The 68,235-nt window shown below is 50.0% G+C and overlaps 5 protein-coding genes across 19 annotated transcripts in view; 4 read left to right on the top strand and 1 right to left on the bottom strand.

Moving 5' to 3' along the window:
* Window positions 1-11,643, top strand: part of Lrrc61 (leucine rich repeat containing 61) — a 12,671-nt gene extending 1,028 nt beyond the window's left edge. Inside the window, exon 3 of the mRNA XM_026411187.2 lies at window positions 10,273-11,643. Within this exon, the coding sequence (XP_026266972.2) occupies window positions 10,419-11,198 (780 nt within the window). The 5' untranslated portion in view covers window positions 10,273-10,418 and the 3' untranslated portion in view covers window positions 11,199-11,643. The remainder of the gene's footprint in view (window positions 1-10,272) is intronic.
* On the top strand, window positions 3,509-4,423 carry Zbed10 (Putative protein ZBED10P). The gene has a single exon (XM_026411216.1). The coding sequence runs from the start codon at window positions 3,509-3,511 to the stop codon at window positions 4,421-4,423; it is 915 nt and encodes a 304-aa protein (XP_026267001.1).
* Window positions 11,644-11,914: 271 nt separating the features above from the next.
* Rarres2 (retinoic acid receptor responder 2) lies at window positions 11,915-15,124 on the bottom strand. Of its 3 annotated transcripts, none has more exons than XM_026411178.2 (5): window positions 15,044-15,124; window positions 13,929-14,126; window positions 13,658-13,762; window positions 12,501-12,596; window positions 11,915-12,312 (listed from the first exon to the last, which is right to left on the bottom strand). In XM_026411178.2, exons 2-5 carry the CDS (start codon window positions 14,100-14,102, stop codon window positions 12,193-12,195), a joined length of 495 nt encoding a protein of 164 aa, XP_026266963.1. In that variant the 5' UTR covers window positions 14,103-14,126; window positions 15,044-15,124; the 3' UTR covers window positions 11,915-12,192. The 3 variants fall into 3 exon arrangements, with proteins under 3 accessions (XP_026266963.1, XP_026266966.1, XP_026266964.1); XM_026411181.2 differs by having other exon boundaries at window positions 11,915-12,309; XM_026411179.2 differs by lacking the exon at window positions 15,044-15,124 and adding an exon at window positions 14,302-14,377.
* Window positions 15,125-36,106: 20,982 nt separating this feature from the next.
* Window positions 36,107-41,246, top strand: Repin1 (replication initiator 1). 8 transcript variants are annotated; one of them, XM_026411198.2, is made up of 3 exons: window positions 36,107-36,260; window positions 37,020-37,146; window positions 38,531-41,246. In XM_026411198.2, the coding sequence occupies exons 1-3, from the start codon at window positions 36,222-36,224 to the stop codon at window positions 40,246-40,248; spliced, it is 1,884 nt and encodes a 627-aa protein (XP_026266983.1). In that variant the 5' UTR covers window positions 36,107-36,221; the 3' UTR covers window positions 40,249-41,246. The 8 variants fall into 8 exon arrangements, with proteins under 8 accessions (XP_026266983.1, XP_026266982.1, XP_026266986.1 ...); XM_026411197.2 differs by having other exon boundaries at window positions 38,528-41,246; XM_026411201.2 differs by having other exon boundaries at window positions 36,153-36,260; window positions 36,949-37,146.
* Window positions 41,247-45,207: 3,961 nt separating this feature from the next.
* Window positions 45,208-63,630, top strand: Znf775 (zinc finger protein 775). Of its 6 annotated transcripts, XM_026411207.2 has the most exons (4): window positions 45,386-45,589; window positions 47,263-47,324; window positions 54,708-54,789; window positions 61,241-63,630. In XM_026411207.2, exons 3-4 carry the CDS (start codon window positions 54,759-54,761, stop codon window positions 62,833-62,835), a joined length of 1,626 nt encoding a protein of 541 aa, XP_026266992.2. In that variant the 5' UTR covers window positions 45,386-45,589; window positions 47,263-47,324; window positions 54,708-54,758; the 3' UTR covers window positions 62,836-63,630. The 6 variants fall into 6 exon arrangements, with proteins under 6 accessions (XP_026266991.2, XP_026266994.2, XP_026266992.2 ...); XM_026411206.2 differs by lacking the exons at window positions 45,386-45,589; window positions 47,263-47,324 and adding an exon at window positions 45,208-45,288; XM_026411208.2 differs by lacking the exon at window positions 47,263-47,324.
* Window positions 63,631-68,235: the final 4,605 nt, after the last annotated feature.

The following is a 68,235-nucleotide window of genomic DNA, read 5'->3' as shown; positions in this document are numbered from 1 at the left end:
AGGGTGTCCCATTAACCAAGACGGAGTGGCACGCGGGGAGAGCAGGCGAGGGGAGCTTAAGAGAGAGTCCTGATCCCCAGACAGACCTGGGTGCAGAGCAGAGCAGCCTGGGTGCAGGTGGGCCCAGAGAGGCAGCCTGAGGTGGGAGGAAAACCAAGACAGTGTGTTCCTACCTGAGGGGAAAGGGCATTTCGAGAGGAGGAAGTTGGGGTGGGGGTGGCAGAAAAGCCATTGAGTTAGGGGCAAGACCCCTAGAGGAGCAGGTATTGAAAGGAATGGGGGGTGAGAAAATAGCCCTCCTGGAGGTTTGTCTGTGACAGGAAAGAGCTTGCGAGGGCACTGGGGATGCTCCATCTGTGTTCTCTGCAGGAGGCTGACCAGCAGCACCTCTGGCTCAGGACCCTAGGCTGCCTTTTTTTTTTTAACAAATTTCGAGCCACATTGTACCTTTACTGCGCCTCCTGCTGCCCAGGTTTTCAAGACACAGCTTGGGAGCCCCTCTCCCTTTTACTAGTCTCTCCCCTGGGAAAACTGCCAGGACTTGTTGGTGAGGTCATTCCCTTCCTTGGGTGGCACAGACCACGTGGAACTTCTTGCCTTCTGCATGGCTCTGCATGTGTGAGTCAACACAGGGCTCTCGTCTACTTTACTTGGTATCTACTACACCCCATAGAAAAATAACCACGTGGGGCTGGGCTTGTGGCTCAGTGGTAGAGTGCTCGCCTAGCATGTGCAAGGCCCTGGGTTTGATCCTCAGCACCACATAAAAATAAATAAAATGGATTTACTGTGTCTAACTACAACTAAAAAATAAATATAAAGAAAAGAAAAATCACGTGCCTCCTGTGTTCTCAGACATTGAAAGAAAAAAGGGGAAAGTCCATCAGTTTGGCAAAGAAGATGCACACAGAAGCCTGTAATGTGCAGAGAGCCGTGGGGACCAGCCTCCAGAGTGCCCTGTCTGGCTAGAGGAGTGAAAGTTGCTCTTCACCTGGGAGTTCGTGGCCTGGGGAGTTGGTCCTGGGCCTGAGTTCACTCTCTTGCTGTGCCTCACCACTTGTCTCTTGACCTTCTTTCTCCTGTCCTGTCTGGGCCTCCCCTTCCCCTCAGTGGTCCCCAGAGTTAGGTGGGGACAGTGAGAACCGTGCTTTTCATCTTGCCTTGCAGCCTGGGCCTGTCTTCTCATTTCGCCAAGTTCCCAAGCATAATAGAAATGGAGAAAAGCAAAAAGGCCCGCAAGAGGCAGATCCCCTCCAGATTAGTGGGAAAGGAGCCCTCTGTGCGTGCCAGCTGCCCTGTGGCCAGACCCAAGAGCCCAGCTGCCACCTTGGCTTGTCCCAGCTCTGACTTCAAAACCACGGCCACCAATATCTCTCCTGGACTTGGCCTGCCACAGACTGAAGTCAAGCTGGAGTTTACCTGCAGCGAAGAAAATGCCGGCAGTGGCCACAGGAGGAAAGTCCGATCCCTCGGCTCCCAAAAGAAACGTGAAAGGCACTTGTCTCTGCAAAGGAGCAGCTCCTGGCCCCCACCCAGTGGTACATTGGTCCCTTCATCTGACTCGGGCCAAGTGTTCCAGGAGAAGCAGGTAGAAACTGCCTTTGGCCTACTTTCCTCCTGTGGGAAGAGAAAAACCCACTCCGTGAGGAAGCCTGGTCTTCACCCCGCCACTTCCCAGGCAAAGTGCCAGGCTAGCTCTGAGCAGAATAAACCAAGGACAAACTCTGGGATTCAGGGCCTCAGACTTGTGCCTGGGCAGGAGCCCCACACACAGCCCGAGAAGAGGAAAGTGTCCAAGCGGAAGGCATGTGGGTGCACAGAGGAAGGAGAGCCGGCAGGACGGAAGGCTAGGTCCTTGTTGTGTGGTGCTAGAGCTGCCCCCTCTACTCCAGCTCTGATTCAGCCCCAACCCCCCTCCCTGCAAATGACCAGTCCTGAAAGGTTGGAGGCAAACCAATCAAGAGAGAATGAGGAGGTGGTGCCAGCTGACCTCACTGTGCATCTGGCCAGAGAGGCGAGGCAACGCCACAAGAAGGGGAAGAAAAAGCGTTCTCATTCTATAGTAAAGAAGAAGTTGGGGCCCCAGCTGAACCTTCAGGAGACCCCCTGCTTGAAAAAGTTGGTTAAAGCTAAGAAAACAGAAAATCAGGGCTTGAATTCTTCCCCGCATTCCGCAGGCCTTCTGCGTGCCACAGGTCTGACACCCGTGTCGGACATCAGACAGTTCTTCACCATTGATTTAAAGAACAGCTGCCGAGTCCTCTGTACCTTGTGTCACGTCAGTGTTAGACCGTGCAAAACTGAGGGGCAGTCCCAAGCCTCAGGCCTCGTCCATCATCTGGCCAGCCAGCATGGGCTAGAGTGGGAGAGAGGGCTAGCTACCAGCAGCCCTGGCAAGGGGGTAGAGGACATGGAACAGGCACAGCTACAGGCCTTGCCCGTGGATGCTGCCAATTTTGACTCAAGGGGGCAACTGGTACCCGTACACCACCCAGACACTGTGTTCTTGGGACAACGTGGCAGAGAGCCAGACCTGGACAGACCTGACCAGCCGCTTTTGTCCTCATCACCCCTGCCTGCTTTCCCCGTTGCAGTCAAGGACAGGCCTAATGACACAAATGCCCCCGAACAACCCCACACGGAGACCTGGAACCATAGCATCACAGAGCTGCTGTGCAGCCTGGCCTTGCCCTTCTCCTTTGTTTCCTCCAAACCCTTTAAGAGGTTCATGGCGCAAGTGGACCCTCGCTACCACCTGCCCTCCCCAGCATTCTTCTGCGACAAAGCCTTGCCCCTGCTCCACGAGGCTGTGGGTGAGCAAGTTCTTCAGGAGATGCAGTGGGCAGAGGAGGGCCATGTTCACCTCACAGCCTCTATGTTGACCCAGGACTCCATGGTGAACTATATGGCTGTCAGTGCCCACTGGGTGGTGGTACAGTCAGGCAGCAAGCTTGAGGCATCGGGAAGCCTGAGGAAGAAAGCCCTGCTCTGGGTCCGAGGCCTGGAAAGAGCGACAGAGGACAGGCAGCCCGAGCTGCTGGATCAGATTAACCTGTGGTTGGGCCGTGGCTCCCTAAGAGCAGGTTTCCTGGTGTCTGCTGGCTGCCCTGACCTGGACCTGGCCCTGCAGGCTGAGGGCTACACCCTCATCCCTTGTTTTGCCCACTGCCTTGACTCCGTGGTGAGCAACTTTCTGTGTCACCATCATAGCGTCCAGATTATCCTGGGCACAGCCAGGGCCATCTACAGCCATTTCCAAGGCTCCGCAGAGGCCCGGAATCTCCTCAGCCAGCTCCAGCGCCAGTGTGGCCTCCCAGCCCAGCAGCCCTTCAAGGAGCTCTCAGACCACTGGAGCTCAGCCTACCACCTGATGGAGTGGCTGGTGGAGCAGCAGCAGGCCCTGCAGGAGTACTCGGAGAAACAGCAGCCGGGCAAGGCCAGCACTGCCCTCTCAGCCATGTTTTGGAGCCTGGCAGACAGTCTGGTCAAGCTCCTGCAGCCCTTCCAGATGGTGATCCGTGAGGCCAGCACAGATCAGGCCTCTTTAAGCCAGGTGTTGCCCCAGGTGCGCTATCTGCACATCTTCCTAGAACAGGTGCATCGGCACTTCCAGAAGCAGGGAGCTGGGGAGGTGGGTGCGGCCTTGCGGCTGGCTGAGGGCTTGGCCTTGCAGCTTTCCACAGATTGTCAGCTCAATGATCTCTTCTACCGAGAGGAATTCGTGCTGGCCACGTTGCTGGATCCCCGGTTTAAGGGCAAGGTTGAGGCCATCCTGCCCGTGGGGGCTGACATTGATCACTGGAAACAAGTCCTTGTGTACAAGGTGAAGGAAATTATGGTTTCCCAGTATTCCCTGCCCACCTCAGGCTCCCTGCAGCGCGCCAGGAGCTCTCGAGTGAGCACCAACAAAGTAGCCAAGGGCCCACGAGCCCAGAAGAAGGGCCAGAAGGAGCCTCTGCAGAAAGGCAGCGAGTCTGGCTCTTTCCTGGTCATCCAAAGGGAGAAGACCTTGCTGGAGCAGCTGGAAAGCGTGGGACTGATGGCTTCAGAAAGCAGCGGGGCCTCGCTGTCCACTGAGAATCACATAGCCAGTGTCATTGTCAGCCGGTACCTGCGAGAGAACGAGACCATCGGGGCTCAGGAGGACCCATTGTATTACTGGGAGAAGAAACGGAAAACCTGGCCAGCCCTGGCCCAGCTGGCCACAGTCTATCTGTCTTGCCCGCCCACAAGAGCCTTCTCTGAAAGTGTCTTTGGTGCCCTGAACAGCCCCATCATCACAGAAAAGGGCTCCCCGCTCAAAGTGGAGACTGTGGAGCAGCTCCTCTTCCTCAACACCAACCTGGAGAGCTTCCCCAACTACACCCCACCACCCCTCAACTGCTCCAGTACTGACCCTGCTGAGCAGGAGCAGGCCCTATAGCCGGTCTGCTGTGCTGGGGTGGGCAGACTTGGGTGTGTGCTAATAGGTTCCAGGAGCTCAGGAGCTTGAAGGTGTCCCAACAGTCTGCTGACCTCAAAACCTCAGGGAACCCTGCAGCCGCAAAGGGCAGAGGACATCTGCTTAAGCCTGTGCAATAAGGATGGGGACAGCTTCTTGGTTCTTGACAGGTTGCCACATTCTTTTCTGAAGTCATCTTCCAGGCCTGTGTTGATCCATTTATGTTCAGCAGTATGCATGGAAGGGCTAACATGCCAGACACAGTCACGTACACCGGTAATCCCAGTGACTCAGGAGTCTGAGGCAGGAGGATTGCAAGTTTGAGGTCAGCCTCAGGTACTTAGTGAGACCCTGTCTCAAAATTTAAAAAGGGCTAGGGATATGGCTCATTGGTAGAGTATCCCTGAGTCCAATCCTCAGTTCTGGAAAAAAGAAGTGGGTAGGCTTTCCTAAACAGTTATCAGGGCCCAGAGGTAGGGTATGAATTCAGCATCCCCCTCACACACACACACACACACACACACACACACACACACACTCCTGCAGCTCTCCTGAGGCTCCTTTCATTGTAGGAAGGAACCTCAAGGTAGAGTCGCCGGCTCAGGAGGCAGGTGCCTACACTGCATGTGCGCAATAAGCACCAGATTTGGGAATCCCAGAGTGGCCAGAGAGCTCCCGAGGGTGGAACTAACCAGCTTGCACCAAGAACTGAGCTCCCCCAGTCCTCAACAGGTCGTTCTTGCTGATACATGACCGAGTCTACATTCCACCCTTCCCTGGCCACTTGTGTCCTGCAGATCCCTTATTTATAAGAGAGAGGTATGTGTGAAGCCTGCTAATAACAGATTGCCCAGAGTTCTTGTAGGACCAAATATAGGACCTGAGAATTGGGATCCAGGAACCCAGTGGGGTTGGACAGAAGAGTTCTGGGCAAGGTGGTCACTAAGATGGGTTGGAAGAAAAAAGGTGCACACTCAAAACCCTCCCCTCGCTGGACTGCCAGCTGTGGAAGCCTGTCCAGTGGCCTTTCCTGGATAGATTATCAGCTTATTTCACTGTGACATTAATAAATTATTGAAAATATAAGGTAGCAGGGAAAGTTGGCCATAATCTTGTCACTCAGAGAGTCTATCTCAGTGGTTTGATATGGTCCCTTTTTTATACTGAAGTCATACCCTATGAGCTGTTTAATATGCAGTATTTTCATTTTGGCTATAACAATCGCATCCTTTAAATAAAGCTTTGTGAACACCATATTTAATGGCTGGAGTGTCGTGATTTGAATTCCAGATTGGCCTCCGTATTGCCTGGCTGTCCTCCCTGCCCATAGCACTCCAATAGGGACCTATGGAAGCGGGTGTTCACAGGCTCCCCGTAGGAGGTAAGGCTTGTTGAGGGAGGGGTGGTGGCTGTAAAGGGATATTCTTAATGTCCCCTGCTAGGAGTCAGGGTATTTTGTTCTTGAGGGCGGGGTATGCCCCAGACCTTCCCAGAACCCTGCCTGCAGTCCCGTACCCCCCCCCCCCCCCCCCGCAAACCCTGGTTCCGTGGACAGGGCAGGGTGGTTTCCCCTGAAGTTGCCCTAAGGGACAGCAGGTTGAGCTGAACTGCCATTCTTCATTTTGTGTGACAGCACTAAACGGACTCCCAGTGTCCTCAGAGAGGATGGAGAAGCCAGGCTGGGGGCACAGTGGGGGGAGGAAGGAGGTGGGTGGGAGGAAGAAGATGAGAACCACTGTGGTCCTGAGCTCAGAGGCTTGGACTCCAGAACCTTGTTTCTCACTGGGGGCATTTATGTCTCCTGGGGGACATTGGCAATGTCCAGAGACAGTTATGGTTGTCACATCTGGGGGAGGGGGCTGGTTCTATTGGTGTCTAGTGGGCAGAGGCTAGGGTTGCTGCCGATGCAGGAGGACCTTGCCCCAGCAATGGTAACACCCAGGTAAAGAAGGTCTCCGAGGAGCCTTTGGAGAGGGAAATGGGTGGAGGAAGGCTCCCAGGTCACTTAAGCCACTGAGTGACTTCTGAGCCTGCTCAGGGTTGAAGGGCTTCTCCTTAGACTTGGCTCTGTTCTGTCCAAGCTTACTCCATGAACATTGTTTTTTTCTGGTCCTGTTTCCTAGAAAGACGAACTGAGACTTGGTAGGGCAATGGGCTCATCTTCCCTTGTTCACCATCAGCCTTCCTCAGGAGACCGAGTGTCCATGTCACCCAATCCTCTTATAGACTGCCTGCTGCTGGGCCCAGAGGATGGTTCATTTCTGTCACCAGGACAGGATGGCTGCCACTTTGCAGAGACCAGGTTGGAGCAGTTGTGCGTGGACAGAGCCGTTCTCTTCTGCACCTCTGTCCACTGCATGCATGGGTGGGCACTGATGGTCCTGAGTTTGCCGAGGGCCACCTGGTCCGTGATCAGGAGCACAGTAGCTCTCTGTGGCCCCATGAGAATCGGTTTTGCTCTGACCACAGCCATATATCCAGCTGCTAAGGCCTAGACGAGGTGGCACTGGGGCTAGGTTCTAGCAGGCATGTGTCTCACCTAGGCGCACTTTGGGGCAGGGAAGGCCAAATTCCTAACCCAGTTGGGCCTTTCTTCTTCGCTGTTCCCTCTTCTATAACTGTTTCCTCTCTGCAAATGGCCTCACGGCTTTCAGGTGGTGATGGAGCACATCGGCCTTCTCACTGGTATCTCCCTCTACCCTGGCTCTCGCTTTCTTCAACGCCGGTCCTCCTTGAAAAGGGCCTTGCCCCAGTCCCTCAGGGGACTCCCTCTTTAGCCCTCTGCCAGCCTTGGTTCCAGCGCCCCTGAGACCGACTGCCCAGCCCCCAGCCTTGTCCGGCCTCATCTTGTCCAGGTTCAGCAGGTGTGGCCAGTACTGTGCTGTCGCTCCTTTAAGGCCTCAATTGTCCTCCCAGCCTCACTCAAGTAGCCCTTGACCTCTGTCCTCTCACTGACCATGGCTTCCTAATCACCATCCCAGGATAGTGCACTTTCATGGAGAGATGCCCAGAGATATTTCAAGTGTCCCCCGGAAGGTTAGCCCCTTGTACTGCACACCCTCCTTTACGCCTGAGGCCATTCATCCAGCTGCCTCTGGAGTCTGACACCACACCATCCCTCACACTTAGTGTGTACAGCCTGATGCCACCCAGTCCCTCACACTGTGTGGAACTGGAAGTCTTTTTTCTTCCCCCTGCGGTGCTGAGGGCTGAAATCAGAGTCTCGCATATGCTAGGCAAGTGCTGTACTACCCAGCCCGTTGGAGGTCTTCTCATCCCATTGTGTCCCCTCTATGTCTGGTCTGAGAGGCCCCTGCCAGTCACTTAGCCAGATCGCCAAATGTTCTGGCCTCTCCCCTCCCTGTCACTCTGTATCTTCATTGGGGTTGGGTCTCCATGTTTCTTTTCTACCATATGCACTGATGCTGTCCTGCATCCCCCTCTATGGGCCAGGGCCATTTCCTTCAGATGTGAAGTGGCTGCATCACCCCCTCTTCACATGCCCCACCCCACTCGTGTTGAGGGGATGCACACTTGCAAGGGATGACTGCCAGTCCTTTCGGAAAGAAATGAGGTGTGAATTCAGAAATTCAAACAACAACAAAACAGATTGGAGTGTTGCAGGCTGGGGGACTAGGTGAGGAACAGGTGTAATGAGGACAAGATCTATTCAGTCTCCTGACTCCCTAGTGGGAGTCCTTTAAAAAGTTTTTTGCTATGCCGGGGTGCGGTGGGGTGGGGTGCGGTGGTGCATGCCCGTAATCCCAGCAGCTGGAGACTGAGGCAGGAGGATCACAAGTTCAAAGCCAGCCTCAGCAATGGTGAGGTCTAAGCAACTCAGTGAGATTTTATCTCTAAAATACAAAAAAGGGCTGGGGATGTGGCTCAGTGGTCCAATGGCCCTGAGAGCCATCCTTGGTACCAAAAAAAAAAAGCTCTTTGCTGTTTGGGTGGAAAGAGCTGATGGCCAGGGCTCTGGGCCCGGATTCCCTGGAGAGGGACATAATCAGTGGTGTTGATCCTGTGTACTTGGGAATTCCAGTGCCCTGCACCCCAGGTCCTTCAGCAGCAGGGGCCAGGATCTCCTTTGCAGGCGTCACCTGCCCTTGGCCTGCCAAGAGTCTGGAGGGTTGGGATTGACTTGCAGAGCAGAGGTCTGCTCTTGTTTTCTTCTCTGCCTAAACCTTGACCCTTTGTGGGCAGCAGCACCATCGGCCCTGCCCCCAGGCTGCCTTCCTCATGCTGCACAAGCATCTGGGCTCCGTGTCCCATGGTCACTGCTGATTTAATGTGCCCTCCCCCACCTTTTGTTGCCAGCTTAGTTGACCACCCCTCCCACCATACCTCCCTCCAAGACTGGTTCCAAGACTCTCTGGCCTCCCCCAGCTTGCCTTTTGGGCAATGATGTCATCTTTGCAGCCGGCACTGGGCTGTCTGGCACAGTGATCAGTGCTGGTCTGCTGATCTGACCAGTTGATGTCAGAACTGGTTTGGGTGGGCAGGGGTACAGTGGGTGGAGAGCAACCCTACCTAGCTCACCTCAGCTTCCCTGGACCTCCCCTCCCTTGACCTCAGTTTTTGCCCTCATCTAGGATTAAAAGCCAACTCCTCAGGCCCTGCAGCCCCAGCCAGAGGGTGGGGAATTGGCCCCCAAATCTGGGAACCCTTCCCTTTTCTTTTGTACTGGGTATTGAACTCAGGGTCACTCTACCATGGAGCTTCATCCCCAGCCCTTTTTGAGAAAGGGTGTCACTAAGTTGCCCAGACTGACTTGAAACTTGTGAACCTTATGCCTCAGCCTCCCAAGTCACTGGGATTACAGGCATGTGCTATGTGCCTGGCTCAGATAACATTTAAAAATATATATATATTTTTTAGTTATAGATGGACACAATATCTTTATTTATATGTGGTGCTGAGGATCAAACCCAGTGCCCCACACGTGATAGGCAAGTGCTCTACCACTGAGCTACAACCCCAGCCCTAACATTTTATTTTATTATTTGTTCTGATTAGTTATACGTGACAGTAGAATGCATTTTGACACACTGTACACAAATGAGCACAGCTTCTCCTTCCTCTGGCTGGACCTGGTGCAGAGCCACACCAGTAGTGTGATCATACATGTATACAGGCATGTATATAGGGTAATAATGTCTCAGGAAACATTTTAAGTGAATGAAACAAGGTACAGTGTGCTTATTTGGTTTTCCACGTGCATCATTGTCCCAGGAAGGAAACATAAGAAATTGGTGAGGGCAGCCTCCTATTATCTAGTCAAAAATAAATTTGACATTTAAAAAATGAATACCTCACGACTGATAATGATGTATCATGAGTGGTTACTGAAAAAAGAAAATTGAGATTTTTGCCCCCAGTCCAATTTTTTTTTTTTTTTTGGCAGTGCTGGGATGGAAGCGCAGGCTTTGCTAGGCATGCCAGGCATGTACTCTACTACAAGTTGCATCCCTTTTTCTGTTGAGACAGAGTCCCACTAAGTTGCCCACATTGGCCTTGAACTTGAGACCCTCTTGTCTCAGCCTCCTGAGTAGCTGTGATTACAGGGATGGGCCACTGTGCCCTACCCCAGTGGATGGAACAGGTGACATTGGGCCTGAATTCTGTGCAGTGTGGCCCTAACTCACAGGGTGACCTGGGGCTGCTGTCCTTAGGCTGGGCTGTCATGGCCTGTCTTCAGGCCTTGGCTTTTAGGTCTTATTTGGCTGTTGATTTGTTGGTTCTGGTGGTAAAGGCTGATGGGACAGCCTTTGTGTCTTCTGTCACCTGCTGCAGAGGTCACAGTAAGTGCCTAATTGTGTGTCTCTCCTTAGGGACCTGCGCACCCTCCAGGTGTGTATCAAAACAGGCCCAAGGAGAGTGGAGGGTGCCTTTTGGGGGTGAGCAGCCAGCGGACCCAGTGGTGCCCATGTCCCTGTGACGACCTGTCAAGGCCCAGATCATCCAAGCCAGCTGTCCCATGGAACCTCCAGGTGAGCAGCCAGGAGATGCTGAGGGGCCACGCATCACGCCCCAGCTGCTGAAGTCCCGCACAGGCGAGTTTGCTCTGGAGTCCATCCTGCTGCTGAAGCTGCGAGACCTGGGGCTGGCCGACCTGGGCTGCCTGGGGGAGTGCCTGGGCATTGAGTGGCTGGACCTTTCAGGCAACGCACTTACCCAGCTAGGCCCTCTGGCCTCCTTGCGCCAGCTGGCTGTGCTCAATGTGTCCAACAATCGCCTGACCGGGCTGGAGCCACTGGCCGCCTGCGAAAACCTGCAGAGTCTCAATGCTGCAGGCAACCTGCTGGCCACTCCTGGCCAGCTTCAGTGTCTGTCTGGGCTACGGGGCCTGGAGTACCTGCGGCTCCGGGACCCTTTGGCCCGGCTCAGCAATCCTCTGTGTGCCAGCCCCTCTTACTGGGCTGCGGTCAGGGAGCTGCTGCCCGGCCTGAAGGTCATCGATGGGGAGCGCGTGAGTGGGCGTGGCAGTGAGCTCTACCAGCTGTGCCGCGACCTGGAGAGCTCCTTGCGCCCCAGCTCCAGCCCAGGCCCCAGAGCCACGGAAGCCCAGCCCTGGGTGGAGCCTGGGTACTGGGAGCTGTGGCCCACCCGGAGCAGCTCCATCCTGGAGGAGGCCTGCCGGCAGTTCCAGGACACACTGCAAGAGTGCCGTGACCTGGACCGCCAGGCCAGTGAGAGCCTGGCCAGGGCCGAGCAAGCACTCAGTCCTGCGGGCACTACTTCTTCCTTTGTTTTCTGAAAGTGCTCCCCGCCAATATCACCCCCAGGGCAGCCTAGCAGATGGCCCTCTGCTTACACCTCCTTTCCTTCTGCATTGTCTTTGAGGTTTCTTGTGCTGGTCACTGGCCTTAGGAACTGGGCCTTCACTTATTCCTGTCCCAAGGGTAGTCCCCCCCTGCCATGAAAACTTCCCTGCCCTCCCTTCACATGTAACAGGGAGGGACACATCTCCTAAATGACCTCCAGTAGGTGGCACACAGACTGTGCACCAGGCAAGGGGCCACTCCTGGTTGCTCCAGTCTGAGACTTAGTGGACGGGATACTTCTTCCCAAGGCTATTGGTGAGAAAGGCAGGGAAAGGCAAGCAGCCCAGCTATTTCAGGCAGAGCAGAGTGTCAGAACATTCCTGAAAGCTGGAGCCCACCCACCTTCTGAATCTGCCTATCCAGATGACTGTCCTCTGTGGTTCCTGGCCTGTGCCCTCCCCAAGTCCTCCCCCTTTCTCACCCACCAACTCTATTAAATGGCTCTGTGTCCATTTGCATTATTGTGTGTCCTTGAGTCTGCTCTTTCCCCCTCTGCACAACAGGCTCCATGGAGCCGCTGGTGTCTAGGTGTCCAGGTGTCCAGCAGGAGGGGCCAGTGTGCCTGTGCACACACACCCAGCTTGCCCTCTTTCTGCTGGCCTCCTACAGGTTGATCCGAGGGCAGGGGCAACATAAGGAGCAGAGGGAACAGGGTCTGAGAGCAGTTTTATTAGCCCAGGATATGAGCAGATCTTCTGCCTAAGAGGGCAGGCCTTTCAGGAGACAGCAAGCCCAGCTGTGCAGGAAGTAGGATGAAATTCTACAAACAACGGACGCTCTGAGGTTCGCTCTGAGGTTCTGGTGGGTGAGGGAGGGCCAGCTTCCTTCCAGGCTCTAATCCATCCCCTCCCCTTCTCCCACAGTCCAGCAGCAGCATCTCCAACCCAAGGGCTATCCCTGCCCCCTGGCTGCCTACCAGTCCAGGGCTCAGCTGGGGGGCAGCGCCTTTACGAAGGCAAATTGTCCCGGGAAGTAGTAGCTGTGAGGGTCCTCGCCAGCCCGCTCCACCCTGCTGCACTGGGTCTCCTGGTGTTCCTGGGGCTCCTGCTGGCGCCAACAATAATTCAGGCAACTGCCAGTAGTACTGGCAGCACCTTCACACCCCTAGGAAATGTCTAAACTATGCCCCGAGACCCTTTTGCCCCTCCTCCCTCTCATCCAAACTTCCTCTGCTCTCCCTCAGACCCAGCCTCAGCCCATCTCTCCGCCCCCTTCCCAACCTCTTTGCCTCTTACCTGTCGTCCTGGCGCGTGTATAGGGCAGTGAACCATTCTGCCCAGAACTTTATCTTCAGAGTTCAGTTTGATGCAGGCCAGGCATTTTCGCTTCCTCTGGGGAGGAAAGCATGGAGGGAAGAAAGAAAAAGGGTGAGGGGGGCATGGGGCACCAGGAGCACGGTGGGGGGGGAGGCTGGGAGCTCTCCTCTGGAGACCAGCTCCCCTGTCAAGTCCCAGAGTAAGGGACAAGAGATTATGCTGGTTTCAAGCCCAGGATATTTTAAGAAGTCAATCTCACTTTCCTTCCTTCCTTCCTTCCTTCCTTCCCTCCACTGGGGATAGAACCCAGGGGTGCTTTACCACTGAGTCACATCCCCAGTCCTTTTTCTTTTTTATTTTGAGACAGGGTCTTACTAAGTTGTTGATGGTCTTTCTAAATTACTGAGGTTGCCCTTGAACTTTCGATCCTCCTGCTGCAACCTCTGAGTTGCTGGGATTTCCCAGTTTTCAAATTATGGAAATTTGACATGTATATAAACAGGAATCCTTCCCAGATGAGTGTGTGCCTATATGCATGTGTGCACATACATGTGCAATTACATGCATGGGTGTGTGGCATGTGAATGAGCCTAAAGGCAAGAATCCTCCGCAGAGGGGTTCTTTCCACCTGACTTCCACCAGACCACTTTGCTTTTTGTCTATTCTGTTTATTTACATTTTTTAAAGATTGGATTTGAACAAAAGTGTCCTAAAGCCAAACAAAAGGTTTGAAAATCACTGATATAATGCCCCCCTCTTAGTAGATGAAGGTAACTGAGGCCTTTATAGAATCCATACAGCCCAGGGTTGGTGTTCCCTCCCAGACAGGAGCCAGAACCAGAAGACAGCACCCCCCACCCCAGGGATGGCCAACAACAGTGGCTTTGCCCAGGAGAGGACCGATTACTGTGAAACCCTGCTATGAATCCACCATGGTGCCAAGCTACACCAGGGCTTCTACTGATGACTGAGAGACTCCAATGTGAGTGCTGATGAGGATAATCCTTCCCTCTCCAACCCACCCCTCCTAGCCCTGCCCCTCTAGGAAGGCTCTGTCTTCAGGGCTTCACACTGGACCTCCCAGTTCCACACAAGGGTGCAATCTGTGCCCCCCCCACACACACATCTTCACTCACCCCGGCGGGTTTAGCTTTGCACTCTGGTTTCTTCCAGTCCTTCTTCCGGCAGTTTGTCTGCTGGAGCTTAAATTCCAACCTCACAAAGGTGCCCGCCGGGAAGGGCTGCGGACAGACAGACAGGAAGCTCAATGGGTAGCTGAGTGGGCAACAAGGCTCCTGAATGTGACCTGGGCTGGTGGCCTTTCCCTGGAAAGCTTCCTGGGAATGTGCGGGTCCCCCTGCGGTGCAGCCCTCAACCTCCCTGCCAGACCAAGGCCATGCCACTAACCGTATCCACAGCGCTGTCCACACCAGTCTCCTGGAAGGCCCACTGCACAGGTGGGTGCTTGTGGAACTCCTCCAGGGCCACCTGTAGGGCCCTGCGCTGCACCCCTGTGAGCTCGGCCCTGCCCAAGCCCACTGAGTCCAGCCACAGGGCCAGCGGAATAAGCAGCTGCCACATGGCTTCACCTCAGTTGCCCGGGCCCTGGAAAGAGGGTGTGTGGTCTTCAGCTCTCCAGCCAGCCAGGGCTCCTCCTACCCTGCCCTGCTCCTCACAGTTATGCCTGTAGACCTCTGGGAAGAGGTGGAGGAACAGGGGAAATGGCCTTTCCCTGAGTCGCCCCTGGTGTCCCCCTGGTGCCTCCCACCCTGCTGCACACCTTTGTCGGGGCCTATAACGTTTTACCAGGGTTCCCTGGCCAGCAGCCTGGGAAGCAGTCCTGTGGCCACAGCCACCCTTCAGCGCCCTTTCTATCGGCCCCCTCCCCTCCCCGCTGTCCAGGCTGTCCCCAGGCTCTCCCCGACAGACCCTTCTTCCTCCCACTCCCAGCCCGGAATCTCCCGGCTGCCAAAGGTCGCCGCCCCGCCCCGCGTCCCAGGCCAACAGCGGGGGAGGTGCAGGGACTGGAGCTCCCCACCGAGACCCGCCAGAGGCTGAATATTTTTGGGAGAACGTAAACACGTGGGAGGGCCCAGGGCGGGCGGGACTCAGGATGCTTAACCCTCCCTGCACTGGGGCTGCCGCTGCCCACAGCCCCACCGCTGTCCCCAGAAACGGGGGTCTCCACCTCGGCCCGGCCCTCCGCTCTCTTGCTTCAAGCAGGTTCTCCCTCCTTTGCCTCTTTCCTGGGGTCTCCCTAAGTCCTCCCTCCCAGACCTTCCGATCCCTACCTCAACCCCTGATCGGGGCCGCCAGAGGGGCGACCCTCGGGGTCAACCCTGCCTGGAGAGGTGGTCTGGGGCCAGAAAGCCACAGAGGCGGAAACTGAGGCCCGAGACCCCTCGGTGAAGAGGCTCCCGGGGGCTGCCTGGAAGCAGGCGCGCACACACGTGGCCTTGGGGCCGCTCCTTCGCCCACTCGGCCCGTCCAGCTGCCACCCCCGGCGGCTCTCCCCTCCTCACCTCCTCGCGAGCCTCCGGCGTCTCTGCCACCCTTCCGCGGCGCAGACCTGGCGGGCTGTCAGCCTCTTCCCGGCCTCTGCCCCGGCCCTTCCACGCCCCCGCCCCCGCGGCCCCGCCCCCAGGCCCCGCCCCTCCCCGGCGCCCCGAGGCCCCGACGCGGGCGGGCGGGCGCCCTCCTCCTGGGGTCAGCCCCTGACCCTGACCTTGGCCGCGCTGGCGGCTCATTCCCGCCAGCGGGGCCGCGGAGCGCTGGGTGCCCAGCAGTCCCTGGTGCCACCTCTCCCTGGCTGGGAGCTGGGGTTTCCAGGTTCTTCTCCGCTGGCTGAGGACTGCCCTGCTCCCTCAAGGGCTTCCTGCGCCCGCTCGCCTGCCCAGGTAGGGCTGCCCTTTCCTGATGGAAGAAAATTTCCCAGAAATAAAGACACCTTCAAAGCACACTGAAGCTTAAGGAGTCCCCCCACCCGCTAAAGCTCCTCTGAGAAGGGCTCACTGTGGTGCCCAGCCCCCTGACCGGACTCTGCATGCTGCTTTTCCTGGCCTGACTTCTAGTCCTTGTTGGCCAGCGACTCAGTCTCCTATGGGGTGTTGGGAGACCTCAGGTGTGCAGAATGGCCTGGGGGAGTTTATAAGGCAGTGAAGAGTCTGGGAGCTCAGTGTCCAAATAACCACTTAATTCCTGGGTACCTCAAGTGAATAGGAAAAGCCGTGAGGCTTCATATCATTAGCAACCGCCAGCGTTTATCTAGCCCAAGCCCTAAGCCAGTCACCCCAGAGGATCTCATGCCGCACACCAGATGCCTCTGAAAGCTGGGGTCAAAAGTCCTATCCTATTGGGGCATTAAACAAAAGGGCACAAGGTTTTCTTTCCTTTCCTATTTGCCCTCTGTTCTCCACATAGGAGAGGCTTCCATAGGCCCTGAGGGCACCAGAGAGTCTCAGCTCCACAGAACCAGTTCCTGGAGCCTCAAAGCCCACCACTGGCATTTCATTGCTCAGCTGTTATTAAGCAGAAACAAGAGATGGCTTCTTCATTCTCTGAGAGAACAAAAATCAGAGAGAAATAAAACCACTTTAGGCACAAGGAGTGTGAGACAGGCACCTCAAAAGAGAGAGCAGTCCTACTGAAAAGTAGTGACTGGTACAGGGAACATTCTCGGACCCAGCCCAGGTGGTGTCCCATCCAGGGAGCAGTAGCAACTCCACCATTAGATAAGGACTTACCTTTATAATATATAATGACAGTTAATGATTTTCCTGGGCATCATGTGAAAAAAGTACTGCAGATTCTCACACCAGGGGCTGGGAATGTAATGAAGTAGTACAGAGCTTGCATAGCATGGGTAACACCCTGGGTTCAATCTGCAACGCTGCCAAAAATAAATAAACAAACAAAAATAAATAAATATTGGTAAGAATTTACATTTTCAAGTTACTCTAAATTTAGTTTAACAATAACTGAACATTTTCCTTTAATATCTGTAACCACTGGCTGGGTGAGATTGAGGCAGAATTAAAAGTTTGAGGCCAGTCTCAGCAACTTAGTGAGACCCTGTCTCAAAATAAAAAGAACTGGGATGTAGCTTAGTGTAAAGAGCCCCTGGGTTCATTCCCCAGTACAAAATAAAATTTTTAAAAAATTGCAACCGTATTAACAAATTAGTTTATCTTTTGTAAAGAAGAACTGATTTGCCTTTGAGATAAAAGTATGTCTAACAGTTTATACAACTATACCTGTCTCTGGGTGCTAGTGGCACACCCCTGTGATCCCAGTGGCTTGGGAGACCAGGACAGTAGAATCCCGAATTCAAAGCCAGCCTCAGCAACTATGAGGCACTAAGAAGCTCAGTGGGACCCTGTGTCTCAATAAAATACAAAAAATAAAAAGTAAATCTCTCAGTGGTCCAGTGCCTGAGTTTAATATTTTCTTTTCTTTTTCTTTTTCTGTTCTTTAAATGTTACTGGGAATTGAACCCAGTGGTGTTCTACCACTGAGCTACATCCCTAGTCCTTTTATTTTTTATTTTGATACAGGATCTTTCTAAAATGCCAGGCTGGCCTTGAATTTGTGATTATCCTGCTACGAACTCCCAAGTCGCTGGGGTTTTAAGCATGTACCACCACTCCCAACTTGTATGGAATATTTTTAGAAGGAAAAGCAAGGAATTTTTTTTTTCCCCCCAGAGTAACAGGCATGAGTTTCTTGAAGGAATAGGAAAAGGGAAAGGGGACACTCTCAAGAGAGAGCATAGATCCTCTCAGAGAGGAGAGGGACAGTGTGCTTCTCTTGCACTCCAGTTTTACTGGGAATCCCAGAGAAAATTCCAGATAATCTTTCCCAGGTCTACTTCTTGACTTTTGATTGATAGCCAGATGACATCAGACTTTCAAGTTCCACTATCATGACAATTCTAGGTCACTTTAGTCCATGCTGGCTGGGTCTAACTGGATTCTTAAATTCTTACAAATAAGGAACTTCTAATGGTTGCCTATAAGGAGAAGAAGTCTCAAGCTGAGGAAAAGGGGAGGAAGGAGTACTGTATACCTTTGTACTTCTAAAATCTCATTACTTGTGGATAATTCCTCTATTAAAATGTTAGGCTTACTCCCCAAATCCCCAATACTGGGGATTGAACCAGGGCCTTGTGCATACTAGGTATGTCTATTAAGATGTAAAAATGATTTTTTTTTTATTTAAATCACCCCCCCCCATAACCTTTCTAAAGGTTCTCTCCAGTGGTTTCCTGGAGAGTGGATTGGAGGGAAAAGTCCACAAGAGACAAATGAGATTGCCTAGGTGAGAGATGAAAGTGACTGGGACAAAACAGGGGGCCTTGATGATGAGAAAAGTAGAACCAGAAACCCTTTGGAACTAAAAGCATCCGAGTTGGTGGTAGATTGGATGTGGGGGTAGGTAGAGAGGGCTGAGGAGTGGATCCCATGTTTCTGCCTTGAACAAGTTAGAGACATTTTGAGGTTTCCAGGAAGATGGGGACATGGAAGAGATCCTGGAGGTGTTCATGGGGCATGCAAAGGAGATGTTGAGTGTATGGGACTCTCGGGGAGCCCTGGCTGCAGATGGAAGCCATGTCATAGACAAACAGGTGGAGACAGGCCCAGAGAGGGAAGTTAGGGATTGGAGCAGGGGCTCCAGGAGACTGAGGTGGGAGGCCTCCCAACCATGCACCACACCAACTGAATAACACTAGGCAGAGAAGGAGCTAGTGGTAGCTCAATGGCAGATCAGGAGCAGTTGATGTTGATTAAGTGACAGACAGACGTGAGTGGTGGGAACATGAGGTTAAGGGAATAATTCTATGAACCAGGCCCACTGTGCTGACCCCCGCATGCTTTCACTTTTATGAAAACAATATGTCTGCAGCCCTTCTTGGCTTAAGTCCACAGGATATGTTACAATCCTCAGCAAACTATGTTATCTGCAGTGGAAATGCAGCTCCAAAATAACGCTGATAAGAGGAATACAGGTTATCCTGATTTTTGTGGTGCTTACTCAAACCAAATCTCAGAACTCAAGGAGGTAAGGATAAAACCCCCTGACCATAAAATCTGTAAAAACAGGTTCCAATTATAACCAGTCAGCATGGGCCAAAATGACCTAGAATTGTCATGGCAGTTGGGAATTGAAAGTCTAATGTCTCGATGCTGTCAGTCAAAAGTCAAGAGGTAGACCTGGGTAGAAATCTCTGGAAACTTCCCTGAGGACCCCCTTCCCCCCAGTAAATCTGGAGGGCAGTAGGGGCATGCTGTCCCCCTCCTCTCTCCCTTGAGAGTGTCCCCTCTCCTCTTTCCCCTTTTCCATCCCTTCTAATAAACCTATCCTTGGAACTCTTGAGTGACATGTCTGAAATCTTTCTGACTCTGTTGCAAGAATTGGGATTTAAAGGGGGCTTTTGTGCTTCCTCAGTTTCTAGAAGGTCAGACCCTTTAACGGCATCACACAGGGCAAGCTTTGAGGAGGAGAGAGAGTGGGCAATGTGTGCTTAGAGATCCAGTATACTGATGATGGAACCCCCTGGATGTAAGTGAAGCCAGAATTAGACAGGCAGTCAGTATATAGGTAGATGGGGTCAGGCCAGTTTTGAGTGAGTCCAGCAAATTGGGGACTGTCCCTTGAGGGATTGAAAAGTTAATTCCTTCAGACCCCTTTCTCCAGGTTCTTTTATCAAGAACCTCCCCCTGCTCCAACCTGTTGCCAAGGTAACCTGTCCCAGGGATTGCCCCTCCTCACAGGGAGCTTTAAGGCTGTTAATGTATCCTTGCTGCTCCATCCTGCCCTTCCCCCTTCAGCCCACCTGTTCCCCACCTTTTGGCCATCCAGTTGAGCAGTCCTGGGCCTAGCCGCATATTCCAGAAGCAGAAGGATAAGGGGAAGAAGGCAGGAAAACAAAAGAAGCCCAGGACACATGAAAAGGGCAGAACCCCTGGCATCTCTGGATACCAGGACACCAGCTATGGCCCCCTTCTCCCTCCCAGGAGAAGTCTTTGTTTCCCCTTTTTAAATAAACCCTGCTTGCCTCCGCGTGCTTCTCTAACCTTCAACATTTGAGGGAGCACCAGTATCCTAAGGAGACCAGGGGTGACCTTAGCAAGAGGGGGGAAGGGGATAAAGCTGGTGAGTGTGGAGTGATACCACCAGTCATCAGTGACCAGTTCTGCTCCCTCACGTGTTGAAGGTTGAACATTAGAGAAGCACCCGGCACACCCAGGCAAGCACATAAGGCACGGTTTTTTAAAAGGGTAACATTGGGGTTGGGGATGTCGCTCAGTTGGAGAGTGCTTGCCTCACATGCACAACACCATGGGTTCAATCCCCAGCACCACCAAAAAATAAGTGAATAAATGAGTAAGCGAGATAACATAGACTTCTCCTGGGAGGGAGAAGGGGGCACCACAGCTGGTATCCCAAGAAGTGGGGTGTTTTGCCTTTTTATATGTCCTAGGCTTCCTTTATTCTCCTGCTCTCTTTTCCCCTTATCTCTCTCCTTCCTGTGTAAGTGACTAGGCCCAGGAGATGGCTGGTGGGATGGCTAAAAGGTGAGAAGCTGGATGGGCTGGAGGGGCTAAGGGGGAAGGGGTCCTAATTAACACCTCTGTAGGGACAGTCTCTGGGACAGGTTACCTTAGTAACAGGTTGGACCAGGGGCAGGTTTTCTAGATTTGGGTGGAGGTGGGGCTCTGAAGGAATTAACATTTCATTCTCTCCAACTTTCTAGACCCAAATTGGCCTCCATGATCTGAACTGACTCAACTTACCTGTCTATACTGACTGCCTGTTTTAATTCTAGCTTCAGCTGGTGAGTGTGGGGAGAGGAAGGCCAGAGGGAGGGGATGTTGTCTTTGTCTTTGCTCAGAGGGAGAAAGAGAGGAATGCAGAAAGGAGGGGGAAGGGCGGGAGGAGGTCAAGCTGCAGGATTTGCAGAGGAGCCTGGGACTCTCCAGTTCCCCAGAGGGTTGGTTTCCCTTAATCCGCTTTCTTTCTCTGTGCATTGGCAAGGGCCTTTCCCTTTGTCCATTTATTGAAGATATGTTTCAGAATATAAAGAAGTAGGCACAACACATTTTCTATCGTGGGTTGCTCTAGAAATGATCTATATCCTTGGTTAGTCCTTTTTTTTTTTTCTTTTGGTACCAGGGTTTGGACTCAGGGGCACATGACCACTGAGTCACATCCCCAGTCCTATTTTGTATTTTATTTAGAGACAGGGTCTCACTGAGTTGCTTAGCGCCTCGCCATTGCTGAGGCTGGCTTTGAACTCGCCATCCTCCTGCCTCAGCCTCCTGAGCTGGGACTACAGGTGTGCCCCACCTCGCCTGGCTCTTGGTTAGTCTTAATGCTGCATGCTGAGGCTCTGGTGCTTGGTGACCAGGAGCTCGGCCATGGCTTGCAGGGGAGACTGGGGCTGCAAGGACTAAGCTGTCCTGTAAAGATGGAGCAGTGGTGACGATTTCTGGGGCTGAATTCTGAGATTCCACTTTTAATTACAAAGTGTGATTTCATTGATTCGATTACTTAAAAAGACAATAATAAAACTAGAAAATAAAAAATTCTTCCCACTTAGCATTTTAAAAAGCAAAATACTTCAGAGGGCAAAGGATTCTAGATTGAATAATTGTCTTTCCCTGGGTTTTTGCCAGCTCCAGTCTCCTGTCCATTTTTTTCTCTGAAATTCTCAATCGGAGTTGGACTTGGAGACTGATTTCTTGCTGGGCACAGTGGCACATGCCACAGAGGCTGGGGAGGCTGAGGCAGGAAGATCACAGGTTCAAAGTCAGCCTCAGCAATTTAGTAAAGCTCTGAGCAACTTAGCAAGATCCCCTCTCAAAATAAAAAATAAAAAGGGCTGAGGATGTGGCTCAGTGGTTAAATGCCCCTGGGCTCAGTCCTGAGTCCTGGAAAAAAAAAATTAATGAATAAAAGCTCCATTATGCTCCTTATTTTGCATGTGGTTTTGGTTTTTCACTTTGAACACCACATTCCTCAAATGCCTGATAGAGAGCTTCCTGGGAGATGGGGTTTTGCCCACTGGTGGGCCTGTTACAGAGTGATAAGTAATAAGCCCATTGTTTGGTTCTGTTTGTTTGAATGTTCTAAATATCAGCATGATTTATTTGTCTTTTCTTTGGGCCAATACTGTTACCCAAAGGAGAATCCTCTGTGCTTTTGCCACAGCTGGGTTATTTGGAGCCAAGTAGCGCTGGGGGCTGAGCTCTGGGGGCTTGGGGACTTTGGCTTCACCCAGGGTTCCTTTGGACCTTTTGTCCTGCCTGATTCTATTCTTACAGAGGAAAGCCCAGGTCTCCTGGTGGTGGTGGTGGGGGGGACATGCCTACAGTCCTACAGCCAGAGTTCAGTGGATCGAATTCTCCTGCTTGCTGCAGACCCCCTCCTCCCACTGCAGGAACTCCGCCTTTGCTTAGTCACCCTTGTTCCTTGCTCACCACCTTCTCTTTGTGGATTGATACCATTTTCTTCCTTTTATGGTAATTTTAATGGGGCTTCAGGAGGGAGTATGGATGAATACATGTGTGTATTGAACCATGTGTAACCAGTCGGTGAGTAACTTAAACAGACAAACTATTACTCTTTCTCCTGGGTGCCCCACCACACAAAAGAAATCCCTCCCTAAACTTTGGTGCTTTGCACTCAGCCCCATTTGAAAAGTCGTTTTTCTGTGTGTGTGACATGATAATCAGAGGTGCTTTGTAAACAAGAGTTGCACTGTTAAAAGTTAGAAATTACCTCATTGAAATTAGTCATCTGGATCTTCTCATTTACACACACAGAGACAAGAAATCCAGATACAATTATTTTTTTCTTTCTATTTTGTAATGCGGGGGTGGGAGGGTGGGATGAGTGGGGGTGGGAGGGATTGAACCCCGGCCTACTGCAAGCTGGCAATGATTCTGCCGCTGAGCTACAGCTGTAGCAATGTTTAGTATTTGAATGCGACAGGAAATGAAATTCAGATCTGACCAAGTGAATGTACCTTAACATGAATATAACAACACAACACACACATTAACATTTTAAAACATGCAATTACACTAAAAAATTCAACAAACTAATAAAATGAGTTTGCACCATTAAAACATAATAAAAGGGGGCTGGGGAAATAGCTCAGTCAGTAGAGTGCTTGCCTTGCATGCACAAGGCCTTGGATTCAATCCCCAGCACCATCAAAACAAAACAAAAACCAATAAAAAGTCAGCGTTATGAGCGGAAAATACTCCTGTAAATCAAAGTGGTCTGTTTGCTGGTACCTAGTGCTTGTAGATCCCCGCCTGAGCCCATGCGATCTTGTCAAGGAACTACCACCAGGTGGCGATGCTGAGCACCAACCAAGTCCTTCACTCTAGGGAGTACTGTAGTTTTTCAAAAAAACCAGGTTGTGGGATTATTTTCCTTACATACTTGGGGCAGTCTATCGTCACTTATTGATTTGTGATTTAACCCTAAGAACTTCCCTCTTAACGGCATTCTGGCCACAAATCTTTCTGATTTGGTGACTCGTTTCACGTGCCACATATATTTGTTAGAACTATCACCCAGTAAGGAGCGTAGGCATTAGAGCAGCATTGGCAAGCAGGAGTTGCTGAGGGCAGTCTAGATGCTGCGAAATTAAATGCTTTTTAAGTGAAATCTTTTAAAATTAATTTTTATTATATTACTAAATATACTAACATAAAATAAATAAAATGCATAAATTTGATATGTTAATTTAAAATTAACCTTAGTATATTATTTGTTGAATTAGCTATTTATTATAATGCTGGAGATCAAACCCAGAGGTTTATACACTGCCAGACAATCACTTGAGCCTCCTGAATGTAGTAATTTAATAGAATGTTATTGTGTGGTTGTTAAATGTCACATTGTTGTAATTGTTTTTTTTTTTAAAGAAAGAAAGAGAATTTTTTAATATTTATTTTTTAGTTTTCAGCGGACACAACATCTTTGTTTGTATGTGGTGCTGAGGATCGAACCTGGGCTGCACGCATGCCAGGCGAGCACGCTACCACTTGAGCCACATCCCCAGCCCATGTTGTAATTGTTATAATGCCTTCTTAAGTCCTACTGAGAAGACATTCTCTTCTCCTTTCTTAACAAAGTGAAGGCAAAGCCAAGCCCTGTGGCCTTTGCCTGTAATCCCAGTGACTCAAAAAGCTGGTGCAGGAGGATTGCAAGTTCAAGATCAGCATGTACAATTTAGTGACAACCTGTTTCAAAATAAAATAATAATGAGGGGGCTTGGGAATGTGGCTGAGTGGCAGAGCACCCTTGTGTCCCATCCCCAGTACTGGGGGAAAAAAGTAAGTGAAGGCAACTGTTTATGAGGACAATGTAGATTTCCTGGCCAACTTGACTATGACCCAGATTTGGTCTTGGAAGCAAATCCAGAGGGCACAGAGTGAATCTAGGTTGACACCAATTCTTTCAAGTCACCAAAATGGTTCTACTAGAGGAGAGTCTGGGCAGAAATGAGCTACAGTTGGAGGTTTTAGTTGTTTGGTAAATGAGTACAGATGGTGTTCATAAGCACCTGCCACCCACAGGAAACCAAACAGTCCACAGTGCACCTGCTTCTGCTATAACGCAAAGACTCTGCAGAAATTCTGTTTAGCATTTCCAAGACAAACTTGGCTTTCAATAATGTTAAACCAAGAATGGGTACACACTGGCTTCTAAATCCATTTTGTGAATTAAATGGAGGAGACTATAACCAGATCCCCGTGGAAAGAGACATGGTACTGTAATGATAGGTGGAACTTTTTTTTTTTACAAGGCAGAAGCCTGCTGGGAAAGTGAGGCAGTGTGGAGACCCTCCTTCTAGAAGGATTTCAGATATGACACTCAGAGTAAAAGGCACGAGTTTATGAGAAGGGATAAGAAAGGGAGACACTATAAAGGGAGAGTGGGTTCTCTCAGGGAGGAGAAGGGTGGACTCCTGCTCTTCAATTGTATCGAAGTCCCAGGGAAGCTTCCGGAGTCCTGCCAATCCACCTTCTGACTTTTTTGGGGGGAGGGATAATGGGAATTGGATTCAGCAGTGCTTAATTACTGAGCTACACCCTAGTCCTTTTTACTTTTTATTTTGAGACGGTGTCTCACTAAGTTGCTTAGGGTCTTGCTACGTTCCTGAGGCTGGCTTTGAACTTGAGATCCTCCTGCCCTAGCCTTCCAGGCTGCTGGGATTACAGGCATACCCCACTGCCCCTGGATACCTTTTGACTTTTGGTTGACAGCATAGGAAATGCATGGACTGCCTCAAAGAGAAGCTGTGTTGCTTACCAGAGAAATTGATACCCCCTGTTTTTTTTTAAATTATTTTTTTTAATATTTGTTTTTTGGTTTTTCGGCAGACACAACATCTTTGTTTGTATGTGGTGCTGAGGATCGAACTCGGGCCACATGCATGCCAGGCGAGCGCACAGCGCAACCGCTTGAGCCACGTCTCCAGCCCAAGGCCCCCTGTTTTTACCTCAATTTTCTGCGCCCTTAATTAGTTTATTGCCCTTTGAATAGCTCTCAGCAAGCTTTCTTTGTGAGAATCATGGTGTTTTAGTTGCCAGGATAACTGAGGGTTGTGACAGATTTGGTGATGAGGGTCCAGTTATCCTAGCTAGAATAATGTTCCAGACAAAACAACACGTTAAGTAAGGTCCTGACACCTAAAATCAGAGCCCTTCAAGGAGGAAACTTCAAGTCCCTGATTTTTGCCTCACTCATGCATGTACCGATTTGAATCTTCCTCTATGCAAACGTGTTACTAGCTGGGCATAATCCCAGCAGTTCAGGAGGCTGAGACAGGGGAATCGCAAGTTCAAGCCAGCCTCAGCAATTTAGCAAGGCGCTGTCTCAAAATAAAAAATAAAAAGGGCTGGAGATGTGGTTCAGTGGTTAAGCACCCCTGGGTTCAATCCCTGGTACCAAAACAAAAAACGTATTGCTGCTCCAGGGTTGGGGCTTCCAGGAAACTGAGGCAGCTCAGAGTCCCCCCCTCCCCCGCCTTTGAACTCTGATTCTTGAGTCAGAAAGATTTCTGACATACTGCTCAGAGAAACAGGCATTAGTTTATTAGAAGGAGGGGAAAGGGGCCACTCAAGGGAGAGAGTGGGTCCTCTCAGGGGAGAAGGTGGCGCACTACTCTTGCCCTCCAGTTTTACTGGGAGTCCCAGGGAAGTTTCTAGAATCCTGCCCAAGTCCACCTTCTAACTTTTGACTGACAGCCTAAGAGCTGCATGGAATACCTTCAAGAGAAGATGGTGTGGTGCTCATAGTTTTTTGGTTTTTTTTTTTTTTTTTTTTGTGTGTGTGTGTGTGTGTGTGGTGGTGGTGGGGTAAGGGATTGAATCCAGAGGTGCTCTACCCACCCCATTTTATTTTTTATTTTGAGATAGGGTCTTGTTTAGTTGCCCAGACAGACCTAGAACTTTATATCCTCCTGCTTCAGCCTCTGGAGTCATTGAGATCGAAGGAGTGCATCTCTGTGCCCAGTCTGCTGGTGTCTTTACGACAAGACACAGATTTGCAATTTGGAGGCCTGCACCTGCTGAAGTCCAGCTCCCCCTTCCCTGTGACCTGGGAGGTTCAGTTCTACCTTCCTTGATGATTTCATCTCAAAGAGATGGCTCCTCATCCTCAAGAAGGACCTCCGTGGTTAATGCAGGCAAAGACTTATTTAGCTTAAATTTTTTTCTTATGTATTACTTAAATGGACAGAGAAGATTTCATAATCATGTGGATTTTAAGTTTTCTAAAGTAGATGCTTTAGCCAAAAGGAGTAGAGCTAAGAGAGTCCTTGTTTCACCAGGGAAAATCAATACTTGCCTTTCTTATTTTTTAGCTTGTATTTGCCCTTACAATTATCCTGAATTATCTGGGTGGGCCCTGAGTGTAATCCTGTCTGTCTGTGAGAGCAGACAGAGGGAGGTTTGAGGACAGCAGAGATCAGAGTGGCAACGGGGCGTGGGGGGGGGGGGGCTAGATGCTGGCTTTGCACATGGAGGAAGGGCCATAAGCTAAGGGCCACAAGGACCAAGGACGTGGCTATAGGGCAGGAGGTTGTATGGGGTGGCAGCTAAGGGGGCGTGAGTTTGCAGCTATTGGGTGCCAGGCTGTGGCGCACACATGGGGCTATGGAGGCATGCAGATGCAGTTGTAGAAGCCAGAAGGCAAGGAAAAGGACCGTCCCCACAGCCTCTGGAGGGAGCAGGGTCCAACAGAATCCTTCCTTCCTTTTGGCCCAATGAAATTGACTGTGGACTCTGAGCTCCAGATCTGTAAGAGGATAAATGTTAAGCTTCCAAGTTGGTGGGGACTTGTCACAGCAGCTTCAGGAGACAGGGAGATACTGTGAGGAGAGGAGACTTGAGCCAAAATCTGAATCCAGGGCCAGTGAAGACCAGAAGACCTGGAGGGAGATCACCTGGGCAGACGCATCCGACTCCAAGGTCCCCACAGTGGCTGGGGTCGTGTCCATCAAGGATCAAGAGTGACCTGGATGGAGTTAGAAAGGCCAGTTAGTCATGTAGACTTTACAAGTCCTGGAAGCCATTTGGATACTATTTAAAATGTCATGGGAGCCATTGAAATCCCCAACCAGGAGAGCCATCCAATCCAATTCATATTTAAAAGGATCAGAATGACTGGGTATGGCACATGCCTGTGATCCCAGCGACTCTGGCAGCTGAGGTAGGAGGATTACAAGTTCAAGGCCAGTGTAGTGAAACCCTCAGAAATTAAATGAGACTGTCTCCAAAAAACCAAAAAAACAAAAAAGGGCTGGGGATGTGGTTCAGTGGTAAAGCACCTGTGGGTTCAATCCCAATTAAAGGATCAAATTAATTAAGTGAAGACTGGTGGCCTCTTTGGGTCAGAGAGGATGCAGAGAGGAGGCCAGGTGCTAGAGGCTGCTGTTGACCACGTGGCAGCTGCAGACAGCAAGAGACTGAGCAGGAGTGCTTCACAGCTCCAGGCACCTACATACCAGTCTCCTCCACAGGAAACCTGAGCTCTCTACCTGGTACCTTTCTGACCAATTTTTTTTTTTTTTTTTTTTTAAGCAAAAGATAGGCCCTGGGAACTAGATATGCAATGGAAGGGTGATTGTGCCACTGAGTTGTGAAGATTGACATTTGATCTCAACCCAGGGCTTCTCTTTCAGTATTTGTCCTTGCCATGCATTATGCATGTTCTCATGCAATTAAAGCTATTTTAAGAACTGCAGAACTAGGAGCACTTTGATCTTTTCCTTAAGAATTTTCACACAACCTTGGAAAGTTAGGAGCTTAGTCTGTTCTCTATTGCTATAACAAAATGCCTTCGACTAGGAAAATTGATAGAGGAAAGAGGTTGATTGGCGGGGGGTACTGGGGATTGAACTCAGGGGCACTCAACCACTGAGCCACATCTTCAGCCCATTTTTGTACGATATTTAGAGGCAGGGTCTCACTGAGTTGCCTAGTTCTCACTTTTGCTGAGGCTGGCTTTGAACTTAAGATCCTCCTGCTTCAACCTTCCTAACCATGGGGATTACAGGCATACGCTTGATCTGGTAGCCGTATCTGGTGAGGGCCTCATACTGTTTCCTCTTATTGCCCTAATCACCTGTTATATGCTCCGCCTCCCTATACCACTACCATAGTGAGCAAATTTCAACTTGAGTTTTGGAGGGAACACACTCTAGTAGGTCATAGTAGGGGCCTACTTCATTGTGCCAAGGTGACTATGGGAATTTTTTCTCAAGCCAACAGGTTCTAAGTTAGAACAGACCCCTATAACAATCCAGAGAAGGACAGACTCAAGTACTTATTTATTTATTTACTTAGGTGCTGGGGACTGAAGCCAGAGGTGCTTTACAACTGAGTGACATCCCCAGCTCTTTTTATTTTTTGAGACAGAGTCTCACTAAGTTGCTGGGGCCTTGCTAAATTGCTGAAACTTGCCATCCTCCTAACAGCCTCCAAAGTTGCTAGGATTACAGGCTTGTGCTTGATAGATTCAAGTTTATTAGTGCATTTATTTCACATGTACATGGAAGACACCTAGAAATGAGTCATTCTCAAAGAGGTGGCTTTGAATTCCAGCTGATCCAGCATCGTCAACCAAGAACAGTGACTTTTCAGAGAAGTTACAAGACAAAAGAAAAGGACTTGGGTCTTCAGGGCTGGTAACCTGTGTGAAGGCAAGTTCACCTGCAGACAAAGGTGGGTTAGTCGCAAAAGTTCCTTTGGTACTGTCCCCAGGCCAGGAGGGTCGAAAGCTGTCTTAAATGGCTAACCTATTCTCCCTGGTGGGGAGGTGGGCAGCTTTTGTCTTTGTAAATGATTGTCCTGTTTGAGACAAAAGAACAGAGAGATTTCTTTTTTTTTGTTTGTTTGTTTGTTTAAAGAGAGAGTGAGAGAGGGGAGAGAGAGAGAGAGAGAATTTTTAATATTTATTTTTTAGTTCTCGGCGGACACAACATCTTTGTTGGTAGGTGGTGCTGAGGATCGAACCCGGGCCGCACGCATGCCAGGCGAGCGCGCTACCACTTGAGCCACATCCCCAGCCGGAACAGAGAGATTTCTGCATCTATTTCTTAAAAAATACATACATACATACACACACACATATATATTTATACATATATATATTATATAAATAAAACATATAATTATATATATATATATAGAGTATGGTACTGAGGATTGAAGTGAAGCCAGGGGTGCTTAACCACTGAACCACATCCCCAGTCCTTTTTTATTTTGAGATAGGGTCTTGCTGAGTTTCTGAGGCTGCGCTCCAACTTGTGATCCTCTTGCCTCAGCCTCCCGAGCCGAGAGCCACTGAGATTACAGGTGTGTGCCACCATGCCCAGCTTACATTTACTTTTTTTTTTTTTTTGGGCACCAGGGATTGAACTCAGGGCCACTCGACCACTGAGCCATATCCTTAGCCCTATTTTGTATTTTATTTAGAGACAAGGTCTCACTGAGTTGCTTAGTGCTTCGCTTTTTGCTGAGGCTGGCTTTGAACTCGCCATTCTCCTGTCTCAGCCTCCTGAGCCACTGGGACATGCGCCATAGTACCCAGCTTTACTTTTTTTTTTTTAATATATTTTCAGTTGTAGATGGACACAATGTATTTATTTAATTTATTTATTTGTAGGTGGCGCTGAGGATTGAACCCAGTGTCTCACATGTGCTAGGGGAGCGCTCTAAGACTGAGCCAAGCCCCAGATCAGCATTTACTTCTTAATTGCCTTTAGCTAAAGGATCCTTCTCGTTTCAGTGTGACATATTCTGGTCTCCCCTACTGCTTTCTTTTTTTTTTTTTTTTAATTTTTATTTTTTAGTTCTCAGTGGACACAACATCTTTGTATGTGGTGCTGAGGATCGAACCCGGGCCGCACGCATGCCAGGCGAGCGCGCTGCCGCTTGAGCCACATCCCCAGCCCTCCCCTACTGCTTTCTTGAGCTGTCCTTTAGCTGGGAATACTCAAAGGTGCCGGGTTTTTAAGTGTGGCATGTTTGTCCTCCATGAGGTCAATGACAGATGGCTTTCTGCCTCCTCTTGACCTGTCTGTGGGATGTGAGGGCCTTGCTGTCTGCCTTAGGGATGCTCAGAGGCAGGAATTAACAGGAATCACTACAGTAAGCTGTTAGAGGACGATTCCCTGTCTGCTCTCCTGATCCCTGGTCTCCACTACCTTTGCAACAACTAACCATTCAAAAACCACCAACAAGTGTTTGGTTTTATTTTGTATTAAGTACTAACCCAAGAGGATATTTCCAATGTTAAACCAGAGTTAAAAGCATCTCAGTGTCCTTTCTCATTGTGGTAAAATAGCATGAACCATTTCTGTCTGGGTCACAACCTGGCTTCATGGCAGATGGTGGGCACTGATTAAATATTTGCTGGAAGCATGAGTGAGTCCCGTGGGGAGGTCTGAGGCTGAACATCTGCAAGAGGTGCTGTCTTCCCCACTTCTGAGACAGGGCGGCTTCTAAACAATCCAAGGTGTCTTCAAAGAGACATCTTTGAAGGTGTTTTGGAGACATCTTCTGCGGCCCCTCACATGCCCCACCTATTTAGCCGTCTAACCCAATAGAGGGACAGGCTCTGCTGGAGAAGAGGGATCCTCCCAGGGCCCTTTTACTTTTTGCTGTCCAGAGGGCTGTGCATTTCTGTGCAGCCCCATCTTTCTCCAGCAGGCATACCAAAATCTGGGACAATCCTTCGGGCTTTGGGCTTGGCCATTTGGCAGGTTGCCGGACCACCCCTCTGTCGGGAGGACAGTTTTGAAGGACAAAAGTCCAAATACCAAGGCCTTAAAGTTCTGGCTGGCAAAAAGGCTGAGGAATCCCTCCACAGCTCCCTTGCTGTTCCTCTTCTCCCTGTGGAGCTGGAAAAAGGAGCTACAGCAGGGTGTGAACTCCTGACTGGGCAAAAGACATTTCTCCTCAGGGGAGCTGGAAGGAGGCCCTGTCTAAGTTAAGAACCTTTCTGCAGATGAGAAGTCCATGAAGGAATTCTGTCTTGGGACTCTTGCAGGAATGTAGGAATCAAGTAGCCCTGTAATGACCAAGTAGCACTGGTGCTCACACTCTCTCATTAACCACAGGCATTTCACATTTACTTGGTGCTAGCCCAGTGCTTGGTACCTTTTCCATACATAAAAGTATGGAGGTTAAAAGTGAGGCTGAGCCGGGTATAGTGGCGCACACCTGTAATCACAGCAGTTCAGGAGGCTGAGGCAGGAGGATCACGGGTTCAAAGCCAGCCTCAGCAAAAGCAAGGCACTAAGCAACTCAGTGAGACCCTTTCTCTAAATAAAAGACAAAATAGGATTGGGGATGTGGCTCAGTGGTCGAGTGCCCCTGAGTTCAATCTCCAATCCCCCCAAAATAAAGTGTGGCTGAGTGGCATTGTTTAGGTTCCAACCAGCTACTATCTGCTGTTTGGCGTTGGGCAAATTCTATAACATCTCTGGGTCTTTGTTGTTTCTTTCTTTTTTTTTTTTTTTTTTTGGTACCAGGGATTGAACCCAGAGGCACTTAACCGCTGAGCCACATCCCCAGCTCTTTTTTATATTTTATTTAGAGACAGGGTCTTGCTGAGTTGCTTAGGGCTTTGCTAAGTTGCTGAGGCTGGCTTTGAACTCAAGATCCTCTTGCCTCAGCCTCCCCAGCTGGGATTACAGGCATGTGCCCTGTGCTCTGCAGTTGTTTCATTTGTAGAATGAGCATCAGAAGAGAATGTTTTGTAGGGTCATTGAGAGGATAAGATGAGACAGGTGTGTGAAGTATTTATCACCATGCCTGACACAAAATAAAGACTCCCTAATTATTAAGTATTATTACAAGCCATTTAGGTAAAAACCAGAAGGTCTACTTATTGTATTGTTGGAAGGAAAACCATTCTTTTGTAACCACCAAACCAGACATTTGTTCCACAATATACTGTGACCATATTTTCTGAACCCCCAAACCATATAATCTGGCAGAGATTTTTTTATATTTGTGAATTTTATTTTATGGGAAGTACAAAAGTCATGCATTTTTAAAAATATTTTTAAGTTTAGTTGGACACAATACCTTTATTTAATTAATTTATTTTTATGTGGTACTGAAGATCAAACCCAGGGTCTGCACATTCGAGGCAAGAGCTCTACTGCTGAGCCACAAGCCCAGCCCAAAAGTCATGCATTTTATCTACAAATAAACAATTGACTATCAGAGGTAAGATCATACTCAAATACGTGGAGAGACATGAATCTTCATTCTCTCCAAATGCTAGCAGGGTCTTTAAAATATTGACAAGAAATTCTAAAGTTCATTTGGAAAAAAAAGTGAGTGGGTCCAGCCAAGAAGTTTTGAAAAAATAATTAAAACAAAAAACCCGGGTGCAGCGGCCCAGGTCTGTGATCCCAGCTGTTCTGAAGACTCCTGGACAGGAGGCAGCATGGGGGACTAGGCAAGACCCTGTCTCAAAACAAAACAATTTTTAAAAGGACTGGGGATGTAGTGCAGTGGTAAAGCACCCTGGGTTTAATTCCCAGTATGGACTCAAAAAACAAAACAAGGGCTGGGGTTGTAGCTCAGTGGTGGAGTGCTTGCCTAGCATACATGAGGCACTGGGTTCGTCGCAACCCCAGCACCACATAAAAAAACTAAATAAACAAAATGAAGGTATTGTGTCCATCTACAACTAAAAATATTTTTTTAAAAATACAGAATCTGTACGTGGAGAGAGAATGACTAGGTACTAAAATTAATTTTCTGTGGAAAAAAACTACAACTAGAATGTAATTTGGAGATGGGCGTGGCTTCTCAACAGGAATCTAAAGGGAGAAATCATAAAGACTGATAGGTTTTAGCACATAAAAATGAACCGTTCTTCAGAAGTTAAAAAAATCAAGGCTGGGGATGAAACTGCTGGTTACCGGTTCTTCTTCCTCGCATGTTGAAGCACATTGAAGCAAGCATATAAGGCAGGGTTTGGGCTGGGGATATAGCTCAGTTGGTAGGGTGCTTGCCTTGCATGCATAAGGTTCTGGGGTTCGATCCCCAGCACCAAAAGCAAAACAAACAAAATATAAACCAGGGTTTGTTTAAAAAGGGGTAACAGACTTCTCCTGGGAGGGAGAAAGGGGCCATAGCTGGTATCCTGGTTTCCCGGGAAGTGAGTGCCTTCTGCCCTATTTATTTATTTATTTAGGCTGTGGGGTGTGTGTGTGTGATGGTACTGGGGATTGAACTCAGGGGCACTCAACTACTAAGCCACATCCCCAGCCCTATTTTGTATTTTATTTAGAGACAGGGTCTCACTGAGTTGCTTAGGGCCTCGATTTTTGCTGAGGCTAGCTTTGGGTTTGCCATCCTCCTTCTCAGCCTCCCCAGCCACTGGGATGTGCACCACCCTGCCGGGCATTCTGCCTTTTAAAATATGTCCTAGGTTTCCTTTGTTCTCCTGCTCTCTTTCCCTTATTTCTATCCTTCCTGCTTATGTGACTAGGCCCAGGAGATGTTCAGTGGGATGGCCAAAAGGTGAGAAGCAGATGGGCTGGAGGGGCCAAGGTGGAGAGATCTGGGCAAGAAGGGGGTGTAATTAACAACTTTTAACTCTGAAGACAGTAGTATTTCAATCCCTCTCCAACTTCCCAGACCCAAATTGGCCTCCTTGATCTGACCTGATTTACATATATATATATATTTTTTTTTTAATAGAGAGAGAGAACTTTTAATATTTATTTTTTAGTTTTCATCGGACACAACATCTTTGTTTGTATGGATCCAACCCGGGCCGCACGCACGCCAGGCGAGCGCGCTACCGCTTGAGCCAAATCCCCAGCCCCAATTTACCTATCTATATTGACTGCTTCTTTTAATTCTGGCTTCAGGGATCTGCACCAATGGTAGAATGCTTGCCTAGCATGAGGAAGGGAGGCACTCTGGGGAGGTGGAGGGATGTTCATGTACAGTATGAGAAAACACATTTGCAAGACAGTAGTTAATACTTGCAACTTTATGCACAATCCCCCAAGCAGTGAAATCCACTTCTCAGCTTACTTTTTTCCTTTTTTTTTTTTTTGGTGGTGCTGGGGATTGAACCCAGGGTGTGTGCACGTGAGGCAGGCACTCTAACAACTGAGCTGCATCCCCTGCCCTCAGCTTGCTTTTTTTTTTCCTTTCTTTCTTTCTATTTTTTTTTTTTTTTTTTTGCAGTGCTAAGGATCAAACCCAGTACCTTGCCTATGCTAAGCAAGTGCCCCATCACAGAGCTACATCCCCAGCCCCAAACTTTCCAAATTTTAAAATGAACAAACAGAAAAAAGAGAGCAAAGGGACAAAAATTCACAAAAGATACAACACAAACTGGCAATAAATAACCATGTGAAAACAATCCAGAGGCTGGGGTGGTAGCACCCACCTGTAATTCCAGAACTTGGGGGGCTGAGGTGAGAGATCACTTCTGCCAAGGAGTTCCAAGATCAACCTAGGCAACACAGCCAGGCTCAGTCTCAAAAACAAAACCAAACCCAAAACAATCCAGCTAATTAGAAATCTAAGAAACACAAATCAAAACAATGAGAAATAATCATTTTAAATTAAATTTGAAAAAAATCTCCAGTGTTGTCAAGGCTGTAGAAAAAAAAAATAGCCACTTTTCAGGAAAAACTCATAAATTTTCCTGTTAATTTAGAAAACTCTTTAAAAATATGCCTTGTTTTTGACTCATCACTTCCCTACTTCTAGAATTTTGAAATAAGACATGAATCTATAAAGGATATTAAGAGAAAATTTGTTAGAAATTTATTTGTACGTTTATGTAGCCTTTAAGAATCGTGATGTAAAAAAAAAAATCTCTTTTAAAAAATTGGAGAAGATTTGGGCTGGGGTTGTTTCTCAGTGGTAGAGCACTTGTCTAGCATGTGTGAGGCACTGGGTTCAATTCTCAGCACCACATAAAAAATAAATAAAACAAAGGCATTGTGTCCACCTATAACTAATAAAAATATTTTTTTTTAAATGTGGAGTAAATTCACGCTAATGGGTTAAGTGAAAAAAGGCAGACTTTATACCAGGCATCACCCCAATTATGCCAAACATGAAATAAACATGCATAGAAAACACACCGGAGGATACATATCAAACTATCAAATGCAACTGGAGGAGGTAGAAAGCATGAGGGATCTTGATGTTCCCTTATTTCCTATTTATGCAGCAGATTTTAAAGTGTTTTAAAAATAATGGTACAATTCAAAATTTGTCTTTGTTGAAAGCATTAAAGGAGAGGAAATTGTATTAGCCTGGAAACCCCAGGAAGTGTTTTCTTTGGAAAGCCAAGGCCACCTGCTAGTGGGTGAGTCACTGGCACAGGTTTACACCTGCCTCTGCAGACGCCACCCGGGCTGCTGCGCATTTCCAACCGAAATGACCCACGTGCGCAAATGACCACCTTAGTCGTTGCCCTGCGTCTGGCCCGAGGCCACAGGTAGCCAGGCAACTCCTGCTTTTTCTTAGTATCGGAAATAGAGGGCCTTTTAAAGTTCACAAGATCTGGCCTTCCCATTCATTCTCCACTTTGGAACAAATCCGAGGCCGCAGACCTCAGGTGCGCCGCTGTGGTCCCGGGTCCGCCGCGCGCTGTCGCGCACACAGAGGCCAGGGGTGCGCGGAAGTCGGGAAGCCGCAGGCAGGCGCTGCCTAGGCGAGGCCCCAGGCTCGACGCTCAGGGGGCAGCAGGCGCCCTCTCTGAAATCTCCCTACGAGCTTCGAGCCCTTAATCCTTGAGTGCGGACCAACCAGACCCAGCGATCACTGGCCGGCCACGCGGTCGCTCAGGAGCGCGCGTCCCCTGCAGGGACAAAGGGTCAGGAAACTTGAGCCCCTGCTCTCCGCCGAAAACCCTGGCTGGTGGTCACCACAGCAACCGGGTGCGGCCCTCCCGGGCAGGCCCCCGCGGGTGGGGTGCAGAGGGGTGACCCGGCCCCGCCCCGCCCCTAGGCCGCGGCCGCCGAGCCGGCGACTGACCCTCGGCAGCTCCTGTAGTCACGTGGCGCTGGGAACCCGGCGGGGGGGAGGTTGGGGACGGGCCTGGCAGTTGTGAACTCGAACCTGCCGCTGTCGCCGCGGCCGGGCTGGGAGCGGGCCGCGGAGGCCGGCCTGGGGCTCCATGGACGGGCGCGGCGCCCCTGCAGAGCCTGCGGGAGAGGTACGGCCCGGACAGGGGCGCGGGGGGCGCTGCGGGCCCGCGGGGGCGGCTCCACCTGCGGGGCGCGTGACCGTGAGTGTGCGCGGCTGTGGGTGTGCGGGGGGCCTGCGGGCGGGGGCGAGCGCACCTGCGCACAGGCTCCGCCGTGCGTGGGACCCGAAATGGCTCTGTCGTAGGAGCGGGACCCGCGTGCCCGTGAACGCGGACGGAGGGCACGCACCAATACAAAAGCGGGGTGTCGGCCTTCCACCACCCTGGGCCGTCCAAGTTGCCGAAGGGGATTCTGGCAGAGTCCTGGTCACTCTGGCGCGCCCTGGGCAGCCCCATGGGAAACAGGCCTGGAATTCCTGTAGGGAGAGTGGGGGAAGGGGAGCCAGCAGGGATTCCAGAGTTACTGCTCTGGGCCGGCCTTTGGCCACCAGGAAAAGACCCCTGCCACCGAATAGAGAATTCGTTCTGTGACCTTACCGGGGGAGGAGGTGACCCCCAAAGGCAGCAATGCGCTTCATTAGTGAAGAGCGACACTCATTTGAACATTCAGGATCCATTAAGGTCACTGTCACGCAGGCTGTGGGGCTTAAGGCTGGAGCTGTGGCTTTGTTGGGGGAGGGTTGGACACTGGTGAGAACACAAAGATGACGCCCCAGAACGCAGAGCCTCACATATGTTTTCTCTCCCCTCCCCACAGGTAAGGCTGGCCTCTCTGCAGTCAGAGGTCTGAGCTCTGCCATGGGGGTAGGGGTGTCTTTATTGCTGCAGTTTTCTCTGACATCTGGGGGCTATCGGAGTGTGGGCCGAAGCAGGCGCTGCAGCCGCAGAAGTATCCCCAAGAACATCCCCAGGAAGAGCTGGAAAAAGCCTCATCCCCAGCTCTGCAATCTTCAGGGTAGAGTCTGGCCCTTATGTTCCTAAACCACCTTACAGCCCCAAAGCTCAGTCCTCCCTATCGGGGCAGAGGAATAGGGCCTTTGGGCGAAGGACCCCTTTCTCATCTTCCTGTGTGCTCATTCAGTCCTCAGAGGATGAGTCACGTCTGTATTCCCCCAGAGAACAGACTGTAGGGAATTTAGGGACTGTGTCTGGATGGAGCCTGTGAGCAGGTACAGGAGGTCCCTTAGGAGGCCAACTGCCATCCCAGCCGTCATTCTGTGTAGGCGGCTCTCCAGCAGGAATCCGAATTCCCCAGAGCTGTGGAAGAACTGAACATGGGCAGCCCTTGACCAGGTTGGGGCAGGACTAGGCAGGGGACAGAGATTACCATCTCTTTCTTTCCCCCTCTTTTGCCCCACTAATCCCCAGCACCCCAAGGGAATCAGAGCCAGGGATTGCTCCCTCCCCCCAGGGCAACGGTCTGTGGGTGTTCTTTGGATCAGGAGAGCTCTGCGGTGTACTAATAGTGTGTGTGGGTGGAGGAGGACAGGCGGGCAGATTGTGGGCAGTCTGGACAGGCGGTGGCCTGGCATTAGTCTGTGCTGGGAGTGGTGCCCCAGGCTCCCCTCCTGTCACCAAGAAAGGCTGTTCTCACTCTCCAGGCTGCTGCCCAGAGAAGCTGAGGTTGGTGAGGCTTAAACTACCTCCCCTGTGGCCTTGCAGGAATGAAAGGTTATAGCAATTTATTTTTGCAACATCTTGCAAACTCAGGTCTTTGAAAGGAAAAAACACTGCCCTGAAAGTTTAGAAGACCTGTCCCTCAGTCCTGGTTGTGCTTTTGGTTTACAGTGTCACCTCAGGCAAGGCCCATCCCCTTTTGCTGCCTCACACTTGCATCATCTGTCAACCAAGGCACTCCGTGACTGCTCAGCCAGCCTCTCCAAGTTGCTCAGAGCTCAAATGTGGCAATAGGAAATAGCAGACACATGGAAAGGCCACAGGGAAGCTTTGAAAAGGCATAGGGCACTGTAGGGAGATGTGACCATATTTTCTGGTGAGTCCTGTGGCTGGAGTGTTTGTGCAGCTGACCCTGGAAGTTTACTCACCTCCTGACACTGGGGTAGCTGTCACAAGGGGATTCCAAGAAGTGTCAGTATCTCTCCCTTCTGAAAGCTTCCGGGGCAATAAAGATACAAGATAAATATCCTTGAAATGTTACCTAGAAATCCAAGATTGAAATAAATAACCTACAAGGAATTAAGAGAGTCTAGATTGGTGTCAAGGGCTCTGGGAGTCCATAGAGGGTGGGCTGCTCTTGGGGTCTGGGGTCTCCTAGGAGGAAAGGAACTGGGGTGGAAGTCTTGGTCTCTGGAGTGACTCTGCTTTTCCACCCTCAGCAGAGGAAGAGCCAATGCTGGAACGGCGCTGCAGGGGCCCCATGGCCATGGGTCCAGCCCAGCCCAGGCTCCTTTCAGGGTCCTCCCAGGAGTCACCTCAGACCTTGGAGAAGGAGTCCAGCGGGCTGAGGCACCAGGGCACTAAACTGGCCCAGTCAGGCAGTCAAGCCCTAGGCAGGGCCCGTCGCTGTGCCCACTGTCGAAGGCACTTCTTGAGCTGGGTGGCCCTGTGGCTTCATACCCGAAGGTGCCAGGCACGGCTCCCTCTGCCCTGTCCTGAATGTGGGAGGCGCTTCCGCCATGCCCCCTTCTTAGCACTGCACCATCAGGTCCATGCTGCTGCCACACCAGACGTGGGCTTCACCTGCCACCTCTGTGGGCAGAGCTTCCGAGGCTGGGTGGCCCTGGTTCTGCATCTGAGGGCCCACTCAGCTGCAAAGCGGCCCATTGCTTGTCCTGAATGTGAGAGACGCTTCTGGCGACAAAAGCAACTTCGAGCACATCTGCGGCGGTGCCATCCCCCTGCCCCTGAGGCTCGGCCCTTCATATGTGGCAACTGTGGCCGGAGCTTTGCCCAGTGGGACCAGCTGGTTGCTCACAAGCGGGTGCACGTGGCTGAGGCCCTGGAGGAGGCGGCAGCCAAAGCTCTGGGGCCAAGGCCCCGAGGTCGCCCTGCTGTGACCGCCCCTCGGCCTGGTGGGGACGCCGTGGACCGCCCCTTCCAGTGTGCCTGCTGCGGCAAGCGCTTCCGCCACAAGCCCAACCTGATCGCCCACCGCCGAGTGCACACTGGCGAGCGTCCCCACCAGTGCCCAGAATGCGGGAAACGCTTCACCAACAAGCCCTACCTGACCTCGCACCGTCGCATCCACACTGGCGAGAAGCCCTACCCGTGCACTGAGTGCGGCCGCCGTTTCCGGCACAAACCCAACCTGCTGTCGCACAGCAAGATCCACAAGCGGTCTGAGGGCTCCGCTCAGGCCACCACCGGTGCTGCGAGCCCCCAGCTTTCAGCCGTGGTGCTGGATCCCACGGCAGAGCCCGGCCCTGAGAAGATTGCTCCGGAGCCCGCGGCGGAGCCTCCACCTGAGGCCCCCTTGGAACCCCCACGGGACCAGGCCCAGGCGACCCCATCCCTGTACAGCTGCGACGACTGTGGGCGCAGCTTCCGGCTGGAGCGCTTCCTGCGCGCGCACCAGCGGCAGCACACCGGGGAGCGGCCCTTCACCTGCGCCGAGTGCGGGAAGAACTTCGGCAAGAAGACCCACCTGGTGGCGCACTCCCGAGTGCACTCCGGCGAGCGACCCTTCGCCTGCGAGGAGTGCGGGCGCCGCTTCTCCCAGGGCAGCCACCTGGCCGCCCACCGGCGCGACCACGCCCCCGAGCGGCCCTTCGTCTGCCCCGACTGCGGCAAGGCTTTCCGCCACAAGCCCTACCTGGCCGCCCACCGGCGCATCCACACGGGCGAGAAGCCTTACGTCTGCCCCGACTGCGGCAAAGCCTTCAGCCAGAAGTCCAACCTGGTGTCCCACCGGCGCATCCACACGGGCGAGCGGCCCTACGCCTGCCCCGACTGTGACCGCAGCTTCAGTCAGAAGTCCAATCTCATCACCCACCGCAAGAGCCACATTCGGGATGGCGCCTTTTGCTGTGCCATCTGTGGCCAGACCTTTGACGATGAGGAGAGACTCCTGACCCACCAAAAGAAGCATGATATCTGAGAAGGGCAGGGGCTGTGGGGGACGGAGACAGGCCCTGGGCTCCTTCGCAGCAGGAGTGTGGCAGTGGCTTGGGTAGCTCGTGTTGGAGCTGGTGATGGAGAGGGATGCGAATTCAGAAGGGAAAGAAGAGGCGGGAGTGAGCTGGGCCCGGTTAGTGAGGGAGTAAACCCGGATGGCCAGAAAAGCCCCTTAGAGCCGTGTTTCCAACATTCACCTGACTGTTCTATGCCCTGGAAAAGTAGCAATAGCAGCTCCATTTACCCTTAGTGCCCTTGGCTACAGGAGCCACCGGTGGGAAGGAAGAGTCCATCCTCTGGTGTTAACGCCTTAATGTCCCAGTCTTTATATGAGTTACTTCAGGTCACTTTTGAAAATAGGTGTGGTACAGTCCTTAGTAAAGGAAAGCTCGGGAGGAAAAGTGGACCAGCTGGATATGCCTTGGAGAACCTGCTGGCCTTGTCAGGCAGCTGGGGCCTCTTCAGCCCAAGAGATGAAACTAAGCTGGTTTTACCTGTGCCCCCTTCCTGATGCCCCTGCTGAAATCCCAGGCGTGCAGAGGCCCATCTACTGCCAATGATTCAATCCTCTTCTTCCCTGAAGATCACCTTCCCAGGCGTTTCCTCCTTGGTCTGTCTGGCTTTATCTAATTGGCCCTGCCAGGGCTGACCCTCTTCCACTCTTTCCAAAGCTCATTGTGGAAGGAAGGACTGGCCCACTGATGCTGGAGGGTCAGCTGAAGGGAAGATCCTGGTTGAGGGTCCTTTTCAAGATTTCCAGCATGTGGATATTAGCCTTTCCTGGTGACAGGGAGCTCCCACCTCCTGAGGCCCTGGTTCTATTGTAGGATGATTCTAATTGCTAGAAATTCTTCCTTATAATGATCGAATTTTGCTTTCCTATAATTTCTATCTATTGGGCCTTGTTCTGTTCTCTGGATCTAAACAGAACAACCACTTACCCTCCTTTTCAGACTAGAGAATAAAGATTTGGTTTTAGAACTGGTGGCTGGGGAGTGTTCCTTTCCCTGGGGACTGTGGAGTTGGAGGGAGGAACATGGCTCTTCTTCCTGGGAAGGAAGGGCTGTGTGAGGCTTTGGCAACAGCTGAGGGCTTCTACACCCTCCTTCTAGTCCTCTCCTGAGGAGGTGGCCAGCAAACCAGAAAGTTGGGCTCAGTCTCTGGGTGGTGGGCCAGCGTTCCAGTTAACTGAACCAAGATATTGGTTCCTGCTAGGTTGTGATGCACATGTTTAATCCCAGTGACCAGAGGCTGAGGCAGGAGAGTTGCAAGTTGGAGCCCAGCCTGGACAACTTGGCAATATCCTGTCTCAAAACCTAAAAAAGGGCTGGAGGTATAGCTCAGTGGTAAAGTGCTTCTGGGTTCCATCTCTAGTACCCTCCTCGATGATAACTGGTTTCTGGTCACTGACCCACTGAGGTGAATCCAGGGCCACCATTGTCATTCTCACCACCTGGCCTTCCAGTAACTTCAGCTAGCATTGACAGTCCTTTTGGGGGACAGTGGGACATACAGATTTAGGTTAGACTTGCAGCCCCTCCCTGCTAGAGGGTTGACAACATGACAAAGGAGTCTCTGGAAGGATAGGCAATTCTGAGCAGTAAGGACAGTTCCCAGCTTGCATATCCCACACACGTTGGGTGCAGATCCACATGGCCAGGTGTTCAGCCTTCTTTGAGGCCAGGTCAGACTTCTCAGGTGCCAGTTACCAGGAAAGAAAGGGAAAGATTTGATTGTGTCCTGTGGGATCTCACTGGCTCACTGCTGCAGGTCCTTCACTGTGTGTTCCTCCCATATGGGGAGGAATATGGGGATTTCCTACATATTTGAGTGTCAGCCATCAACAAGCGCATTTATTTTTGCTTATATTAGAAATCTCTGCACTTATCCCCAGCACCCAGCACAGAGTGGTGCTTAAGAATAGCCACCATTTGCCTATGGCACCCGCAGGGAAGTTCCCCTACACCGACTCATGTGATCCTTGTGCAGGGGGTGTCTTGTTTGCCTTTTCAACATGAAAACATTTGCTCGGGGGTCATGTAACTGGCAGTCACCACAGGCGATTCAAGCTCAGGTCTGTCTGGCTCCTGAACCTGTCCCTTTTCATCACCACCACATACTTTTTGGATAAATTGAGTTTGCTGCTGCTTTTGGTTAAGGTAAGTATTAAATGCCTACTATGTACTTGATGTGATAGAAATGGGTTTCAAAGATCAGAACTACTGTGAGGTCTCCAGACCCCTGTGAGGCTTGGGTCTGGAGAGGATGAACATAGGTACAAAGTGAAGAGATGGACAGAGGCGAGTAGGGCTTAGTGTGTGGGATGGAAGCCAACACCTTCAAAGCTTCATATTGATTTGGGGAGTATTTGGGCCACTTAGAAACCTGTGTAGTTGCTGGGTGTGGTAGCTCATGCCTGTAATCCCAGCAACTTGGGAGGCTGAGGCAGGAGGATTTCAAGTTCAAAGCCAGTCTCAGCAACTTCGCAAGATCTCAAGCAACTTAGTGAGAACTAGTTTCAAAAAAAAAAAAAAAAAAAGTTGGGGCATTGGGGATGTGGCTCAGTGGTTAAGTGCCCCTGGATTCAATCCCTGGTACTAAATCAAAACCTGTATAGTTGAAGGCAAGATATCTGTCAGAACCTGAGAACACAGGGCATAGTCTCAAGAATGTCCATTGGCCATCTGCCTCTTTTAGGGAGTATATGGGTTCCAGTGGGCTGAGGGGACAGGGAATCAGATCAGGGGAACTAACCTTAAGAAAAATCTTTCTTTTTTCTTTTTTTTTTTTTTATGATGTTGGGGATTGAACCCAGGGCCTTGTGCATGTGAGGCAGGCACTCTACCAACTGAGCTATATCCCCAACCCCAAGAAAAATTGTCATCTTAAAGGGACTTGACCTGGGTGTGAGGATGGGTATTGGGTGTCCCGTGTTATGCTGCCCACTGTTTGGGGTTGAGTTGGTAAGGAGAGGTCTGAAGGACAGAGAAGGCCACCTGGATGGTCTTGAGGAAGCTGGGAAAGTAGAGACAGTGGACTTGCCTCTGGTTCCTTCCTGAGTTTTTCTGAGGAGCCAGTGGTTCCCAAGCCCTTGCTCAGCATTCGTGCAGACAGCGGTCACAGGGGAGGGCTGGCCAGGCAGGAGGGGTCAGAGCTGTCTCAGGAGCTTCCCTTCTCTTCTGAAAAACTGGCAGTTTTTCTTTTTTTTTTTTCCCTTCTACACAAAAGTGTTGAATTATCTTTTTAAATGTTAAATAATGCAGACCTGTTTATAATTTTAATGTGAAAGTCCTGTACCTCCTACCCCACAAGTGTTTCTCTACACTGTGGTAAGAGCTTGGGGTCTTCCCCAACCTTTTTTCTCTTAAGAAGCCTTCTCTTATTTTATTTTTTAGCTTAATGAGAATAGGTTCTCAGATGTGCTTCATTCTCTCTACCCCTGAAATGCCCTTGGCCAAGGAATGTCAATTTGGAGAAGTCTGTCACTCTGTAGAGGAGGAAACAAGCTCAGAGTGGAAGTGACCTCACAGGGTCAGTCACACTCGCTGCTGGAAGACCTGAAGCAGGACTGAGTCCTAGGAGCCTTTGTGGCTCCTCCTCCAGAAAGTAACCCTGTGAGGGAGACCCTGAAGGGTAGACTGCTAGTGAAGAGCTCTGCAGTCTGGGTTTTATGAAGCACAAGTGCTTCTGTCCTTTATAACCAAATATAACTGTCAAGGCCCAGTAAGATATGTGGGCAACTAGAAAATTATTAACTATTTTACAGATGAATAAAATCAAAGTCCAGAGACAGAAAAATAGCTTTTGTGAAAATTGTACTTGAAGCAAGTGGCAAAATGAAGAGAATCTTGACCCTCAATTTCTATTGCGCTTCTGAGCCTGAACAGCAGCTAGGCCTGAAGCAGATGCCTCATCCCGGGTTGACTGGTTAAGGAACATCAGGTCCACCTCCTTCACAGGGCTGTCAGAGAGCAGCCCCTCTTCTGTTTATTTGAATCCTGCCTCCATAGGCAATTTCTCATCAGCTCTGCGGACAAACCTGCCAGTGGGAGTTGACCCAGTCTTGTCCCCTTTGAGGAATAAGTGAGAGGGATTTCCTTCCAATCGGGGCTACATTTTCCCAGAGGGCTCTGGGAACTGTATACCCTAGTTGGCCATCTGGACCAGGTTAGCAGCTGGGAGATGATCCCATTTATCACAGCCCTAGTGAGCGCGGTGAAACTAGACCTGGTAACTTAACCCGATCAGACCCTGTTTCCCCAGCTAGAAACCAAGGGGTTGAATGCATCCGTTTCCACGGTCTCGCGTGGAGCGCCCTAAACATTATCACCAGGCACTGCTGGGGATTCCCTCTGCACACGCACGCACCGGGCACGTGCACCTTCCTGCGATGTGTGCAGCACCACCCAGGGAACACAGGTTCTCAGGGAGGAAAGAAAAAGGACGACAGAGTAAACATGAGCTCGAGGGGAAGTCTCAGAGCCGGGGCTTCTTTGTGGTTCGGGACGGTTTCCCAGCACAGACACCAGTGGCTGGCAACACTCGGGGCGAACTGACTACCGAACCCGTACGCGCGCCCTGAGTTCAGACATTAATACGCGCAAGTGCGGGAAGTGGGGCGCGCCGAGGCCGAGAGACTGGTCTCAAGGGCAGGACGGACAAGGGCGCCGTGATGCCGCGCGGTCACCAGTGGCTGGACCGCGCCTGGCCTCCTCCTCACAGCCCTCGGCGCACGCGTTTGCTGCGCGGGGCCGCGCGCCCGCGGGGCGAGGTCAGCCCCCCCGGCTATTGGCTCTGGAGAACAAAGGGGCCGCCCCGCGGGCTGCTTCGATAGGGCCGGGCGTGTCATCTGAGCCGCACAGCCAATCGGGTGGCCGGACGGCCTGGGGGACGGCCAGGACCACCAGCCAATCAGGTGCGCGTGCCCTCCCCGCCTGCCCCGGGACTGGCCAGGGCCGGGAGCCCGGTGCCCAAGTCGCCCCCGGGGTGGCAGTTCCCGTTAACCTTAGCTACAAAGTCAAAGGTATTTATTTCCCCGGCCCCCTCCCTCCGAGTCCCTCTGCATTTAGGGCTGGGAGGGGCAGTGAGAAGGATGGCCCGGCGCCCGGCCCCGCTCCTCCCGCGCTGCCCCACCCGGCCAGGGCTGGAGCGGAGGGAGGGGGCGCGGGCCTCCGGGAGCCCCGCACGTCCCGGTGCACCGGGCCCCAAACTTTCTCCATCCCCACACAGCCGAGGGGGAAAGGACCCGGCCCGGGGTGGGGAGGTCAGGACAGGGCAGCGAGGTCAGGAGGGAGGCCCGTAAGCATGCGAGGGAGAACCTAATGGTGAGCGGAGGGTCTCCTGTGCACCGCCCCTCCTGACCTGGTCTGTTGTTCTGAGTTCCCTGTCTGTGTCCACCTCCCCTGTAGATCAGCTTCTGGGGGCCAGTGCTCTTTGCAGAAGGACTCATAGTAGGTGCTCAATAAGTGTGCGATTAAATGAGCGGGGTGGTGGGAGGTGGAACTGGAGGTAAAGAATAGTGAGAGGAAGGCACCATAGAAGTTGCAGCTGTGTGCATGGTCTTCCCAAACCTCTGTTCCAGGAAAATGAGCACTGCTGTCAGATCTCCGTGGTTTGGGATGGGCTGGGAGGGGGCTTCTTCCTCTGTAAAGGTGGGGCATGTAGAGATGCTGCCTCCTTCAGGGCTGGATGGAGTGCGGCTGGAGTTGGGTGTGGTCTAAGTCCAAGGGTTGGAGGCTTGGAGGCAAGTTGACAGTCCAGGCTCCGCTTTAATGTTCTTCTCGAATCTCCGTTTTCATCTACAAAATGAAGAGATTAGATGTTATTTGTTCTCTTTTAGCACCAAGATTCTAATTCTGAGCTTCCAATCTGTTTTAGACTGAAATTTCTTTTATTTGAATGTACCCTTATAACAAGGCTTAGTAATGGTTACAGTGCGCACGGCCTGTAGTGGGTACCAGGAGATGGAAGCACCCCTGTGTTCCTGTGTTAAAATTCTTTAATTTTGTTGCAGAGACAGAAAAAGGTCCTTTTTTGGGGGGTGGGGGAGATCGGGGCAAGTGATGAATTGAACTCAGGGCCTTGCATATGCTAGGCAAATGCCCTACCACTGAGTTCCTTTTTTATATATTATTTTGAGACAGGGTCTCCTTAATTGCTGAGGCTAGCCTCGAAATTACTATCCTTCCTTAGCCTCTTGGGTAGCTGGAATTACAAGCATGTGCCACTACTAGATCCAGAGAAAGTGTTGATGATAACAGTAATCCCATGGATATGGTACTGGATCGAATGGTGAATAGGTTAAGCAGAGGAGTTCCTACCATTCTGGTGTAACAGAAAAGATTTCTTGGGCAAAATGATCCCTGATCTGGGCTGAGAAGAGAAGTCAGGCAAGTTCATTCCAAGAAGAGTCATTGGTGGGTGTGTGAGGACTTGACAAGCTCAAGCTCAGGAACTGGATACTGGGAGATGGAGTATGTTGGGTGCAGTGGGAGAGGTGACCACAGGCCAGGTTTTGGCCTTGACAAGAAATTTTAAGCTAAATCTGAAAGTATGAGGAAGTCATTGAATGATTTTAAGTAAGGAAATAATGTTCAAATTTCAATTTTAGAAAAGTTGGTTTGGGTTCTGGGTGGCAGAAACAGAACTTGGCAGAGCCAGATAAACAATAAAGCATTGAAGTCATCCAGGTGAGAAGTAGACCGGAACTCAGGCAGGGGCAGTAGAACTTGGAGGCATTAAAATGGTGCTGGTAGGACCCAATGACCTGTTCAGTTATGGGCTGTTGGTGCTTTGTGGTAGGGAGAGCTGTGGATGTTTGAGTTGAAGAGGGCAAAGTGAGTCATGAGGAGGGCACAAGGGTGCCATTGAGAGGGTTCTGGGCAAGTCTGATGCTGGGGTGTGGGGATGGAAGCCCACATGGTCAGGGCTAGAAATGGTAGAGGGCTTAGCAACAGGGACACAATGAAATCCACATCCAGCCCTCTCCTCCTTGCAGAGTTGGTGGTACAGGCCTCTGAAGATTCCAGAGCAGCTGGCAGGAGTCCTGGCTTAGGAAGGGTGAGCACCAGGGCGTCATTTTCCAAGCAGCTTGGGCTTGGGAAGTGTGGGAGTGGGTTGATCTTAAAGGGTAGTAATGGGAGAGAAAAGACACTGTCCAGTCTGTAGGATTCAGGCAGTGTGGTCTTTTCAAATTGCCTCATTTGATGCTCATAACAAACCCATGGAAGGGTTGTTTTCAGTCATCTGCATTCAGAAACCTGAGGCCCAGATGGCTGAAGTGACAGTGACATGGGGCCAAGACTCAGGGCTCCTGATTCCCACTTTAGACTATGATGTGGTCCTGATGTGCAGCTGTGGGGAGATCTTCTCTGCTTTGGGGAGTGGGCTTCAAGGGGGAGTCTTGGGCTGATGATCCAGCCCTGTGGCAACTCAGGATTAGAGCTGGCCACAGGAGAAAGGGCCTGCTGCTGCCCTTGGGCCAGGCCCTGGAGGGTGTCAGGCTGAACTGAGCAAAGCCTAGTTGTTTCCCCAGGACTTTCTGTCCCATTCCAGCTTCTCCATAGCCCCTGCTGGCCTACACCAGCCCTCACCCCAGCACAGGTCACCCAGCAAGTCACTGCTCAGAGCTCACTGTGGTGCCTCCAGTCCTGCCTCCCTGAGTTCTGTTTCTTGGACCTGTAGGGATGGCGCTGAATATTCAAGGACACGTGTCATAATGGATTCCATTTCTGCTTTCCCTAGTGTGCTGTGTAATGATTTGTGTTGACATCGTTCTCGACTGATACATTTGTGTGTCTGTGGATCTGTAGATGTGTCTGTGAGTTTAAAAAACTATTTCATGGGCTGGGATTGTGGCTCAGCGGTAGAGTGCTTGCCTAGCACGTGCAAGGCCCTGGGTTTGATCCTCAGCACCACATAAAAATACATAAACAAAATAAAGGTATTGTCTACAACTAAAAAATAAATATTAAAAAAAAAACTATTTCACTTTCTCTATATTTCCATATGCAATAGATTCCCATTAATCCTTGGGGATTCATTCCAAGACCCCCAGCGGATGCCTGTCACTGTGAATCCTATATTTACTGTTTTTCCCTAAAATTACTTGTGATAAAATTTAATTTATAAACTAGGCAACATTAATAGTTAACAATAACTAGCATCAAAGAACAGCTATAACAGTTTGTTGTGATAAGTGTTGCGAGAATGTTGTTTCTCTCGGTATATCCTGTTTTGTTCTGGCCTGGTTGGCTGTGTGTGCGTAGCTGAAGCAAGCTTTGGAAAGCCTTCTGTGGCCAGAGGGGACCACTGTGCAGTGTGGCAGGTGGTCTCACATGCATCAGTATCTCCATATTTTTGCATCTTTGAACTTTTGTTGAATTTGAGATGCAACTGAGCCTGGGTGTGTTTGTGTGTGATTTTATATCAGTTTCCAACTTGCCTTTGATTATATATTTTAAATGAAAACTTCGCTGCTCTTAACTAAAACTCAATTCTCAGGCAGAGAACATTGGCTATCCTGAGGGATTTGTTGTAAATGACAAGGGACAGGGGCCAGAAAAGTGATCTCTTCAGAGTCCTCCATTTGTTTAATTAATTCATAAAACTCAGTATTGAGCACCTTCTGAATATCAGGGATCAGGAGGGACAATGTCCCTACCTTCTTGGATCTTCCCTTTTGGGAAGACAGAAATGACCTTGGTTGTCTGTTAGGGTAGCATTAGACCCACGTGACTATTGAGCACTTAAGTGTGGCCAGTGTGATTGAGAAACCCAGTTTTAAATTAAATTTATTTGAATTTAAATAACCACTGTGTGTATAGAAGCCAAGCCCCTAAAATGAGGGTGGCAGTTTCAGGCCATCTTGGTCACAGTTGCTCTCAGTTATGCTCCTTCTCTTAGAACCCCCCCATGGTGAGGGGAAAGTACCCTGGTAAGGGCAGGCTCCACTCAGTTTGGTGCCAGCTTCAGCACTTGCCAGCTGTGTGACTTTGAGCAAGCCTTGGTTTCCCTGGCTGAAGGACAACATGGACAGTGCTTGCTTAGTGCTTAGTACCCAGTCCGTGTTCACTCGCAGTTCTCTCCCTATCTCTATTGACCACCCTCCTGCATAGCCAGGTCAAGGTCAAGGTGTTCAGGGAGTCTCCAATGCCTTTCAGGTAAATGAGGGTATAGGAGATGCGCACTTGTGCCTCTGAAGGCTGATCTAAGAGCCTGCCTGGCACCAGGGTGCAGACCTGGCTGTCCCCTTGCAGGAGCTGTCCTGCATGCTGGGGCATGCCAGGGCATGCTGGGAAGGTAGAAGCACCACCAGGTGGTGCCCGCGAGGAGGAGAGGGCAAGGAAGGTAATGCTAGAAATGGAGGCTTGGGGCAGGTGTCTCCTGCCTGGGTCTCCTGGGAGAGCAGAGTGATTGGTGTAGGTGGAAGGTTGATGGGGTGAGGACCTGGTGGGGCCTCAGGATGAGGGCTGCTCAGCTCAAAGCTTCAGCTCCTGGTGAAGGCACTGTGGTCCTGCCCACTGGTGACAAAGGATGTATGAGCCGCATTCAGTTCCTGTTCCCCACCTGGGGCCTGAGTGTGTTACAGATGCCTGTGGTTTGGGAGGAGGTGGGGGGTGTGGCCTTGCTCCTTGCCCCTCTTTCCCCAAGTTTCTGCTAACACCAAAGCCCCTTTGTTACCTCCTCTGTCCCCAGGCCTCACCACCTGCTGCAGGCCACAATCCACTCTTTGTGTGGTCTGCAGCTGGCCGCCAGGGCCTTCCCATTGAGGAGGTTCTTATCAGAACTGCAGCCCAACCCCTTGCTGGGAGGCTGGGTTAGGGGCAGGTGGTAGGAATAGGAGGTGACCAGCCTTGTCCTGAGACTCATCCCCTGTGTGTGACCTGATTCCCTGGTACTTGGTACTTATGGAGAGTGGAAGGGAAAGGTGGCCTAGCCCAGGTCAGGGCCCACGTGTACTAGACTAGGCTGTGGAGCCTTGCATCCTGCAGGGCAGCCTGTCCACCTGATGCCTGGGGTCTCTCTTGTCAGCCAAGTGATATGTCAGGCCTGGGGATGAGGAGGGAAGCCAGTTCACATGATGGAGGGAGAGAATCTTGGGCATTCGTGGTGGTGTGGAGGATCTAGAAGGGGTGTCCATGTGGAGGGACTGCCTTGGGCTTGGCTTTCCCAGAGTGTGGTCTCCAAACATCTCCCACTTGAGCACATAGGTATAGTGAGTCCCCAGAGCCATGGCTTATCCCCATTCCTGACCTGTGTGTCCCCCTTACTTCTCACTTCATGCCCTTGGGCCCATGAGGCCCCCTCCTTCTATTAACAGTTCCATTTCTACCTAGACCACAGGGCTGCTCTCCTCATACCCTGGGGTGGCTCAGGACAGAAGCCCAGGACAGGGAGGCACAGCTCTGGGCAGATCACCAAGAATCAAGGCCCTTCTGCCACCTGAGGCAGCTTTTAGGTCCTGGAAGCTTCTGGAAGCTGAAGTAGATAAAGCAGGGCTCTCTGGTTTGAGTTAGGAACCTCTGGATGTAATGGTACATTAAGTCCTGTCCCTCTGTCCTTGCCTCAAATTCATGGCCCAAGCTCTGACCCCTTCAAAGTCTTCCCACATCAACGTGGCCTGGGCCCACCATCCTCTGAGCCTCTTTAGGTGGATATTAAGTCAATTGGCAAGAGGTTCTCCAAGGAGTGGGGTGCAGAAGCCATGGAAGGAGCCCCCACTCTCACCGAGACCCCTCCTGGGGCCTTGCCCTCCCCTTCCTGCTGCCCACCTCTCCCAGGTATCTCCAGTATTGAGGGAAGAAAATACAGCAGGGGTGAGGGTAGACCCCTGTTGGGGAAATAGAGTTTAAGAAATCTCTATCACCCAGAAAGGCCTTCCACAAAAATAGAAGAGAAAGAAAATAGTTTTTTTTTATACTTATTTTTTAGTTTCAGGTGGACACAATATCTTTATTTGTATGTGGTGCTGAGAATCGAACCCAGTGTCTCATGTATGCTAGGCGAGCGCACTACCACTTGAGCCACATCCTCAGCTCAAGAAAATAGTTTTTTATTTGTTTGTTTGTTTGTTTTGATTGAATAAGCGTTGGAAGAATGTGATGCCTTTCCTGGCACTTGCAAGATGGCTGGGCAGAGAGCACTCGCAGCTTGGTTATAGCCAGGCAGGGGCCATCTATCTTGCACATCCGTTCTCAAGATAAATCATAGCTGCTCTTCAAGAGCATGTGACACTACCATGTCTCATCTAATTCAGCCTCATTTTACCTACTTATTAGGGTGACTACTTGCTATCTAATTACCCTTACCCAAAGGAAAAGTAAGCTTTTCATATTTTTTTAAATATATTTTTTTAGTTATACGTGGACACAATGTCCTTATTTTGTTTATTTATCTTTTATGTGGTGCTGAGGATCAAACCCAGTGCCTCATATGTGTGAGGCAAGTGCTCTGCCACTGAGCCACAACCTCAGCCCAGCTTTTCATATTTTTATGATAGGAGTTAACTTTGCGGCTTGGAGCCAGGCACCATCCAGAGCCAGGCTCCTGCCCTTGCATGGAGAAGGGCCTGCCTTTGTGCATGTTGACTTTTCAGAAGGATGGCTTCCAGGTCCTCAAGAAAGACATCCAGACCAGGCATGGTGGCACACACCTGTAATCCCAGCAGCTCGGGAGGCTGAGGCAGGAGGATCACAAGTTCAAAGCCAGTTTCTGCAAAAGCAAGGCACTAAGTAACTCAGTGAGACCCTGTCTCTAAATAAAATACAAGATAGGGCTGGGGATGTGGCTCAGTGGTTGAGTGTCCGAGTTCAATCCCTGGTTCTCTTAGAAAAGAAAAAGAAAAAAAAAAAAAAACGGGCTGGGGATGTAGCTCAGTGGTTAATCCCCTGGTACCAAAAAAACCAAAAACAAAAACCACATTATGTTGTAAAGTTGGCAAAAGCCTTTTGGCTTCAAAAAAGACTTAAAGACTTATGTATGTTTCAAAAGGAACAGAGCCAGAACTTAACAGTAAAAAGTTTCTGAAGAAAATACTCAGTCCTTCTGCACCTCTGTAATTCCAGCAATTCAGGAGCCTGAGGGAGAACTGTAAATTCAAGGCCAGCCTGGGCAAACTGCAACCCTGTCTCAAAATAAAAGGCGGGGGATATAGCTCAGTGGGTTCCATCCCTAGTACCATTAAAAAAACCAAAACAACAACAACGAAAAACCTCCAAAATCAAGAAGGTGTCTTTCACTCTACACCAGGGAAATTAAATTTTCTTTAGGTTCCTGTTTACCCACATACCCCTCTCTTACCTTGTCAGAGACCAGATTCCAGTTTCGGTAGATATGCCCAGAACCCTCAGGAAGGGGACCCCGGGGGAAGGGGGTCTTGGCCAGGCGTTCCTTGGTGGAGTGGGCTTTCTGGTGAGGGGTTGCCAAGCCGAGGGGGCCAAACGGGAGCTTTGGCTGAAGCCTGGAAGAGCCCCTTCCCAGGTGCCTGAAGCTTGGGCTGCGAGTCTCTGTGGGGCAGCTTTTGGAGTCCTCGCCGTGCTGAGGGGTACAGGAGGATGAAGCCAGGTGTGACCACAGGAGAGACCGTGGGCACTGGCGTGGTGACAAAATAAGCCAGTGTCTGAGCGCAGTCCCCAGCTGGGCAGCATATTTGTTATGTACCTCTCCTGGGGACTCTGTCCGGGGTTTTGGGCGCCTGGGGACAGTGACGAGCACATCAGGTGGGAAACCGCTGGGGCAACGCGAGGTGCAGTTAGGCTTGTTGCTGGGTACTGAGGTGCCAGGGGAGGCCGCTCTGGGAAGGTGACGCTGGGGAAGGAAGAAGCTCAGGGCAGCCAGGCAGAGGACGTGGGGGCTTCAGAGGGGACTCCCAAGCAACAGCTTGGGGCGTCCAAGAAGCCATGCCATCTGCCCCCAGCCATGCTCCAGGCAGGAAGGGAGCCAGCAGGAAGCGTCAGAAGACCACAGCCTAAAAGAAAGGAAAGTGACGGCTGAACCAGGGCCCCGTGGGCCAGCACCCTGTCTAGGGTGACCGTGAGGTGTCCTGGCAGGGCTCCTGACTGGCTTTGTTCTGGAACATGGGTGGGGACTCTGAAAGATGGGCCGCTGGTGAGGAGGGGTGGGGCCATCTGCCTACTGGGTGCCTTCTTGACTAGGGCCGTCCTGCGTGCTCTCTGACCTCAGCTGAGGTTCCTTGTTTCTCACTTGGTGGCCTTCACTTGCCACCTTTCCCATGTTAGGGGTGTGAGGCTCTGGTCTGGGGGTCAGGAGACCTGGGTTTTTGTCCATTTATGCCATTCAACCACCTCTGTGACTCTGGACATGTCGGGGACCCTCTCTGCCTGGTTTCCTCTTGGTTAATATAAATGATGCCATTTTGCCATTTTTGACTGGGCAGAGAGGCGGAGTTTCAGGAGAGGGAGAGGTTAAAAGTCCAAGTCTGAAAGACTGGCTGCTGGGCAGGACCTGGTACCTCACAGGGGCACCCATACATTCCAAGAGATTATTTTGTTTGGGGGGAAAAATGTTGAAATTGTTAGTGTGCTAAATTGATTTATTCTTCAAGGTCAAGCTGAAATTGTACCTCTTCCATGAAGTCATCCCTTGTCGCGGCAGTTCACAGTATGGTGTCATGTGTCCATGATCTCTCTCTCTCTCACATCTTTTTCTCTCACTTCCTAAAATTCTCTTTAATAATTCAACAAGCATTTTTTTTGCCCTGATATCTGTTTATTTATTTTTTAGTTGTAGGTGGACACACATTATCTTTATCTCATTTTTACACAGTGCTGAGGATTAAACCAAATTGTTACTTTCACTAACACATGCTAGGTGAGCGCTCTACCCCTGAGCTACAGCCCCAGCCCTTGCCCTGATAGTTGAACACTACTGTGGTATCTATCTATATTGATGCATTTAAGTTTATTTAATTTTTCTAATTTAGGATTATATACTACCTCCTAAAACAGATGATGGAAGGACACGGACCAAGTCTTTTTCTTCTTTATCTCCCCAGGGCTTTGCTTTTTGGTAAATGTGTGCAAATAATGGTGATTTTCTAAGATCTACTATTTCCTTAGGGGTTTTGTGACTTTATAAAATAGCTTTATTTCAGGGTGCTCATAATTGAAACTAATCAATTAAAAACAATTTGCCATATGCTTTTTCTGTTTTCCAAGTTTGTCAGGGTATCTAATTTAAAACATGGAGGGGGCAGGAAGGGAAGCCAGAATTTTTAAAAACTGTAAAATTGCAGTGTGTGTTTAAAACTACATAATGTAAACTCCACAGGCTGGTGCTGTTAACCCCTGCACATTTGAACCGATGTCCTAGAAGAGGGCTGAGAAATAGCGCGAGGTCTGAGATGGGAGAGGGTCCGGAAGACCAGCTTTCATCCTGTCCCATAGGGCAATTCTCTTTATTTTGCTCCCATCTCACTCTCAGATGGCAGGGCGGATACCTGGCCAGCACTGATGCCGTGAGAGGTCTTCAGGGATGGAGAGTGGCCTGCCTGGTGACAGCACAGGTAAGAGAGAAAGTGGCCTCCTCCTGTCCCAGGCCTGCCTGCCTGTCCTTCCTGGAGCCAAACACAAGTTGCCACCCTGAGCATCTAGAATGTACAGTTTCAGGGTGGAGACCTGGACTTGAAGGTCATCCAAAGACTAGAACAAAGAGACTGTGGGATTGAAAAAAAAAAAAAAAAAAGACAAAGCCCAGTCCATTAACTTGCCAAGCCAGGGGAGGCAGAGGCATGGCTGCAGGAATTGAGATGTTTTAAGCTCTAGCACTCTGGGTAGGACAGCTGCTTAGAGCAGACTCTGTTGTTTGTTGATCAGCAAACTTCTTCAGTTCAGCCCAGGAGAGCTTCCTGGGGTCACTCAGAGTTCAGGGTCTTTCTTGGCTCAGAGTTGGCTATGATGAAACACAGCCCTCAGTTTTGGTATCTGCCCGGCAAGTGCTGTCAGGAATGGAAATTTTTTCTGTTTGGTCATGTGTTCTTGGCAGGAGCCCTTCTGTTTAGCTCTGTGCTGGGGCTGCAGCAGCCCCTGGCACCTATGAGGAGGTCTCCCAGCTCTTTTTTTTTTTTTTTTTTCCTGTGCAGGGGATTTGAATCCAGGGGTGCTCTACCACTGAGCTACATCCCCAGACCTTAAAATTTAAAAAAAGTTTTATTTTGCACCAGGGACTCACTCATCATGTTGCCCTTGACCTTGCAATCCTCCTGCCTCAGCCTCCAGAGTAATGAATTACAGGTGTGATGCCACTGTTGCCTCTGCCTGTGAGCAGCTCTCCCAGGCACTCCCGCCACCCCTGCTTTTTGTTTTTTTAGTGCAGGAGATTGAACCAAGGGCCTTACTCTTGCTGGGCAAGCCCTCTACCACTGAGCTACGCCCCCAGCCCTCCCAGCTCTTTTTAAAAATTTCTTTTGAGACATGGTCTTGATAAACTGCCCAGGCTAGTCTTGAACTTGTAATCCTCCTGCCACAGTGCCCAGCTCTTTCACCAGCCCTGTCCTGATGTGGTGGGGGCTGAAGAGTGGCTGTATCCCTTTCCCCCACCAGCAATGGGGTCCCAGGGCAGGTCTAGCCCAACTTAGGAATCCCCCCCTGGACAGAATGTGACTGGTTTTCTTATCTCCCCTCCCCTCCCAGGGCAGTTGTTCTATAGTCCCCAGAGCCCATGACCCCTGTGGAGAGAACCACCTTCCCTCCCAGAAAAATCATTTCAGTGGACTTAAGACTGAGACAAAAATTGTGCCATGACTGGGTAAAAGATAAGCATTAGCAGCACGCTCCAGGAGGGGCAGTGTCATGTGTGGAAAGCACCCATCCTGGGCTGGGTCTTGATAAGGACCCTTAGTTGGACAGGCTGGCCCTGTTCACGTCTCCCTTGGCACCTGAGAGCTTCTGTAAGACGTAGCCATTACGGTATTTAGGCAATCACCGTGAAGCCTAGAGCAGGTGTGCTAAGCACTTGAGGACACTTTCCCCGTATAAACTCCTCAGCCATGAGGTGGCTCTGACAAAAGGAGACTTGGAGACTCCCAGGGCCCTCTGTCCTCCCTAGGGCACTTCTGAGGCAACCCTGGGGCTGTAGGGAAGAGGGAAAATGCTGGTACAGATATCGAGACCCACTCCTAGGCTATAGCCAGTTCTTACCTGGCCAGACTTAAGGGAATGGTCTGTCTGAGTGCCACATTTTTCAGATAACTGAGAATTACCTCTTTTAATTTTTTTTTTTTTTTCAGTGCTAGGGCCTGTGTGCATGCTATAGCACTGAGCTACATCCTCATCTCCTCTTTTAATTTTTATATATGTTGTACATCCATTTTTTTTTTGTTTTTGTGGTAATTTAATCCAGGAGTGCTTTACATTATATACATAATGTAAAATTTATCAAGTTAACCATTTTTAAGTGTACATCAGTATCATTAAGCACACTTACAATGCCGTGTAACCATCCCCATCATCTATTTCCAGATCTTTTTTATCACCCAGGAACTCTGTACCCATTAAATGGTAATCCCCATTTAACATCTTTTTATTTTATCTGAGCCATTTAAGATTTAAAACATGTTTTTTATGATGACTGAGGAATATAACCTGCAAGCCAGAGGCTTTGTATCAATACCAGACCCCTGAAGGGATATATCCCTGGGACAGGCTGAGGGCCTAGCACACCCTGTTCCTCAGTCGCAGGACCTCAGGGGACCTGTGCTAGGTTTATATTCTTGTGCCCATTAGCAGGTGTGAGAATTCTATCCTGGAGTTCTGAGGCCTTCAGGCATGGGGACATCTTTCTGGCTGTGGGTAGAGAGGGGAAAGCTACTTGTTGGATATTAAGGCCAAGTTTTACCAAGCAAGGCAGTAACCTGGGGGGGGGGGCCTCTGGGGTATTAATGGATACTGTGTCCCTTCTTGTTTGAATATATCTTATATTCACTACCAGGCTGCCAATTTGGATACTTAGTCCCTTAAATATCTCCCCGGGCCACATTTCATCACAGCTATGGAAACACTCCTATAATCAATTAAACTTATTGCACTTGGGTGTTCAGTTCCTGCCAAAAATAAATTTCTTTTTTTTTAATATTTATTTTTAGGTATAGATGGACACAACACAATACCTTTATTTTTTTTTTTTTTTTTGTGGTGCTGAGGATTGAACCCTGGTCCTGCCCATGCTAGGCGAGCGCTCCACCGCTGAGCCACCATCCCAGCCCCAATAATAAATTTCAATCACCACTTTCATTTTCAAGTTGTTACTTTCACTAAAATGATTTTTTATGACCAAGCACCAGGGGAAGCATTATGAAGTTATTTGCAAGGAGGGAAACTGGTTCCTTAAAGGTACCTTCCATGATATCCTCCCCCACAATGACCCTGAGGCCATGGGGGTGGGGCTTTTGGCCCTAAAATGAAAGGCTACCAGATTATTAGTGAGGGTTTTTTCTTTAAAATATTTAAGGATTTAAAAATTATATATGTGTGTATGTTATACACATATACATACAAACACACATACATACACATTTCTGGTACTGGGGATTGAACCCAAGGATGCTTAACCACTGAGTCACATCTCCACTCCTTTTTATTTTTAAAAAATTGTATTATTTGAGGGCTGGGGTTGTGGCTCAGCACTAAAGTGCTCGCCTAGCACTTTCGAGGCCCTGGGTTTGATCCTCAGCACCACATAAAAATAAATAAATAAAGGTATTGTGTCCAACTACAACTAAAAAAATTTTTTTAATATTGTAAAATATATTTTAAAAATTAGATTATTTGAATATCCTCATATAAATTCAAAAGATACAAGCCAGAGTGGTGGCACATGCCTGTAATCTCAGGGATTTGAGAGGCTGAAGCAGGAGGATTGAGAATTTGAGGCCAGAGTTGGCAATTTAGCAAGACTGTGTCTTAAAATAAAAATTAAAGGGTCCAGGGGTATAGCTCAGTAGTAGAGCACTCCTGGATTAAATTACCAGTGCCACACACATACAGAAAAATTCAAATGACAGATGAAGTAAAGATCCCCTCTACCTTCTCTAGCCAGTCCTATCATTTCAGAGGACAAACACCATTTTCAGGTTTGTACACAACATCCTGGGTCATGTAAGTACATATGTATGTACATAGAGACAAGCAGTTTTATGTTCATAAATTGGGTCAAATAATTCATGTAATTTTTTCAACTTGTTTTTTGCCTTCTCTTGAGATGTTTTAGAATCTTTTCACATTGGTATATATAGTTATTTTCCAATTTTTTCAATTATCAGTTACAACCCATATCATGAACAGAATGATAATTTTTTAAAACTGTTCTTTAGATTGTTATCCATTGTTTACTAATTAGGTTGTTATCCATTGTTTGCTAATTACAAATTGCATTCTAGTGAGTATTCTCAGCACTCCTCTTTGTATTTGCACATATTTCTTTGTGTGCACATGTGCAAGCACGTGTGCGTATGCCCCGGGACTGAAGCCCGGGCCTTGTGCATGCTAGGCATGTACTCTTCCACTGAGTGACATACCTGGTCCACTGGTATGTATTTCTTAGGATAAATACCTAGAGTGAAATTCTATATAGAAGATTCTATACACTTCTGATTTTAACAAGTCCTGTTCAATTATCCTTCAAAAAGTCTGAACCCCAGGATATGCTCCCAGAATATGCCCTCAGGATGCCCTTGTGCCTACTTGCTTTCTCATGTTTCTGTGTATATTGTGTATATTTTCCATCTTTTCATTTTGCTACACTTTTTTTTTTTTTTTTTTTTGGTACCAGGGATTGAACCCAGAGAGGCTTTACCGCTGAGCCACATCCCCAGCCATTTATTTTTTATTTTGAGACAGGGTCTCACTTAATTGCTTAGGGTCTTGCTAAGTTGCCGAGGCTGGCTTTGAGCTTGCTATCCTCCTGCCTCAGCCTCCTGAGTTGCTGGGACTACAGGCGTATGCAACCACACCCAGCTTCTATTGCCATTTAAAAAAGTGATTAATTTTTGTACCTGGTAATCTTGCTGTATTTCCATTTTCAGTGGATTCTATTGGATATTCTAAGTTAAAAATCTTAAGCTCAGTTGCCTCTTCTTTTCCCATATTTATATATTTCTCTTTTCTCCTCGGCTTTGCTGGTTTCTCAAGTATGAAGTTGAATAGTGTCAGTGATAGTGAGCACCCTTATTTTACTGCTTCTAATCTTTTGTCTTTGGTTGTAGTGTTTGTTGTAATTTCTAGTATACATCTTTTGTCAGGTTAAGAAATTTTCTTATGTTCCTAGTTCGTTCGTTCGTTCATTCATTCATTCATTCATTCATTCATTCCCTCCTCCCTTTCCTTCTTTCTTCCCTTCTTTACTATTTCCCTCCCTCTTTTCCTTCAGAAATGATGCTAAATTTTAGCAGATGACTTTTTCCACACCTATTGATATGGTATGAGGTTTTTTACTTTTAATACAGTCATGTCATGATTCTGTCAAGCCATCTTTTCTTTCCTGGGGAACATCCCAGCAGGGTTATAATATGTCATTCTTTTTAATGCCACTGAACTTTCTTTGCTAATGTTTGCATTTGTCCAAAGAACAGTAAACCTATAATTTCCTGCCTACCCCCACTTTTGTCTTGTTTTGATGCTAGAGTTATGCCCGACTTAATAGACTTTTCCCTCCCTGCTACTCCCCGTAATAGTTTAAATAGCAGGGACTAATCCTTCCCTTGAAGTTTTAGTGGAGCCTGTTTTTGCAGTCTTGTGGCCTATTCCCTGTCGTGGGGTAGAATCTGGCTTTCTCTTCAGTCTCTTCTGATTATTTATATAATCAGTTTTTCTACCTGTCCTTGGGTTAGCTTTAATCGATATTTTCTTGCAAAACCATCTTTTTACAAAGATTTTCAATTTTTTGATATAAAGTCAATAAATAGTATTTTAGGATTTTCAGAATCCTTTTGGTACTTTTACATTTCCTTCACCTAAAATCTCTGTTTTTACCTTTGTCAATACCTTTCTTCTACTTCTTTCGTTTTATTTTGTTGTCTCTATAATGCTGAAATCTGTTTGTTTAGACTTTATTCCTTCTGTGTTCACAAAACTGTTTGCTTTCATCTCCCCTTTATGGAATGAGAGCTTTCATGAAGTATAGCATACATACTCACATAGTGAATACACTCCTGTAATCAGCACCCACACTGACAGAACACTGCAGAACCTCAAAACCCATGCCTCCTTCATGCGGCCATCCCTAGTTTGGCCAGCTTTGGATCTCCGTGTAAGTGGGATCATAGGGTCTGTATTCCTTAGTGTCTAAAGTAGGCATTTTCATTTGGAGTTCTGATGTTTGAGGTAGGCACAGAAAGTACCTCTGGAGACTTGTGCACAGGTGTGAAGTGTGGGCCAGGAGCAGCACGTGGGACTCCAGTGAGTGAAGTGGCCTGGGTGTAGTACAAAGGCAAGGCAACCCTGTTTCCGCAACCCCTGTTTCCAGTGTTGAGGCCTTTTTGGCCTACATTCAGATCTGACCATTTTCTCCTTGTTCCCTTGGGCCAGAAGATTTCATTGGATGTTGTTGTTTTTTAGTTGTAGATGGACACAATACATTTTATTTATGTATTTATTTTTTATATGGTGCTGAGGATCGAACCTAGTCCCTCAAACGTGCTAGGCAAGCGCTCTACCACTGAGCTACAACCCCGGCCCTTGGAGGGTTTCTTTAACCTCCTCTGCATCTCCTGGGCCTTGGGATAGAGAAAGCAGGGTGAGATTTTTTTTTTTTTCCTTCACAATCCACCCTCATCCTGCCCTCTGCGTGTCCTTTCTGCCTTCCCCTACTGCCTTTTATTTCCCTTTCCATTTAAAAATCTTTGCCTTCCTTCTTCCAGCTTTTCTCTTCCCTCTCGCACCTGTTGCTCTCTCTTGCTCCTTCTTTGCACTATGGGGAGCAGCCAGTGACCTGTCTCCATCCTCTCCCTTTGCCCCTGGCAGGAGATGAGCTGGTGATGAAGATCAAGCAAGAGAAGCCAGAGTGGCTGCTGCAGACACAGGCCGTGCTTCCCGAGAAGGACAAGGAGAACATTTTCCAGCAGCATCGGGGCCTCCTGCCATGCCAGACCATGGGGCGACCTCGGGGTCTGGGGACACAGGAAGAGACTGGGGGTCCAAGGTGGGCTCCTCCCACTGAGCAGGATGGGCTGCTGGCAGGCCGGGCTCCCGGGGCCGCCCCTGGCCCTCTGAACCCCACACTTTCTGCTGGAGAGGGTCACTTTGTGTGCGTGGACTGCGGGAAGAGGTTCAGCTGGTGGTCGTCCCTGAAGATCCACCAGCGCACCCACACCGGAGAAAAGCCGTATCTCTGCGGTAAGTGCGGCAAGAGCTTCAGCCAGAAACCCAACCTGGCCCGCCACCAGCGGCACCACACGGGCGAGCGGCCCTTCTGCTGCCCGGAGTGTGCAAGGCGCTTTAGCCAGAAGCAGCACCTACTCAAGCACCAGAAGACCCACTCTCGGCCCGCCACCCATGCGTGTCCTGAGTGTGAACGTTGCTTCCGCCACCAGGTGGGCCTCCGCATTCACCAGCGCGCACACGCCCGGGACCGCCAGGGCTCCCGCTCTGGTCTGCATGAAATGCTCCGGGAAGCCGCTGTTCGACGGGCCTGCCGCCTGCGGCCCGGGACACCACGAGGCCGCCCAGAGTGGGCCTGGCTGGGGCTCTGCCAGGGCTGGTGGGGCCAGCCTGGGGCCCGGACCTCCGTCCCTGGCCCCTCGGGGCCCGGAGAACAGCGCCAGTTCATCTGCAATGAGTGCGGCAAGAGCTTCACCTGGTGGTCCTCGCTGAACATCCACCAGCGCATCCACACGGGCGAGCGGCCCTACGCGTGCCCCGAGTGTGGCCGCCGCTTCAGCCAGAAGCCTAACCTGACGCGGCACTTGCGCAACCACACCGGGGAGCGGCCGCACCCGTGCCTGCACTGTGGCCGCAGCTTCCGCCAGAAGCAGCACCTGCTCAAGCACCTGCGCACGCACCTGCCGGGCGCCCAGGCTGCGGCGTGCCCCAGCTGTGGGCAGAGCTGCCCTAGCCGAGCGGCGCTGCGGGCCCACCAGCGTGCGCACGCCGCTGCCGAGCGCCGGAGCCCTGGGCCTGGCGTCCAGGACCCGGAGCCAGGTGCAGAGCCACAAGCTGAGGCCCCTCAGGACTTGGCTGTGCAGCCCTGCAGTCCCCAGACGCCACAGGGGGGTGGGGCCGCACCTTGGGGCCGAGGGCGCGGGGGCCTGGCCGGGCCTGGGGAGCAGCGCCAGTTCATCTGTAACGAGTGCGGCAAGAGCTTCTCGTGGTGGTCGGCGCTCACCATCCACCAGCGCATCCACACCGGCGAGCGGCCCTACGCGTGTCCCGACTGCGGCCGCCGCTTCAGCCAGAAGCCCAACTTGACGCGGCACCAGCGCAACCACACGGGCGAGCGGCCGTACCAGTGCTCCGCCTGCGGCCGCGGCTTCCGTCAAAAGCAGCACTTGCTCAAGCACCAGCGCGTCCACCGCGGAGCCTTGTCGCCGCACCCCGGCCCCCAGGAGGAGGCGCTGTAGTGCACCGGCGCTGCGCACTGCAGAGGAGATTGTGTGTGGTGTGTGTGGGGACAGGGATAGCCTGAAAACTGGCTCTTAACAGGTCCCTCCTGAGACCCCATCAAAAGGCAGTACCTTGAGGCTCCGAGCCCCGGAGAACAGCATTCCAGAAGTATCCCAATTCCAAAGGGTGCCTGAAAAAGTGCCCAGGGTGTGTTGAGGGAGGAATTAAGATCAGCACTCCTCACCCAGGAGCCTGGACGAGTTGATGATGGGCTGCTCCCGTCTGTACCCCAGGCCTTAGGAACCGAATGAAGGGGCTTTTTGGCACCCTCCAGAGGCGAGAAATGTTCCCAGGGTTGGTCAGCTGTAGCACTGGCCTGTCACACCTGGGCTGCACCATGACCAAGGGGCTGTCCCTATGGTAGAGTAGAGACAGACTCCAGAATACCAGGAAAGGAGCAGAGGTGGTGGATAGGAGGGGACAAGCATAACCCCAGCACCAAAGCTAGTGCCACATTTAGTGGCATCCAATAACTATTTCTGGAGGGACTGGGGGGCTTGGTCCTTCTCCAACTCTGAGTGAGTCCTGGGTGTGGCTGGCCTGGCCCTTGAACTGGCATATGCGTGATGGTCAGGGACGGGAGTGCAAGTGGATGATCTCAGCTGAGATTTGGCCACTTGGGGAGGTGACTGTGCTGGAGGGAGCCACCATCTTGCTTCTGCTTCTGTCCCCAAGTGGGTGGGTGGCTGTTACTGACTTGGATCTTATCCCTCCTGGGGTTGCAGAAGAGAAAAATGAAGAACTGAATATTCCACGTGGTGTCAGTGTTCTTTCTGAACTCCCTTGCTGAAGCTGGCGTGTGTGTGTGTGTCTGTGCTCCCAGGGATCTATCTGTCTGGCCCAGGGCACGGAGCTCTTGCCACATGCACAGCAACTTCCCCACTGCCACTTCTTCCTGGGGCTGGAGGGGAGTTTTCTCCTGTCCCCTCTCCTTCAAGTCTGCTTAGAGTCTTCTCACATATTCACCCTACCTCGCCTCACCTCTTGCCTCTTGGAAGTCACCCCTTATGCTCTTTGAAAGCAGGGTTGACTGAGATCCTGGTGCTGATAGAAGCCAAGGCTCCAGATCTTTTTCCTCAGAGGAGAGGGAATTGCAGAAGGTGGGTTGTTGCGGTTCCAGGGTTGGGTAGTTGAGGGTGGAAGGAAGATGGAAGGACCCCAGCATGGCTCTTAAGGAGAAAGAACTGTACCTGTTCACCTTCTGGGGGCCTGGATACTTCTCTGAATGCCGAGCAATGCTACCTTTTTGGGAGCTGCCAAGGTTCAACCTCTCTTCAAATCTAGTTTAGGTCTTTTCATGTGGGAAAAGCTCTAAGACGGGGAGCTGATAGCAAGGACAAGCAGGGCGACTGTAGCTGTTCAGCCTCCCTGCTAACACAGTGCCAGTGAGGCATATGCTCAGCCAGGATTGCTCATTTCTGGTCCAGCTGTTGATCACAAACCATGTAGAAATTCCACAGTTTCAGGGTTATCACCCACCTGAACGCTCAGCTTTCAGGACCAACAGGAAGCCATACTAGAAGGCTTTGCCTGTACCCTTGTGACCCTCACCAATCTTAGATGCTCCCCTGCCTCTCTCTAATGCCCTGCCTTGCCCTGCCCAGGGAGCGTCTGGTTCCTGAATTGTATCAAAGCCTATTGTAACCATGGGAGGCTCAAGGGTCATTCACTTCTTCCTGTTTGCTACTTGCAAATCCTGAAATCAGTCTGAACTCACCTACTCCAGGAAGGCATCCCTGGGATACCATGATTCATTCCTGGGTTAGAGAGCCACTGCCTATAAAGTCAGACCTAAAGAAACACTGGATCCCTGTAGAATTAGTTGCCCAAGGGTTGCTGCAGACGGATACTGAAGAGATCAGACTGGCAGGCGTATCTTACAAACAGAATGTGTCCTCTTCCACAAATGCCTTGTGTTTAAAGTGCAGCGTTGGCAGGAATTGGGGTTAAATAATTGCATGTCTCCCCTCTTGAAAATTTATGAGGATGCCTGTTCACTTTCCCTGGGTGACAGACCCTCAAAAACTAGTGCTTTGGGTCACAAGGAGGAAGACCAAATTCCCCAGCGTGGTGTATGATTGCCAAGTATTCTAGTTGACCAGGTCAGGGGACTGACTGCACAGCACTGTTCACTAACAAGCCTACTGTGTGTCATGTTAGAATTTTTAGAATACTGTGATGAATAAGATGTTTCTCCCTTGAACTTCATGGATCTTTATTTTTTGTACCAGGGATTGAACTTAGGGACTCTTAACCACTGAGCCACATTCCCACTTTTTTTATTCTTGATTTTGAGTGAGGGTCTCACTAAATTGCTTGGGCCTTGGTAGGTTGCTGAGGCTAGCTGTGTACTTGGAATTGTCTTGCCTTAGCCTCTCAAGCTGCTGGGATTACAGGTGTGTGTGTGACCATGCTCATCTGGAAAATAATTTGGATGTAAACCTAGCTTATAATAATCTATGTGGTTAACACTTGGACAAATTGTTACCAGCCCCAACCCTCTTAGCAAGGCTTTCTTACTGATTATTTTCACTTAATCTCACATGGTCAGTGATGTGGTCAGGGCAGGAATATTGCCATTTGACATATGAAAAATGGGCTGGGACAGTGTGACTTGTTCACCAGGTCATGCTGCAGATTGACAGCAATTCCCAGGCCTCCTGCTAAGCCTGAGCTGCACCCACTCCCACTATCATTGGTCAAGGATGGCACAGTATTGTCAATTTCAGTTTTCATTCCCTTTCATTTTAAAGTGAGAAATTTGAGTCAGAATATTTAGGAAGAGACATATCATAAATTAAGAAAGTCAGACTTGCATGCTTGTAAACCAAGCAACTAGGGAGGCTGAGGCAGGAGGATCTCAAATTAAAAGCCAGTCTTGGCAAGAACCTGACTCATAAAGGAAAAAGGGCTAGGAATGTAGATCCATGGCAAAGCACCCCTGAATTCAATCCCAAGTACCACATAAATAAGGTCAGATTTATTATCTTAGTGCTTTACGATCTAAGATACTGTGGAATATTGCAGAGATTAAGAAGTTGCTTAGTGGAACAAAAACAGCCAAAAGTAATTAAGTAAAAATCTTGAAGGATTTTCTGCCCCTAGGTATGTAAGTGCAGATCTGCAGTGGGGACTTGTGGCCAAACTTTCCACAGGCCACATGAGTTTGGTGGGGCTGAAGTTCCCGGAAATATACTTGTTATTTTGTTAGGAGCAGGTTGGGAACTAATAAAATTAACCTAGGACAATAGCTTTGACATGCAATGTGAGGGTCAAGTCAGACTCCTTGGGAGGGTTTGGTGCCCACCACCTAGCTCCAGGACTGCTGGACCCAGCTGCGGTTGGAGCTGCTCAGGGGAGTGGCTGCTCAGCAGGTGCAGGGCACTGATCAAGGGAGAGAGCAGCCCTGTGCCCAGCAGGGACTTGGCAGGGCAAGGGGTGCTTCTGAAACTTTATTATTTTTAATGTGGTTTGAGTTTGGTAAAGAAATATCTTTGACCTTTTGGCAGAAGGAGGAATGTTGGGGCCCAAAATAGTATGTTCTCGAGTATCACTTTTTATCCTGGACACAGGCGGTGGCTGTGAAGAGAGGGAAATGAATGGTACCCTTGGTTGTCCCTTAGGCTCAGGAGGCGTTGGAATCACCTAGGTTACTCAGCTTTGGAGGGGACAGTGTCCTAGGCCAGCACTGCCCAACAGCACATTTTGTGCTGATGGAATATTCTGTATTTGGGATATCCAATACCATAGCCACGAGCCGTATGGTTCTTTTTTTCTTATTTTTGTTACTGGGTACAGGGGCACTTAACCACCAAGCCACATCTCCAGCTTTTTTTTTTTTTTTTTGTATTTTATTTAGAAACAGGGTATCCCTGAATTGTTTAGGGCCTCACTAAGTTGCTGAGACTGGCTTTGAACTTGCAATCCTCCTGCCTTAGCCTCCCGAGTCACTGGGATTACATGCATGTGCCACTGCACCCAGTGCCACGTGGCTCTTAACATTTAAAATGTGACTGGTGTGGCTGAGAAATTGAATTTTAGCTTAGCTTAATTTTAATTAATTAAAATAGCCACACATGGCTATTGGATGGTGTAGCCCTAGGATTGACGTTCCTCTTGGCAAAAAGCTAGAATGTGGTGTGTGTGTGTGTATGGCTCAGTGCTTTGCCTAGCATATACAATGCCCTGGGTTCTGTCCCCAGCATAGCAAAACAGCAAAATAAAACAAAAACAAACAACAAAAACAACAACAAGGGGCTGGGGATGTGGCTCAAGCGGTAGCGCGCTTGCCTGCCATGCCTAAGGCCTGGGTTCGATCCTCAGCACCACATACAAACAAAGATGTTGTGTCCGCTGAATACTAAAATAAATAAATAAATAATTCTCTCAAAAAACAAAACAAAACAAAAAACAACAAACTAGAAGACTTGCCTTCTCTCCCCTCCCACTCTGTGGCCCAAATCTAGAAAGATTTTTGGTTTCTTTGTTGGGAATAGGGATAGAGTCGGTTCTGGGGTAGAATGCTATCTTTGCTCTTTAGACTGTGGGACCTTGGCAGGTGACCTATGTTAAGCATATAGTATAGTGCTGGGCACACAGCAAGCACTCAATAAGTGGTAGCTACTATTTTATTATTAAAATAATTACAGTGGCCCATGTGTGCCTACTTGTAGAGCAAGAGATGAAAAGGTTTGTTCTCTGTTTAGCTCAGTTTCCATAAAGAATGAGCTGTCCCCATGTCAAGTAGCTAAGTCTGCCACAAACTTAAGGGCTTGGCTGATTTGGTGTCATAGGTCATGTCTCAGCTTTTTTTTTTTATTAATTCTAAGGAAAGAAAACTTTAGAGCAGCTGAAACATCACACTCACGGTTTCATCTAAGTTTCCACAGCCCATCCCAGCCCTCAAAGTTGTGGCTGGGGCTAGGACACTGCACTGTTAAAGTAGCTTTCTCACATGCATTTACTCATTCACTGACTGAGGACCCATTATATTCTGGACATTTGAGATACAGGGATGCTAAAAAACAGTTCTTGTCCTTTGAAGTTCACAACCGAATGGGGAAAATAACAGTGTGTTAAATTCCAAATTTGAGGTCATTACCAAGTGCTTTAGAGTGAGGTATTAGGGATGCTTCTCCAATTCCTGGGGATGGAAGAGCTCGTGGTGGAGACACAATGGAAGCCCTGGGGACTTGGCCTCATGCAGGAAGAGCTGGAGGCTGGCCAGAGCAATGGTCTGGAGCTGCCTGGGAGAGGCCCAGGGTCATCTGTCCATCTGGTAAGTCCCAGGGTGGAATAGTGCAGGGCCCTGTGCAGGGCTTACTGAGCTGATTTCTTCTCTTCCCATATGGGGGTCA

Source organism: Urocitellus parryii, chromosome 3 (genome assembly GCF_045843805.1).
Source record: "Urocitellus parryii isolate mUroPar1 chromosome 3, mUroPar1.hap1, whole genome shotgun sequence".
Taxonomy (NCBI): Eukaryota; Metazoa; Chordata; class Mammalia; order Rodentia; family Sciuridae; genus Urocitellus; species Urocitellus parryii.
Note: the sequence above shows the minus strand (reverse complement) of the source record. Positions and strands in the feature narration are given on the sequence as shown.

Bases quoted from the DNA above. Each gene is read 5' to 3' on its own strand.
- Zbed10 (XM_026411216.1), top strand. From the start codon at position 3,509: ATGGTGATCCGTGAGGCCAGCACAGATCAGGCCTCTTTAAGCCAGGTG.
- Rarres2 (XM_026411178.2), bottom strand. From the start codon at position 14,102: ATGTGGCAGCTGCTTATTCCGCTGGCCCTGTGGCTGGACTCAGTGGGC. The intron at 13,763-13,928 runs GTTAGTGGCATG...GTCTGTCCGCAG, and splicing joins TGGACAGCGCTGTGGATACG to CCCTTCCCGGCGGGCACCTT. The intron at 12,597-13,657 runs GTGAGTGAAGAT...TTTCCTCCCCAG, and splicing joins GCAAAGCTAAACCCGCCGGG to AGGAAGCGAAAATGCCTGGC.
- Repin1 (XM_026411197.2), top strand. From the start codon at position 36,222: ATGGACGGGCGCGGCGCCCCTGCAGAGCCTGCGGGAGAG. The intron at 36,261-37,019 runs GTACGGCCCGGA...TTATTGCTGCAG, and splicing joins CTGCAGAGCCTGCGGGAGAG to TTTTCTCTGACATCTGGGGG. The intron at 37,147-38,527 runs GTAGAGTCTGGC...TTCCACCCTCAG, and splicing joins CCAGCTCTGCAATCTTCAGG to CAGAGGAAGAGCCAATGCTG.
- Znf775 (XM_026411206.2), top strand. From the start codon at position 54,759: ATGGAGAGTGGCCTGCCTGGTGACAGCACAG. The intron at 54,790-61,240 runs GTAAGAGAGAAA...TGCCCCTGGCAG, and splicing joins CCTGCCTGGTGACAGCACAG to GAGATGAGCTGGTGATGAAG.